We start from the raw sequence: 72,089 nt of genomic DNA, 5'->3' as shown, positions 1-72,089 counted from the left end.
AGGGTCATCAAGAGGATCATACACCCTGACCAAGTCAGATTTATGCCAGGAATGCAAGGATTGTTCAACATATGTAAATCAACAAAAGTAATGCACTGTGTTAACAGAACCAAGGACAAAAACCATATGATCATCTCAATAGATGCAGAAAAAGCATTGAACAAAATCCAACACCCATTCATGACAAAAACCCTACAGAAATTGGGATAGTCTTTATCTCAACCTGGTAAAGGCTATCTATGAAAAACCAACAGCTAACATCATAATGATGGTCAAAACCTGAAAACCTTCATGCTAAAATCAGGAACAAGACAAGGATGACCACTATCACCACTCCTGTTAAAAATAGTTCTGGAGACATTAGCCACAGCAATTAGATAAGAGAAAGAAATGAAAGGAATAAAGATAGGAAAGGAAGAAGTTAAACTGTCATTATTTGTTGATGACATGACACTCTACACAGAAGACCCAAAAAACTCCACCAAAAGACTTCTAGACTTAATTGACAGATTCAGTAGAGTAGCTGGATACAAGGTCAACACTCAAAAATCAATCGCCTTCTTGGACACAAATAATAGGCTCATTGAGAGAGAAATTAGGGAAACAATTCCTTTCACAATAGCACCCCCAAAAATGAAATATCTAGGAATCAATCTAATGAAGGAAGCAAAAGACCTCTACATTGAAAACTACAGCACTCTGAAAAAAGAGATAAAAGAGGATATAAGAAAATGGAAAGACATCCCTTGTAAGAAGAACCAATATAGTGAAAATAGCCATACTTCCAAAACTGCTATATAGATTCAATGCAATCTCAATTGAAATTCCAACAGTATATTTCACAGAACTAGAGAAAACAATCCAAAAATTCATTTGGAAGCAGAAGAAACTTAGAATAGCAAAAGAAAATCTAGGAAACAGAGACATGATGGAGAGTATAACAATCTCCAACTTGAAACTATACTGCAAAGCCACTGTGATAAAAACAACATGATACTGGCAAAGGAACAGACTTGAGGACCAGTGGAACAGATTAGAAGATGCAGAAACAACTCTAGACACACTCAGCCACCTCATCTTCAACAAAGGACCCAAACACCCTCACTGGAGGAAAGATAGCCTCTTTAATAAATGGTGCTGGAAAAATTGGGTTTCAGCTTGCCAAAGATTAAAACTAGACTGCTATCTTTCACCATGCACTAAACTAAAATTGAAGTGGATTAAAGAGAAACACTGAACTTCCTGGAAGATAAGTTAGAGTGAACTCTTGAAGACATTGGCAAAGGAAAAGACTTTATGAACAAAACCTCAGTAGCACAGGAACTAGCATAAAGAATCAACAACTGAGATCTCATCTTATTATAAAGCTTCTGCACTACAAGAGAAACCACCAACAGAGCTAAGAGACAACCTACAACGTGGGAAAAATTTTTTACCAGCTGCTCCTCAGGCAAATGACTACTATCGAGAATATACAAAGAACTTAAAAAAAGTCAGACCCCCAAATTTAAATACTCATTTTGAAAATGGGCATCTGAAATGAAAAGACATTTCTCAGGCAAAGAAGTAAAGGCAGCAAATAAACATATGGAAAAATGTTTAACATCACTGGTCATTCAAGAGATGCAGATGAAAACAATGCTGAGATTCCACCTCACTCCAGAAAGAATGGCTGCCTTCGAGAAATCAAACAACAACAAATGCTGGTGGGGTTGTGGGGAGAAAGGAACCCTTCTTCATTGTTGGTGCAAGTGTAGACTGGGGCAACCACTGTGGAAATCAGTATGGAGATACCTCAAAAAACTAGGATTAGAGGTCTCATTTGACCCAGCTTTTCCTCTACTGTGTATCTACCCAAAAGAATTAAAAGAATCATACCACAGTGATGTATGCACACCCATGTTTATAGCAGCACAGTACGTAATAGCTAAAGCTTGGAAACAGTGCAAGTGCCCATCAACTGGAGACTGGATAAAGAAGATGTGTGTGTGTGTGTGTGTGTGTGTGTGTGTGTGTTTAATAAAATGGAGTACTACTCAGCCATAGAGAATGATCAACTAGAGACATTTGTAGCTAAATGGACGCGCATTGACGGCATACTCTTAAGTGAAATAAATAGGACATACATGAGTAAATACTGAATAGTTTCTCTGGTGTGAGAAACTAAAAGTGTAAATAGGATCAAAATGTATAATTGATAATGTGAAATAGGAAGGAAAGGTCTAATGGTGTAGGAGAAGTGAGAGGGATAAGGGAAAGGAAAGAAGGGAAAGGAAAAAATATGAGAAAAAGAAAAAATGGAAACAAAGTCTTTGTAAATAGGGAGGGGTGGAGGGGGTGAAGGGAGGGCAGGGGAAGGGGGAAAAAATAAGAACCAAGATGCATCATGTAAAGGTATAAGATCCCAATGATGAATGTAACTGCATTGTATACCTAAAATGTACCAATAAACTTATTGGAAAAAGAAAGAAATCAAGGGTTTTGAGAAACCTAGAAGAAAAAAAATACATTTCATAACAAGAAATTGCCATATAAAAATAAGAGACAGAAATAGAAGGAAGGGGACTTTAAAAACAAAGTACACAAGTAAAAATCTTTCAAAAATTTTCTTTCTTTGGGAACTAGTCCTTATTTTTTTTCAAAACAGGAATACTCTGTGCTTCATTAAAATCACAGAAATTGAGTTAATATTTATTACTTGATCCCATACCTCACATGACCTTTAGCAAATATGGATTCCAACTGCAAAGCTAAATCCTGAGAGAATCAGCGTTCAGGATTGGCTTGGTATAACCATGACTATGATTTGTGTTTCTCATATTTTGAGGTTTTGTTTTCTGGCTGGTTAATCAGTGTGAAACACCTGTAAGTCAGTTGTGACTACTTGAAGCTCACCTCCCAGTACCTCTGTGAGGTTCCTCTCCCATTTTGTGACTTGATTTGCCTTTTTGGGAAAACAGGGAGCTTTGACATATAAAAGCCATATGCCAGTGAGGCGAGAACCTTAGAAACTCCACACTTCTCCATACACTGCTAACTCCATATACCACAGCACGGGCCACAGTGATTCCGAGCATGGATTTGAAATAATCGTAGAGTGTGGATGAACCTACTGACCTCTGCTGTCACATTTTTATTAAAGTTGTATTTCATAAAATGTGTGAACCTAGTAGGAATTACAGGGAAATAAACCAATCATCTCCCTGGTATTTCGCAGTACTTTGCGTAGTGCTGTGAGGAAATTAATTGGCCACCTCTCATACTGTGAGGTGTCCATAAGTGGATGCCAGCACTTGTAGTCTCTACCCTGGCCCCCGGCCTCAGGCTCCACATCTGGTTCATGTTAACATGGTCTGTGCATGTTAGTATGGGGTGAATGAGCAGGGACCATGCCTTACTGAAATGCTAGAGCACCAAGATGTCTCCATGGTGTGTAGTTATCAACAGGTCTTTAGTACAAGAGAGGCAACCAGGAAATTGAGCTAATATTTATTACTTGATCCCATAACTCACATGACCTTTAGCAAATATGGACTCTGACTACAAAGCTAAATCTTGAGAGAATCAGCATTCAGGATTGGCTTGGTATAACCATATCTATGATTTGTGTATTTATACACATAATATTATATATACGGCCTAATACATGTCAAAGCTAAAACTCAAGTGGCAATCGATAGACACAGTAGGAGAGAACAACTAGCAAATTCACACATGTGGTTTTGATTAAAACTTCTATTTTCAAAAATAATTATTTCCTTAAATGATAGTCATAGTGACAATGTGCTTAATAGTAGCTGAAACTTTTTTTGGTAAACATGGGTTGAAATTCTCTAAGTATATTTGAAAGTATGAAGTGTTGGATGTTAAATGGGGATATTTTTGGTGCTAATGCTAGTAATCAATGTGTGAGAACTTATTCATACATTTTAATAATAGAAATATAAATACCACCAAACATGAATGTTTTAAAATTTTCCCATTATTTTCTAATACTATTGTTACAAATTGCATGCCATAATTAATTTATTTAGACAGATTTCATATAACTTGGAAAAATAAATTTTAAGTACTCATAATGGCAAATATAAGAGAAACAGCATTTCATAAATTGGTACGACCTTTACTCAGGAAAATTTGACATTATGTTTTAAATACTGCAACTCCTTGAATACTATTGCAGTAAATCTATTTCTGAGAAATTTAGCTTTAAGTGATGAAGTGTAAGACCAAAGTTTCAAAAGCATGAGAATTAATACATTAATCTATTGCAGTAAAACTTTGAACACTATATAAATATACAATTATATGTTTGCTAAATACACATATAATCATCAATGATATACATATAAGTGAGTTTTTACAGTTGGTAGGTTTTAGTTTTATATAATTTTATATTCAATAATTTTAAAATACACATACATTCTGTTTTTGCATAGAAAAGTGAAGATTTTCTATTGTGAAAAAACAGTGTAATATGAAATTACTTTACATAACTGTTTTAGACTGTAGATAATTGTCGAGATTCCATTTAAGTAGTTCTTTTAGAATTACTTGAGTTTATAATTGTGATTTATCATAAGGAGATTTAGAGACAGAAACATTCATGAGGTAAATTAGTGTATGGCAGTCAGATTTCAGAGCAGCTGCCCCACCAAATAAATAATGTAAAAAGATATTAAAGGGGAACAAACAAAAGTGTTAAGGGTTGCAAATAATACTTCTCTGTTCAAGGCAAAAAAGGTTTTCTCACACAAATATTGTATTTACCAATGTGAAGACATCTATCTTTAAACACAGAGCAAGAATCAGAAAAAAAATGCTTTTATAAATAACTTCCGATTTATGGGAAACTGTGAAGCCTTCATTATTTGGGGTCCACGTCAAGTCAGGGTGACCTGCTATGCTTGGTTTATCTCAGGTAAATATAAAATATTTTTTAGTTTACCCATGGTTTATGAATTTAAATTGGAAGTGGTAAAAGTATTATGTTTTGCTTCTCCAGTGTCCTCATCATTTCCTGACATCAAGATGTGGACTTGACCACTTACATTGCTAGGAAATTTTCTGATTTTATGTTTTTAGTTTGATACTATGGCTATTAAAGTTGTTTGTATATATAGATGTAAGAAAAATGTTCTGTACTGTTTGAATACTGTCATTTTTGTATCACTAACAAAACTAGGAATGTATGATATTAAACTGAAAAGTTGATTTCTGTATAGAAGCTTTAAAAGATCCTAGATTTGTGACTTACTTGCATCAAAAGTATTTTACTGACCTTATCAGCTCTATTGAGATTAGGAACCAAGAACCATCTTATTGACCTCTGTAGACTGTATCTGCCATACTTGTAAGTTCACAGGTATCTCTTGCTGGTTAATTCTCTGGGCCTGCCAGTAAGATATTCTTTACCATCTGAAGAATATTCCATAAAGGTGAGGTCCATATCAGACAACTTTCACTAGGATGATTTTGTAGACAACATTTGTATATATGAAGCATATGCTCTATTCCCCAATAGCTACAGTACCTGACCTTAAATAAATGAGCTTTTAGGCTTGCTTACATTTACAAATCACATGTGCTCAATTATATTTCAACAGAAAAGAGGATAAATTATTATTAGTTGGACTCAAGTGGGCTGTTTCTTAGTGGAAACTCCAGGAAGACAGGAAAAAGAAAGATTCAGAGACGGAAACATAACAAAATCAGTGTTTACATGAAAATGAGACTTTGGAAAGAGCAAATTTCTCCATCAGCACCCTCCCCTCGGAAGCAAAAAGTTAAATTTCCAAGGTTATTAAATTTATATTAGTTCATTTATAGTGGAAAAAAGCAACTGTCATAGAAAATGATTGTTTGTTTTAATTGGAAATATTCAAGGATTTATTATTTGGAGGAACAAAATCAGTCAGGTTAACATTTTTATCTTGGGTTTATCTTAAGGTTTGCAGAGGGCAAATCTTTTTTCTCTTTTCCTGTGCCATGTGAAGTATTTGGTAATATTACACACAGGGAAAATTATCAGTTTTTTCTTCTGGGGTGAAAACTGATTGCCCTAGCATCCTTTAGGGCAAAAATATGATATGTACCCATGCTATGCCGTGTATACTTTAAGGACACACTCACATTATTTTTCCTCATTTGCACTGCTGGGGGCATTTTTCCTATCTCAGGACCAACTATATTCAGAAACACACTCTGCTGTGAGGCCGAGAGATGCTTTTCAAATCTCCCAGGAGTTATGCAGAGCTAAATTGTTGATCCAGGTCAGTATGAGAGTTTGAGGAAGAGTTTCTGCTCCTGCTCCTTTTTGAGAAAATCTGCCTGCAGAACAGACTTTGTTTTTTATATATGTCTCCTCAGGAGATGTGTTCCGGTGAGTGAGATCCTGAGGCTTCATGTGAAAGAACAACTGAGTTCTAGTATCAGGGGGACGTCCCTGGCATGGTTCAGCTGGTGGCCTCTCGACACCTGGGTTCGTGGTTGACCTTGGCCTTTGACACAGAAGTTGAGGAACTTTTTGATCATGTGATGAATCCCATAGCATACTATTTGTCAGCAAAATTTAGCCATTTAATGTGTTGAAGTACAGTATATCCTTTTAAATTTTGGAAAGATACATAAACTTATCACCTGAATATTGGCTTTGTATACATCACTTGTTTCCCCTTGATAAAATAAAATAAGATTCACATTTTGAATACAAATTTTGAAGTAGTTTATTGGTCTTTTAAATTTTCCTTCCAATGGTAAAAGGCTTCATATATATTTTGAAAACTGAGTAGTGCATTTAAGCTGAGACCTAGGGAGGAATCTTAAGGCTTTTCTGACATACTATTTTAATTTCCTACTTGAGTGAACATTAAAGATGATGTATACAGTCTTTGGATCAATCTCCTTTCTGACCACATGAAGCTCTGGAATGTAATACACCATTATGAGCACATCTAATTGTTGCTGGATGGTGCAGTGTGCAGTGACTCCAGGCTTTCTCTGTCTTGTCCAAAGAATTGACCAGGACAACTGATGAATAGGTAAATGTAACTTTTATTTAAAGTAAGAGAAGAAGAACATGAAGAAAAAGGAAGAGCAAGAAGAGATACAGCCCTGGATGGGCCACTGCAGAAACAGGAAGACAGTAGAACAGGAAGATCTCAGTGGACTCAAAATCAATGGCTGCCATATTTTATACTCTTTAGGAACCAACCTGTGGGAAGTTGCTCTGCCCATGCTTCCCCGCCATGATTGACAGGACACATCTCGTTGTCCGGGCTCTGTTCCGGATCTTTGTAATTAATGGACAGGTTACATTCTGTTTTCTAGCCAGCCTGCCATGCCCTAAACTTCTGCCTCATTATGATTAGGGGCCATTTATTTAAGGCCTACTAATGTGGACAATATGGCATTGGTGTCTTGAATCTTCAGTTCTGACCAGATGATTTATCCTTATAGCCCTCTTTGATTTTGTTAGTGCATCTACCTGGCATTTTAGGCTGTTTTTCAGATGTCAGCATATCAATGTCAAAGCTGATTAAAGACTTTCATTTCTGAGAAATCACTATTGACTGTTCTGCCCAAACCTGGCTTCCTCATTTAGAACTCATTTGAGTTTCTACTATGTGCTGAGAATTGTGTATTGTGCAAGGCACAGGGGATATTTATGGACAAGTAAAAGTCTCTGTCTTTATATAGTTTATGGTATAAGAAACATGATAATCTGAAATTCTTAATAAAGTATTACAGATGGGAAATTGAAATCTCAATTTACACACTGAAACTTGGATTTTTTTCTAAGTTCTTTAATATCTGTACCCATGCTCAGAAGATGATCTTGATTTTTTTTATGAGGTTTTCTTGGAGAAAAATAATACAGCATGACAAACACAAAATAACATAGAAGGCCAGAGGGTTAAACTTAATTAGCTCCCCAGTAAATTTTCAAGTGCATAAGCTCCACCTTCCCTCTAGCCCTCAACACACCTGTTCCTGAACAAGAGCAAGACAACTTGATCTGTTCTGTTCTGGTTTATTCTAACCTGTGAGTTGATTCTTTAGAATATTTAAGTGATTAATTCAGCCCCATTCCAGATCTATTTTTGGTCACATTTAAAAAATAGTCAGTCTACCAGGGTTTCTTAAGTTCTCATTCCCCCTCCCCCAGTGCTCAGAGTGATCCAAGTTTCTGGTCATCATTAAAGAGAGCTAGTGTTTCATACCCTCCTCATTTCTGGCCTCTACCTGTATCTTGCTTCTATCTGCTGATGTGTTGTTAGGCATCGAGCAGGCACCCTTGCCCATGTGTTTTAGTTACTTTTCTCTCACTGAGGAAACAAAATACCTGACATCCGGCTGGGGATTTAGCTCAGTGGTTCCGGTGCCTGCCTTGCAAGTGGAAGGTCCCGAGTTCGATCCCTGGTACAAAAAAAAAAAAAATACCTGACATCCAAAGTTAAAGGGGGAAAGGTTTATTTGGTTTATTTAGCTCACAGTTTGTAGAGGTTTCAGTCCATAATCAGCTGGCTCCAAGGCAGGGTGGCAGATGAGTAACAGTTCATGGCAGCAGAAGACAGCAAAAGCAACAAGGGAAGCTTAACCATGTCTTTCTGCCCCTTTTACTTTATCCAGACTACTTAGGGAGGGTAGCGCTCACAGCCTTAATCCTAGTGCCTTTGAGCCTAGCATTGCATCATGAATCAATTCCAGTAGCACACACTCTAGACCTAGCCACCTCCGAAAAAGCCCCACCTCATTCACATGATGCTTTGGGGGAACATCTAAACACAAGCCAGAACACAGTGGCAGCCATTTTGTTGCTGCCTCTGGTTATGGGTCCCCATGCTGTACCATCTTCCATGCCAGCCCCAGCTCCCTTCCAGTCCAGAGTCTACTTAAGCCCTTCTGTGTTTTGATCAAGGTCCCAGTAACATTGGGTGACTTTTTTTCTCTATTATAAGGAAACAACCTCTATGTCACTTCCTCAGGCCCATTGGCCCCAAAACTCCCTTAGGCACTGTTACGTTTCCATGCAGAACCTTTGGAGGTAGAACTGTGCCTTTTCTGAAAGTCTGTTTCTCTGTGTCCATTGGCAGCTAATGCGGGAAGAAATAAGACACTTCCTGCTGTTAAAGGGAAAGCCTAAATACTTAATTTAGAACCATTACCCTCCTCTCTGTTGCCTTGATTCCTGAGTCTTCCACTAAGTGCCAAGAGTGGTCTTTCCTCAATATAGAGAAACTTTTAAATACTGTTATTGCTCTGATCCAATCAGTCATTCACTGGAAATATCAAGTCTCTTTTCTCCAATTTGCTTGGCTCATGATTTAAGAGCCTTAGGTGTTTTAAGAAGACCCATTTCCTCTGTCCAATAAAGATAAGTATTTGCAAATGGCAGTGTCACTATCTGATTATCTTCTATCAATTTATTATCTTGATAACAAAGAGCTGAAAACGATTCCTGACTGTTAAATAGGAGAGGGGAGATGAGTACATTGGTGAACTAAAAGCAAAGTCCATTGGAAGAAGCTCGTTGAGGTCAATGTCAGGGTTTGTGGGTTTAAGAAGTGGCTGCAGGTGAAGATAAATAAAACTCCAGGGCTTCAGAAGGCCTGGTGAATGTCACTTTTGGAACCAAGAGAACAAATGGAGGACACTAAACTGAAGACAGCAGGTACCTAGATGGTGTTCCAAATATAGTACTTTTCAGAGCCTATGAAATAATAAAAGTGATGATAAAATCATGACATTTGTAGGAAAATGGATGTGACTTGAGATCATCATGCTAAGTGAAATAAGCCAGACTCAGGAAGCTAAATAACCCATTCTTTCTCTTATTTGAGAAATATAAAATATAAATAAATGGATAAAATAAAGAAATGATGATAGAAAACTAAATGATAGATTCTTGGTGATAGGGAAGGGGAACTAGGGAGAGAGGAGGAAGAAGAGGGGAGGAAGGTAAAAGGATTGAAAATGAAACAGATAAGCTATATACTGCACCAATTTGCCAAAACGAAGATCACTGTTCTGTAATATAAACGTTCACTAATGAAAAAGTATTTCATAAACATCCAACTGCAATGACCCTTAACCTTCATCTGCTAATTTTCTTCAAATTAAACTAAACCCAACTATATTCTAAGTGATCTTGAAACTGCTGAACTTTGGATTGTGCCTGTAATGTAGACTAGGATCCGGAAACTTTTGTACTTCATGAAAAAATACAACCAAGTGAGTTAGTAATCAGAAAAAATATTGTAAAATCAGATCAAGGAAGCTTCTGGGCTACTGCTATGATTGTATTATGTGGATTCATGGTGTTTTAACACTGCTTTACCCCCACCCCTTGCTGCCATTCACTGAGGAATTTTCAAGTAAGAAAACAATTAATTTAGACCCCCAAAGCTAATTGGAATCAATAGTTAATGTTGCTTCTCAACTCTCCAAATTAATTACAAAATGATGTATGCTCACATTGATGCCAGGCTATATAGATTTCTACCTAAAATTTCCCTCCAGGGGCACCTTTTCAACAAGAAGTCAGCTGTGGATAGTTTGTCATGTTATCCCTCCTCCCATCCACCTTCTTCACTCTCGTCCCTTGCAATCTGGTGTCAAGCACAATGTTAATATTGAAGTAACAAATTAGCTGTACTTGAGATAAAGAGAGAGAGAAGAGAAAAGGTGAAGAGAGAAGATAGAAAGAGAAACGTGAAGGTCATGAGAGCAGGGAGAAGTTACCTGTCTCCTCACAGTGCTGCAATTCTAAACTGCATCTGCTCCTGATATGTTGGCTAGTGGACCTTCCTCAAACCAGTACAAGATAAAGTCATGGTAAGCATGAGTGGAAGCCAATGGCTTTGGTTTTGACCCCTCAGGAAGGCAAAGAGGACAAAGGGGGCAGAACCTCTCACATCTGTCATGGATCCTTGGTGTGGGACACTCAGAAGCTTTCATGTGGACATTGTAAAACATCTTTCCATATTTACACTTTCAGTTTCTCACACCAGAGAAACTATTCAGTATTTACACATCTGTGTCCTATTTATTTCACTTAAGAGTATTGCCTCAATGCGCATCCACTTAGCTATAAATGTCTCTAATTTCTCATTTTTTATGGCTGAGTAGTACTCCATTTTATAAAAAAACCACATTTTCTTTATCCAGTCTCCAGATGATGGGCATTTGGGCTGTTTCCAAGTTTTAGCTATCACAAACTGTGCTGCTATGAACATGGGTGCACATATATCACTGTGGTATGATTCTTTCAATTCTTTGGGGAAGATCCCCAGCAGTGGAATAGCAGGGTCAAATGGGATTTCCAGTCCTAGTTCTTTGAGATATCTCCATACTGATTTCCACAATGCTTTCACCAGTCTACACTCCCACCAGCAGTGGAGCAGGGTTCCTCTTTCCCCACAGCCCTGCCAGCATTTGTTATTGGTTGATTTCATGATAGCAGCCATTCTTTCTGGAGTGAAGTGGAATCTCAGCATTGTTTTCATTTGCATCTCTCGAATGACCAGTGACGTTGAACATTTTTTCATATATTTATTTGCTATTTCTACTTCTTTGTCTGAGAAATAAGGACTAAATGTATAATAGGTCATGTGAAATAGGAAGAAAAGGGGCAAAGGGGAAGGAAGTGGGAGGGCTAAGGGAAAGGATAGAAGGGAATGGGATTAATATGAGAAAATGGAAAAATAGGAACAAAATTTTTGTAAATAGGGAGGGCTGGAGGGGTTGAAGGGAGGGCTGGGCAAGGGTGAAAAACAAGAACCAAGAGAGACTATGTAAAGGTGCAAATTTCCAATGATGAATGTCATTATATTGTATACCTAAAATGTACCAATTATTAGAATGAATAATCGATAATGTAAAATAGGAAGAAAAGGTCCAAAGGGGTAGGGGTAGTGGGAGGCACAGGGGAAAGGAAAGAAGGGAAAGGAAAAAATGATGAGAAATGGAAAAAATGGAAATAAAGTCTTTGTAAATAGGGAAGGGTGGAGGGCATGAAGGGAGGGCTAGGAATGGGGAAAAAATAAGAACCAAGATGCATTATATAAAGGTACAATTCCCAATGAGAAATGTAATTGTGTTGTATACCTACAATGTACCAATAAAAGAATTTAGTACAAAAAAAAATAAAAAACATCTTTCCAATAGGGTCACCAGCAAGGCTATGGGTGCATAACAAATGCTCAGGGGACATGCATTTTATATAACTTTGCCCTGGTTTTTCAAAACAGGAACATGTAATAAATTTAAATGTCTCTGAGCCTGCTCTTATTTTGCCATATTTGTTCCACATATAATAGTGCAGAGAAGAAATAAAGGAATGAAGAAGAATAAAGTTGTTAGAGTAGGCTTTCCTTGTGGGAGAATAGGAATTTGAAATGGAGCCAAAGGCTTGCCTTTTCTGATGCAGTTAGGAAGTTGGGAGGCAGTTATTGAAATGGGAGGCTGAGCAGTGGAGAATGGCAGAGTGCATGGGATCCACTACCTTCAGCAGACAGCCTCCTTAACAATTGTTCTCAGCGTTGAAGAGGCATGTTTTCCCTCCTCCAGCCCCACAGCCCATCATCTGTAAGGTATGTACTATTTCTTTCAACAAAAGATATTGCAAAAATACATATGCTGAGTCCCAGGGAAACCAAAATGAAGAAGAGATTTTCTTGTAACTAAGAAGCTCCTGCATTCTGATGGGCAGAATGAAAAGACACTCTCACATTCTCAGAAGAGAGATGAGCTCAGTTAGACTCAAGTGTCAGGACAGATTCATGGCAGTAAGAGAGACAGACCTCATTATTTTTCCATATTCTGTTTGTAACATCTTTCCCTGCACTGCATGTTAGAAAAATCAAAAGGTAAACTGGAAATAAATGGCATAGAATCAAAGGTCATTATGGACTAGGAGGAGGAAGGAAATTATAGATTAGAAATGATCATCCAGAGAGTAATTTCAAAATGATGCTTAGTAATGTCAGAGATGTTGAAGTGACCAATTACACCAGGCTAGTGTCCCTTTGAAATGACATCTGTGATATCTAGGTGGAATAAAGAACAAAGAGGCCAGGCAGTCTCATTTTACCGGGATGGATTTTGCTTTGGAAAGGCATGGGAAAGTTTATCCAAATCAAATATCATTTAAATTACAAAGACCCTAGACAAATAACTATCTATTCCAATGAAACAGATATTGCATTGCTGAAAGCTATGTTCTGAATATAACCTCTTGGAGTTGACGCTTCACTTTCCTACTTCGAAATTCAGGGTTCCAAGCTAATTTACTGGAAGAAAAGTCAGAGGGAAGAGCAGTGTGGATGACAGCATGGAGTCTGCAGTCTGAATTCAGACTCTGCTGTGAAGTTAGCTGAGTTGCTGGGCTCCAAGTGTGTGACATGGGTTGAGTCCAAGCCTCTGTGGTTTTATATCTAAAAATAAGGGTACAGATGGCAATTTCAGCACCAACTAAGTAGGATTACAAGGGAACAGAGCATTTACAAAACATTTGTGGTTGTCAGATAGTATATTAAGCATTTTATGCATATTCATTTAACTCTTATAACAACCCTTGCAACTCTGTTGCAGATGAAGGAAAGAAACATAGATGGGTAACTTGCTAAGGTCACATGGCTGGGGAACACTGGGGCAGCAATACAAGCCCACAGAGCCTGCAGCAAAGTCCCAAACAAGGTCCTTTTTGTAGCATCCCTCAGAACTAAATCTGATAGGCACTGAATAGGCGTTTGATGTTTGATTTCCTTTGAGGTTGCATGTAAATGGCATAAACACAGGACTTGGCCATGCCCTGCACATAGTAGGCATATATAGAAGACAAAGGAATGGAGAACCAGGTCTTTAGCTCTTTTCTCTCACATTAAAACAAATCATAATCTTAAGAAACCACAGATCCTTCTCTTGGAAAATGCCTTCCACAGGCAAACAAGAAACCATAAATCCTCCACATGGAAAAAGAAATATTCACTTTGTAAAGGTAAATTCAATTTCAACTTTAAAGTATGAGGAGTAAAGTATGAAAAGTCAGTGTAAGCCAAAGAGGAGGGGAGAGGGGTACTTGTGGGGAGCAGGGCCAGCGAGGTGAGAGAGGCAGCCAAAGCCTGGAGCTGGGAGGCAGGCTGGGATGCTGGGGGCAGATCCGGCTGCAGGCAACGCTGTATTTTGAAGAAACAGGGCCTGTAGACACAGGACCCCACTGGTGGCTGTACATCTGGAAAGCAGAGCCCAGGATGAATTATGCATGGATTACCTTGCACTTGCACAAGAATTTCTGTTTATGCACAGAAGAGGAGCATAGAGAAGAAAACTTGTTTCACACCTGGCATTTAATTTAGAAAGGATTGCGACTCTGCCTGAAGGGAAAACCATCTGACCTGCGCTGAGTCTCAGCTGTGCTTTAGGAATCCTACAGAAAGCAAAGTGCCTTAGAAAACCTGACATATTATTTTTCAGTGTGTTGTGTGTAAGCAACAAACTCATGTGCCCATTGCCACTCCTATGGGGTAGGGACCAAACACAGCTCCTGTGAGAAGAACCCAGAGTACACCTGGCCCAGTCTTTCTGCTTCTCCCCTTTCCTTGAATAGCTCCCTAACCACAGGTCCCAGGAGCAGGGTGCAGCTCTGAGCTGCATACCACAGGAACCCCACGACCATGCCTGGTTGCCATGTATTTGGTATTCATCTCACTTTTTAGGTTTGGAAAGTGTGACAAGTTATGGAGAAAGCAGTCCATTCTGTTAGCCCCACAGCAGAGGTTTACTGTGCCAGAAGCAAGGTCTCTGTGCTACAGAACATTCTTTCCCTCCAATCTCTACCGGATTTGCAAGCAAAATGGAAACATCCGTTGGCATTAGGAGCATTCTGAGTTGTTCAGTGGTCCTCGTCTCATCAAACCACATAGCTATGGGCAGCACTGGTGTGCAGTGGGAGGTACAGGACACTTTCATATCATATGAGAGGGGGTTTCCAGAGCAGGCAACCAGAGAAAGTACTGTATTGACTGGAGAACTGGTTGTGTGGCACAAAAGATCTGTTAAAATACTGGTTCCAAATCAATGCATACCTATGTCTTCCTTTCTTGTTGCCAGGGAAAAAATATCTAACACCAGCATCTTAAAGGAGGAGAGGTTTATTTTGACTCAAGGTTGTAGAAGCTTCAGTCTATGTTTGGCTGGCTCCAGCACAGAAAGCTCACGTGAAAGGATGAGGTGGGAGAAAGCTGCTCACATCATGGCGGCCAGGAAGCTAAGCGTGAAGGGAGCTGTAGGGGAAGGGGATGCTCTGTTCTAGGTCCTATTCCCAGTGACCACCTCGTGTGACCAGACCTCACCTCCTAACTGCACAGTCAGCACTGATCCCTTCGTTGGACTAATCCACTGATGAGGATAGCTTGCCCAGGGGCCATTTACCTTGCCCCACCTCTAACCAACATGAGGCTTTGGGGAGACATTCTAGATCTAAACCATAACAACCCACAAACCAAACTGAACCGCAAAACAAACAGAACCACTTTTGTTGTTGTTTATTAATGGGACAATTACTAACTATTGTCCTCCTTTGTATGACCCTCTCTAGAAATCCAACAGCAGGTAATAGATTTAGCAAGTACTAAAGTCTGTAGTCTTACACATCTGCTCTCTCTCGCATGTGGTACTCCTTACCTTTCATTTGCTTTGAACTTTTAAAGTGTATATACACGGAGACAATTATGTGCGAACACACACAAGTATATTACTTCCTATATTTATATGGAGTGCAGTGTGAAAGTTTGATGTATGCATACATTGTGGAATAATTAAAGCTAATTAACATATCCATTGCCTCACCTTGTCATTTTTTTGGCAAGAACATTTAAGATCCAATTTAAAGATATTTTGAAATATACAATATGTTATTCACTATAGTTACCATGCGGTGTGATAGAAACCAAAATAATCTTCTTGTCTAACTGATGTTTTCAACACGACCAAGCTAAGAATTTCTTTTGATAAATGAAGTAGACTATCATAGCTGGTAACTTCTAAGGGGATGGATATGTTATCATTTTTATCAGTGTAAAAGTTTTCTTTTAGAAAATATTCCTTTATATAAAGAGACTGCCAGAGGCAAAAGAAAGGGAAGACTGCAGTTTCAAAATCATTGCCTTTTCTGTACTGCTGGATGATGAGAACCAGAAGAAAAACCCTGTTTAGCAAAAGTCAGAGATGAGACTCTGAGTCTGCAAAGCAGGCCACGGGGTGCCCAGCAGGTGGGAGGTAACATGTTCTGTTCTATTGCCCAGAGTCCAGGAGATTGACTTTCCCAGGGAGGCTGCAAAAAGCAAACCAGCACAGCCCTGGGCTAAGAGACCTTAGCCAGACAGACAAGGGGGTGTGGCTGCAATGCTACAGGCCACATTTTCATCATGCACTGCGGCTGATGGATGGGTTGCAGAGAAAAAGGTGAAATGTCTCATCCTAGGTCAGTTGCTTTTCCTGTCATGTGGTCCCCAAGTCTTCAGTACAAATCTCTACAATTACAACTGCTGTGTGTGCTATTTGGAGGAAAATAAGAAGAGGACTGAGTTTCTTCTGCATTTTGTCATGAAACAAAGGTGTTGGCAAACACACAAGATCCTTAGTTGGGATCGAGCCAGGAATATTATTGGACTTCCCACAGAGTGGTGGATAGCAAATTTGGAACAAGGTTATTTTATTGTCACTGGGGAGGGTGACTCTTTAAATTGTGTGCAGAAGCCACTCTTGAGAGGCAGTTGTTAAGAACATTGGAGAATTTTTCAAGGCTTGTTCTTGGCCACAGTGGCAGACTTTGCATCTTGCATCATGGGAGCCTCATTCCCTGCTGTCTCTCGTCTTTGTATACAATGTCCCTTCCATCTGGAGCAGCATCTCTGATTCTGCTCCTAGAAATCATCTATGGCTGGTGCAAGAGTCAAGACTCCCTCGGTGAAATGTCAGAAGCCCTCCCTTTGCAGCCCCAGTTCTTTGGACAGATCTGGACTGCAACACTGAGTCTGTCACAGTGTGGTTATCTGTTTCTGTCCCTGAAATTGTCCCCAGCTGGAAGTCAGGGCCTGAGTCTCTTTCTAATCTGTGACTCTCCAGTATCTTGCATAGTGCCCGGTATAGAGCAGACTCAAAACCTGTGTGCTGAATAGACAAATGAAGGGGAGAAGAAGCAGCTGCTGCATCTGTGCTGCATGGGAGGGAGATGTGGCTGATACACACGCCTTGTTCAGAGTGAAGTTCAGTGTTTGCGGAGGAGGAACAACAGTAGCAAAATGAGCAAAATGAACAACCATGGAACCAATCATCTTGCAACAAACCTTCCCCTAGAGGGAATTCTTCCAGCTGTTAGTCTAATTTATTCTGTGCACAAAGAAGTGGAAGTAGGTCTTTGAGCATTGTCAGAAGCCCATGTCTGTGGCTTTACTCCAAAAGAAACCCTGCGCACCCTATCCCAAGATCCGTCACTGTTCACAGGTTTCTGACAACCTCTGATCTGCAGTTTAAGACACAGTAGTTTACAAGTAAGTTTGAAGACAGGAAACTGTTGGAGTAATACACTGATAGCAAAGAGAAATGATAGCTGTCATCTTTTTTGGAGGGAAGAGGCAGAAAAAATTTAGGAACAAACAAGAAAGTAGACTTGAGAACTCAATCGTCTCATGCAAAGCAAATTTTTAAAGCTAGGAAAGGTTCCTGAGCAGTGGCATTGGAAGGATAAGCTCCAGAAACACCTGGCAGAGGATAGAGGATCTTGGTCACAATCTCTGAATCCCTGCTTCTACTCTGTCGCTCATTTCCTGTGTGATCTGGGACAAGGTACTTCACCTCTCTGAGTCTCAATTTCTCTATCGCAAACAAGTGGAGATAGCAATCCTTCCTGAAAAAAAGTTTTAGAACATTAAGGAAGATAGAAAATATCAAGTTAAATTAAAATGTACTTTCAACAACAAAATCATTAAAAATACATATATATTGGCTGGGAATTTAACTCAGTGGTTTTGCCACCTGCTGCACAAGCGCAAGGACCCGAGTTCAATCCCTGGTACCAAAAGAACCCACAAAAACATATATATTGAGGGAGGAAAGGCATGAATGCAACTCTTGTTGCTCCAGGTACACATATCTTTTTTTTTTCCTTTGGAAATTTGCACCTTTAAATAATCTGTCTTGGTTCTTATTTTTCCCCATTCCCCTGCACTCCCTTCAACCCCTCCATCCCTCCCTATTTACAAAGACTTTGTTCCCGTTTTTCATTTTTTCATATTAATTCCATTCCCTTCTTTCTTTTCCCCTACCCCTCCCACTTCCCCTTCTCCTTTGCCCCTTTTCTTCCTATTTCACATTATCTGTTATACCTTTTAGTCCTTATTTACACTTTCAGTTTCTCACACTAGAGAAACTATTCGGTATTGACACATGTGTGTCCTATTTATTTCACTTAAGAGTATGATTGGCAAAGAGGATAGCTTCTCCAGCTTTTTTGGGGGTTCCCATTGCATGGAGTATTGTTTTCCACCCTTTAACTTTCAAGCTATGAGTTTCCTTTTGAATTTAGTGTGTTATCTGGTATGCATCATAGTATTGGATTTTGCTTCTTGACCCATTCTGCCAGTCTATTTCTTTCGATTGGTGTGTTGAGACCATTAACATTGATGGTTATAACTGATATGTAATTTATCATTGTCATGACTTTTTTTTGTTGGATTTTCCTCCTTTACATTTAATTGCTTGTCAATCCCAATGGATTCATTCTGCTGTGCTTCTTGGGATTGTGATCCTCATTGTCTGTTCCTAGGATATTATCTAAATTTTTTTGGAGTGCTGGTTTGGTATTCATAAAGTTCCTAATGTGCTCTTTGTCTTATTTCTGTATATTATTTCTGCTCTGTATCTTATTTCTCCATCAATTTTGAAAGTTTTGCAGGATACCTCAATCTGGTCAGAGGCTGTTTTCCTTTTGGCTTGGAATATGTTACTCCAAGCTCTTCTTGCCTTGAGGGTTTGCATTGAGAAGTCTGCTGTGATTCTGGTGGACTTTCCTTTGTATGTGACTTGTTTCTTTTCTCTAACTGCTTGTAGAACTTTGTTCTTCTGTTGGGTTTCTTGAATCTTAACAATTATATGCCTATGTGTAGATTTTTTTTGATCAAGGCTATTTGGAGCCCTATATGCCTCAGTTATCTGTATGTCAAGTTCTTTTCCCCTTCTTGGGATGTTTTCTGCCATTACTTCTGTGAACAGTTTTTTTATGTCATCTGCAGTCACTCCTGTTTCTTTGTTGACTCCAATCAGTCTTATATTATTCTTCTTTGCATTGTCTAGCAGCTGCTGGATTGATTTCTCATGGTCCCTTACAATTTTGAAACAATTTTTCTTTTCCTGCTCACTAATTGCAATCTTATCTTCTATATCTGAAATTCTGTCCTCACATTGTCTCATTCTGCTGTGTAGACTTTCAATGGAGTTTTTAATCTCCTGGAAATCTGTTTGTATCTGTTTTATGGGTTCCATTTGTTTCCCATTTTGGAATTCCATCATGCTCGTCAGCTCCTCTATTTTGTTATCTGTGTCCTGTCTGGATTTATTAATCCTGTCTTGCACTATGGGCACAATCTCTGCTGTTATCTGAGAAATTATTTCTGATTTCATTTTTTACAGATCCTCTTATGTTGCCAGTTCAGGGAGTCCAGGTGGTTGAGTATCAGAGTGTTACATCTCCTTTCCCTTTGGGGTTGCTGTAGGTGATCTGGAAGTCTCGTTTTGAGACTTATTTATGTGTCTTCTCATTTCAATTGGGGGGTGTGCTGTTGGCACTCACGCGGCTCACCTCCTTTGCACTGGGGGTGCTGTAAAGGTGGTTTGGAAGCCCCTTCCTCTGGGCTGGGAGTGGTGGAATGGCAGCTCAGAAGCCCCTTCCTCTGGGCTGGGAGTGGTGGCACAGGAGCCCAGAAGTTCCTACCTCTGAGCTGGGAGCTTGGAACGTGGGCCAGGAAGCCCTTCCTGTGGGCTGATAGTGGTGGAAATGCAGCTCGGAAGCCCCTATCTCTGGTCTGGGAGCAGTGGAAAGGCAGCCTGGAAGCCCCTACCTCTGTGCTGGGAGTTGTGGAATGGGGGCCGGGAAGCCTCTTCCTGTGGGCTGGGAGTGGTGGAAAGGCAGCCAGGAAGCCCAGGTACACATTATTTTGCCAAACATAGCTTAGAGAATTAGAGCCAGAAGGGTTTTGGGGCATGAACTTGCTTACATTCCTTTTTATTTTTGGTACCAGGGATCAAACTCGGGTCCTTGTGCTTGTGAGACAAGTGGCAGAACCACTGAGCTAAATCCCCAGCCCTACATTCTTAACCCTGCAGATGAAAAAATAGAAACCAAAGATACAAATCTCCCCCAAAGAATGAGAGAGTATTTGCATAAACTTTTTATAACCTAATTTCCTTTATCTCAACTAGTTCAGCAAGATGCTATCATGGCAGAACCGTCAAAGACCACCTGCAGTTTAGTGTAGTGGGTGAGGCAGGAGTTCAGTGCCCAGCATTGCTTGATGCAGAAGTCACGGGTTTTGGTGTATACAAGTCATCACATTTTATTATGTGCCACCATATGGCTGGAGATTGGGTCAGGTTCTTTTGTATACTCCAGCTAACAACTGAAATTTTATTCTTTCACATCCTTATGAAGAAGAGATTATAATCCTAGAGGGTTGTTTTGTTTTGCTTTTTTAATGAGGAAACTAAAGGTCATAATTTTTTTTTTTAACAAAGCTTACTCAAAGCACTGTCATTGAATAACAGGGACTGGCCAGGAGTGTGAGAGAAGTACTGAAATCAGTCTGTGTCAAAGAGAATAAATTACTAAACACTTCCTTTGTGCAGGGTCTTGCTCTGTGCTCATCCAATATTTGTTCTTTTCCATATTGTTTTGTCAAGATAACCCAACAGTGGCCAGCATTGTGAAAAATAACAGCCATAGGTTGAAATGATTATGCTGGAGTTTCTGATCCTAAGCTCATGGCAAAATGACTCAAAAAGCTGTCTTCAATTCTACATAATGGTTGTTCATTTTTGTAGGCAAATGGAACCCTCAAAATTCAAATATTCATGCTTAAAAAAGTAAAGACTTGAAGTAGTTCATGAATTTTAGAATATAAAAAAACTACTCATCCTGATCCATAGTTTGATTCAAGATATGTTTTCTTTACAAATGACCATCAACCTACCTCAGTCATTTCTCTGTGTATTTCTAAATGCATCTGGCCACACAATGTCTCTCACTCTTCTCTGCTTACTTTCATAATTATTTGAGTGTGGTTATTATTTTCTCAGCATAGAATCCCTTCACTGTCAAATCTCCCATTACTCAAGCTCTTGTTTCTTTGAAGTTCCCATTAAAATAGCTCTTCTTTCATGAGGTGCATTGAAATGAGGGAAGAAAAGGAGTAACTTTTTTGGATCCCCAAGTGCACTAGGAACATGGGATGTGTTAATTTATTTAATTTTCTTAAATATTAACTAGCTAATATTATAAAAGTAGAGAGAAGATGAAGAAATGTCTTAATTAATGTTCAGAACTAAAACATTCTAATAACAAGGGTTCTAACATGCTGACATTAGTATGTATTCTTCTTCTTATGTGTGATGGGACATCTGTATGTAATAGAGTTAACCATGTTGGTTAATTCTCTCTGTTCTGTTTTGCTGAGGGAATACTGTCACACATACCTGGATAACTACATAATCAGAAATAACAAGATTCAAGCACTGCTGTGCATATTTTAGGGATGACAATATTGTCAATTTTAGAATATAAAAATTTCCTAAGATTATGTTCGTATCTCTAGCTCAAAGGTGTTCATTCTTATAAAATCCAAAAAAGTAATACTGCTTTGGCAGGTAATATTCTAAAATAAAGAGTATGCTTGGGAAGCACTGGAGAGCTGTTCAAAAATTTGTAATGAGATTTGAGGATGGGTGAGAGCAGAAGAGACCATTCTGATTTTGCAAATAGAGTGGTTTTGAAAGGTGGAATAAGGCAGAAGAGGCTAGTTCACTAACTTGCTAACCTTGGAAACTTTGCCACACGATTCATTTGCCACACAATGCATTTGTTTCTTAATGGGGCTGAGAGAAAGTTATCTATGGGAGCTGAGTTCATGAAAACATTTTCATCCTCAGCACATGTCAGTTCTACCCCATGCTCATTGGTCTTTCTCCTGAGGCTTCATTCAGAGAAGTGCTCTCTTTACTCATGTCCAACAAGAGGAGTCCGCTATCTAGCCAGGTCCTGGGTCTGTGCTACAGTCCCACCCATCATGCAGTACCTTGAAACAACATCACATAAGGTAGTCACTCCTCAGCCAGAGCCAAAATGGAAAAACATGTCTTTTGCTCCAAAGAAGAGCATGGATTTTTTTTGGGGGGGGCAGTGTTAGTTATTTTTCTCTTTGCCAAGACAAAATACCCAACACCCAAAGTTAAATGGGAAAGATTTATTTAGCTCATGGTTCATAGAGGTTTCAGTCCATAATCAGTTGTCTCCAAGGCAGGGTGGCACAGGGGCAACAGTTCATGGCAACAGAACACAGCAAAAGCAAGCAAACAAGCAAGCAAGGGAACTTATCATCATCTTCTGCCCTCTTTATCTTATTCAGACTACTTAGGGCGGTTAGCACTTACACCCTTAATCCTAGTGCCCTTGAGCCTAGCACTGCATCATGAATCAACTCCAGTTTCACACACTAAAGATCCAGCTACCTCTGTAAAAGCCATGACCGTAGGAGGCTTTGGGGATTCAGCAAGACACAAACCATAGCAGGGAGGTCTGTAAGCATCCTCCAGAAAGCTTCCTCTTAAGGAAGATAATGCAAAAGCAAACATTTCTTATTTTAGGGGCCTCAGTTTGATTGCAGCTTTTGCTGAGTTCCATGAGACTTATATGGGTGCAATTCCTCCTTGTGCATAGGATTGTTGCTGAAGAGGTACTGAGGTGGTGAGCAGTCTGGCTTTACTTAGTCTAAACCAGCAGTTCTCCAGCTTTCATGTGCCCACACATCACTGGGGATCTTGTTAAAATACAGGCTCTCATTTAGAGCACAGGACCAACTACCAATGATTAAATTTTATTTTATTTTAAGGGAAAAGGACAGGATGCTCTGATGTTCATGCATGCATCCGTGCATGCATGTGTGTGTGTGTGTATAGTATCTTATAATAAACCAGCAGTTCTCAGTGGTCTTATAAAAAAGATTAGTTTTCAAGATGAACAAAATTGAACAACGTGAAGGACTAGAAGTCTCCAAGAGTTAGCATTCCTGGTCTGGAAATTCTATAAAACCAATTACTTTTTATTAAACATCCTCTGCTTAAGCTGTGGTCTAATCTGAGAAGGTTGGAAATCAACTGATTTTCACAGTATTCCTTAGTTGTGCTAAAATCTTTGCTGTAATTAATTTGGGGAAGATTTATTTAAAGTAAGTTCTTAAATTTTAAAATCATTCCTCAAGTGTCTGTCACCAGAATCTAATACTGACTGAAATTGAGATTTGCTTCCATTACTTAACCAAGAATTTTTCTTAATATAGATGCTGGGGACTAGAAGGGAATTTGCCATGGTATGAATACATCTCCCAAATTCATATGTTGTAACTTAATCTTCAGCATGATGTTTTGAAGAGATGGGGCTTTGGGGAGGTGATAAAGTCATGGAGACTGGGATTGGAGAGAGCTCTTTGTTCCTTCTTTCCTTTGCCCTTCCACCTACTGCCCAGCAAAGACAATGCATTTGTTCCTTCAGGAGGAAGCTGTAGTAGGCGCCATGTTGGAAGCAGGGCCGGGGCCTTCACCAGACCCACCTTGACCACACCTAGATCTTGGACTTCACACTCTGCACAAATAAAAATGAATTTCTATTCTGCATAAATTACCCAACCTAGGAAATTTTGTTAAAGGTTTGAAAACAAATGAAGATGGAAAGAAACTACAATAATCATAGCTTTTAAACATATTCCTTCATTATGAGCTAAATACACTCACTGGGCAGATTGCCTTCTGATTTCATTAATTTGAGGAATCTCAACCACTTTTCTCTTTTAGCAATGACTAAGGTGAACACAATGTGCAGTGGCTGAGATCACTTGCCTAAAATATTTTTAGAAATAGTTGTGTTTTTTTATACATTTGACAAATATTTCCTGGACCTGCTCCATGCCTAGTAGAGGCAGAATTGGGAGACATAAAAAAGAACACAAATTACTTTTTGGCCTACAAGATTCAATATCCTCTTGACAGAGATTTCAAAATTCTAGTTTTTGTTTCAATTGTTCCATCAGACACACAACTTTTTACTAAGGAGTCCTAGGCTGTGGCTTTGCCTGCAGTCGACGGCCTGTGTGTGAAAGTTAAGTGTATCCACCTGTTTTATTGAGTGGTCATGGGAAACATTTTGTACATATTTTTTTTTGCAGGGGGAGGAAAAAAGGAAAGACATTTATCTTAGCTTTCTACTTCCTATGATGACCTGAGGCTTTTGATTTAGTAAGGAATTCCTCTCTTGGCAGAGAAGGAAAACAGATGGTCTGTCTTTAAATACATAATGTATGTTTCCTCCACATTATTTTTAGAGAGCATAAAGTATGATTAAGGGAAGTGAACTCATGCTGTGAAAAAAAGGCAGTACAGTTAGGGTGCCTGGGATAGCTTCCATATGCAACAAGGTGATGGGTTTTCCTGATCCTTGCTGCCACCTTCATCCTTGCAGGATTTGTAAGAACAATTGTTACCCCAAGAGAGACCATATGACTCCAGCCAGTGAGTGGCCAGTTTGTATAACACACAAAATCTTTCCAAGAACTCTGTGATTAAAGATTTGATGTCACTGATAGAATGTTAGGTAATTTTGACAACCTCATTGCTAGTCTTATGCAATATAAGCTGCTTAGGAAGGAATTCGCACATTCCTTCTCATGCTTACTCTGAATACAAGGGTATTATTAAATATGTTGGCTTAAAAATACCTTTCCACAGAATATGCAGGACAGCATCAGTATAAATAGCCTGATGATTATGATCAATCTTACCCAAAAGGTAATTGTAAATTTTGAAGAGATGTCACACATAATTTCAACAAATATATATCTAGCACAGTATCAGGTGGGGTTCTTTGCCCCCCACCATAAGCTAAAATCCAATTAGAATGGTAGGAACAATAGAGTCTTTATTGGCTTCCATGATTAGAGATACTTAAGAAGAGAGGACATAATCTAATGGTTCTTGCCCTGATTCTCTGTACTTCTCTTTGTGGAGCCCTCCCCATGTATTGATGGGAGTCTCAACATTAATAGGAAGGTGGCAGAATTTCCAGCTCATATTTGGGCATTCACATATTCAGAGCCTGAGACAAAAAGTTCCTTCTGGAAAATCTCTCAGACAAGTGAGAAAAACCATTCTCGACAAATGTCTGCTCACCTCCTGCCTGACATGCTTTCCCCCTAGACCATGTGGAATTCCATGAACTTTTCTTTGTTTCAGAGTCTGAAAACCAAAGTTCATTTAAAAACCCTTGTCACTGGATTAAGAAGAAATTTATGACATTTTATGGGCTACTTTTCACAGAACAAGCAGTGTACCTGTCAACCACAGCAGGTCTAGCTGACTTTTCAGTTGGGCACACAATCCCCCAGAAGAATTTTTTCCCTGCTTCTTCTGCCTTGTATTCCTAGGTCAGTTCTGGAAATTTATAGCAATATTCAACCTTTGTGGCTGTACTAGTTTCATTGTGTGTGTGTGTGAGTGTGTGTGTGTGTGTGTGTGTGTGTGTGGGAGAGAGAGAGAGAGAGAGAGAGAAACAGAGAGAGAGAGAAGAGAGAGAGAGAGAAACAGAGAGAGAGAGAAGAGAGAGAGAGAGAGAGGTTTGGAGTTTTTATATATTAAGGGAGTTCCTCAGCCATTGGTTCCTTTAAGTTTGTGCTGATTTTTTCTCTCCAATTCAAAGCTGAGGTGCAGGAATTTAACTCTTAGCTGAAATTTCAGAGTGGTGAAAGTCTTTTACTCTTTACACGCTGGTTGCCATCATGAACAGACAGGGTCACCTAGAGAAGTGCCTACAGACATTAAGTGACAAGAAGTATTCATCTCATAGCAGCCCTTTCCTCTCTGTGGCTCATGAACCAGCACTATTAACTTCATCATACAGGTCCACTGATTATGGGCACAGGGTCTGAGATGATCCATGAGGCACAGAGCAAAAAGCAGTAGAATTCACGTGTGTGTTCACCTGCACATGACAGATGCTCATCCTATGCCTCTCACAACTCCACACAAGTTGTCATGAAGAATACATTCCTTTAATTAACTTACAGGATGTTACAAACTTCAGGAAGAGTTGAATTTTTAAAAACATATTTGAAATTGAGTTATAAGTTACAATGACATGCAAAAATATGAAGCATGGGGTATGATATATTTCTGTGGGCTTGTTTCAATTGAATTAGAATTAATGTTCAGTGACATACACAGATCCCAAGTACAATTTAATACATTTTGAGAAGTGCTTCCAGGTGTGCATCAGGGGCAACTCAAACAAAATGTAAAACAATTCCCATCAACCCAAAAAGTTCCTTCAGGCTTCCTTCCAGCCCCTCCCCATGTTACAAAGTGCTGTGGCTTGGATCTGGAGTGTGACTTAAAGGTCTATGTGCTAAGCACTTGGTCCTTGTCTTGGCCCTATTAGGAGGTGCTCAGAGGAGGTGGTGGGACCTGGTTTATCCTCATGTCTCTCTGTCTCTGCCTCTCTCTCTATCTGGATGCTGTGAGAGAAAACTCATGATGTTCACTTTTGCCATGTGTTCCCATCATAACCTTTTGCCTCAGGACAGACCCCAGTGTGATGGTCCAACTATGGACTGAAAACTCCAAATCTGTGAGCCAAAATAAACCTTTCCTTCTGAGTATTTGATTATCTCAGACATTTTGTTATCTTGAAAGAAAACTAACACACATGACAAACTACTCTTCTCATTTCTACCCTCAAAAAGGAGATGTCTCTTTGTAAATTTCAGAGGAATGGATTCATATGTTATATATTCTTTTATCCTTGGCTTCTTTTAAGTAGTGTAATGGTTTTGGGATTCATCTGTATGAGCACATGCATCAGTATCCGGATTTTCATTACTGAACGATATTTCATGCTATGATTTCACCATGATGTGTTTATATATGATCTTCCTAATGAACCCTTGGGTTAGCTTTAGTTTTAGGGTATATCACAACTGCTTCCAGTTGCTGAAATTATCCCATGTCTCTTCTTCCTTAAAAGGGCTCATTCTCTGATACTCATTAAGACTTCCTTCAATCCCAACTCTTCAATAGTACTACAGAAAACTGTAATTTTTTCTTATCCTATTGTTTCTTTTTGCTATCATGGAAGTAAAAGTCCTTTGCATCCTATATATCCTAATTGTAAATTGAATTCCCCTCTCTAACATTGTGCATCCATTAGTGTGTGTCAGTATATATGGTTTCCAGAATTATCAAGAGGAATCTATTCATGTGTGTCATAACTGGTTATGTAGATGTGTACACTTCACAGAAATTAAAGAAAAGAAACAGAAAGTGCTTCTTCTGAAGAAAGAATGGAAGGAGTATATATCCACTTTAAAGTAGTGGAGCAAACAACCACAGAGTGTGAAACTTTTCCTGGAAGGTGTTGCTGGACATGGTATATAAATGTGTGTTCATGACCAAATATTTGTAGATTTTACTAAGATATGCTAAATCACTCACAAATTGGGAAATGTATGTAAGGGGATTTCAATGCCCGAAATTCCCTCACTAGGAGAGTACAATGGATCCTGGGAAAAATAATCTGTCTGGGCCTTATCTAAAGAGGATAAAAAATCTGAATATCACAGAATTTGAACACCATGGTTCTCTCTTATAGGAAGATTAAGGTGTATTACAAGACAAAAACATTGCTCTTATAGGAAAAGGTGGACATAAACAGGTAAAATGCATAAATGTCTTCCCTCCTCTGCCTTTCTAATTATTTTGGTTTTACAGTAAATTTTATAAATCAACTGCATGAGTTTTGGATTAGTGGAAGTTGGGAGAAATAATCCAGGGAACAAGATCCAAGTGCTAACCAAGGAAAATGAGTAATGGCTCATAAGCAAGGTGAAAGAGTAGAAGTAGAGAAGCCCAAGATAAAAGATAAAAGCAGGCAAGCAGAGCAATGAGATGACTACTGCCCCCAGAGGGTTTAAAGAAAAGCACTCCTTGGAAAACAGAAAAGCTGACATTTGGTTACATATGTTTGGGAAATTTATTTTCAAAATAAATATCTTAATGCTTTTATTTCCCCTTGGAGTAAAAGGTGAACTCACTCAAACAAGTTATAGTCTTATTATATTTAATTTATATCCTTTTATTCATTTAATCCTCAACAACAATTAAGGAAGTTTTACACTATGTCTTCTATAGTTAAAATAATTCTCAACTGGTTTTTTTTGAGGTAGAGAAGGGTGAGAAAATAAAATTTATTCATTAAGGATATATGAAAGAGAAAATGGGAGTTGAGGAAAGTGGGGACAGCAGATGTGCTATTTGAAGATGGTCTCTGTCATTTGTCCTCGAATTACTCATACCCATTATGGTCTCTGGTATAGGATATTTGTGAATAAACATATGAATGATTTGCTCTGTCATCAAAGATGAGTATTCAGAGATGGAGAGTTTATCTTCTGGGGATTGTGCTAAAGTTGCAATGGTTTCCTATAAATTCAGCCATTCTCACACCCCTCTAAGTCCTGAATGGGGTAGGCTTGGGGCAGGAGTAGTGGTGTGAGATGCACAAACTTGGTCATGAATGTATCTCAACCTTTCCTGGTTAAAGTGTTGTCTAGGTAATCTGGTCTCCCTTCATGTAACCACTAAGCCTTCAGAGTTTCCTCTTTCCATTGTTCTAGCAAAGATGACTTTCTAGCAAGGTGCATGGAGGGGCACACTTGACCTTTGGGAGCTATAGGAGGAATGGCCCTGGCTGAGTGTGTGAACTCCACTGCTGGCTCTGGGACTGTCTGGTCCATCATGTGCCACCCATATCTGTTGCCTTTCTTGGTCATTTGCTAGGGCACACATCCCATGTGGAACATGGGCCAAGACTGTATTGCATTATATTACATTAAATTTTCCTTGCCCTCCTACCATCCCTGAAGTCTAGACTTAATACATCTTTTTTTTTCTACTAAATTCTTTTATTGGTACATTGTAGGTATACAACACAATTACATTTCTCACTGGGAATTGGACCTTTACATAATGCAGCTTGGTTCTTATTTTTTCCCCATTCCTAGCCCTCCCTTCACCCCATCCACCCTTTCTGATTTACAAAGACTTTATTTCCATTTTTTCCATTTCTCAGCATTTTTCCTTTCCCTTCTTTCCTTTCCCCTGCCCCTAGCACTACCTCTACCCCTTTGGACCTTTTCTTCCTATTTTACATTATTGATTATTCATTCTAATCATTGGTACATTTTAGGTATACAATATAATGGCATTCATCATTGGACATTTGCACCTTTACATAATCTCTATTGGTTCTTATTTTTCACCCTTGCCCAGCCCTCCCTTCCACCCCTCCATTCCTCCCTATTTACAAAGATTGTGTTCGTATTTTTCCATTTTCTCATATTAATCCCATTCCCTTCTATCCTTTCCCCTAGCCCTCCCACTTCCTTCCCCTTTGCCCCTTTTCTTCCTATTTCACATTACCTATTATACATTTTAGCCCTTAATTACACTTTCAGTTTCTCACACCAGAGAAACTATTCAGTATTTATACATGTGTGTCCTATTTATTTCACTTAAGAGTATTGCCTCAATGTGCATCCACTTAGCTATAAATGTCTCTAATTTCTCATTTTTTTTGGCTAAGTAATACTCCATTTTATTAAAAAAAACCACATTTTCTTTATCCAGTCTCCAGTTGATGGGCATTTGGGCTGTTTCTAAGTTTTAGCTATCACAAACTGTGCTGGTATGAACATAGGCACACATACATCACTGTGGTATGATTCTTTTTTTAATTCTTTGGGGAAGATCCCCAGCAGTGGATTAGCTGAGTCAAATGGGACTTCCAGTCCTAGTTCTTTGAGGTATCTCCATACTGATTTCCACAGTGGTTGCACCAGTCTACACTCCCACCAGCAGTGGAGCAGGGTTCCTCTTTCCCCACAGCCCTGCCAGCATTTGTTATTGGTTGATTACATGATAGCAGCCATTCTTTCCGGAGTGAGGTGGAATCTCAGCGTTGTTTTCATTTGCATCTCTCGAATGATCAGTGATGTTGAACATTTTTTCATAGGTTTATTTGCTATTTCTACTTCTTTGTGTGAGAAATGTCTGTTCATTTCAGATGCCCATTTTCAGATTGGGTCTTTAAATTTGGGAAGTCTGATCTTTTTAAGTTTTTTATAGATTCTAGATAGTAGGCCTTTGTCTGAGGAAGAGAAGGTGAAGATTTTTTCCCACATTGTGGGTTGTCTCTTCACACTGCTGGTGGTTTCTCTTGCTGTGCAGAAGTCTTTTAATAAGAAGAGATCCCACTTGTTGATTGTTTGAGTTAGTTCACGGGCAACTGAGGTTTTGCTCATAAAATCTTTTCCTACACCAATGTCTTCAAGAGTTCTACCTAGCCTCTGTTCCAACTGGTTCAGAGTTTCTATTTTAATATTTAGATCTTTAATCCATTTTGATTTTAGTTTAGTGCATGGTGAGAGATATAGGTCTGGTTTTAATCTTTGGCAAATAGAAGCTCAATTTTTCCAGCACCATTTATTAAAGAGGCTATCTTTCCTCCAGTGAGGGTGTTTGGGTCCTTTATCAAAGATGAGATGGCTGAGTGTGTCTGATATTGTTTCTGCATCATCTAATCTGTTCCACTGGTCCTCAGGTCGGTTTCTTTGCCAGTACCATGCTGTTTTTATCACAGTAGCTTTGTAGTAGAGTTGCAGGTTGGGGACTGGGATACCCCCTGCCATGTCTCTGTAACCTAGAGTTACTTTTGCTATTCTAGGTCTCTTCTTGCTCAAAATGAATTTTTGGATTGTTTTCTCAAGGTCCATGAAATATGCTGCTGGGATCTCAACTGGAATTGCATTAACTCTATATAGCAGTTTTGGAACTATGGTCATTTTCACTATATTAATCCTTCCTACCCAGGAGCAGGGGATGTCTGTCCATTTTCTGATATCATCTTTAATCTCTCTTTTCAGAGTGCCATAGTTTTCAGAGAAGAGGTCTTTGATTTCTTTCATTAGGGTGATTCCTAGGTATTTCAGTTTTTTGGATACTATTGTGAAAGGAATTATTTGCCCTATTTCTCTCTCAATGAGTCTGTCATTGGTGTAGAGGAAAGCTATTGATTTTTGTATGTTGACCTTGTAACCCACTACTTGACTGAATTTGGTTATTAAGTCTAGAAGACTTTTGGTGGAGTTCTTGGGGTCTTCTATATAGAGTATCATGTCATCTGCAAATAAGGACAAGTTGACTTCTTCATTTCCAATCTTTATTCCTTTTATTTCTTTCTCTTCTCTAATTGTCATGTCTAATGTTTCCAGAACTATATTGAACAAGAGTGGTGATAGTGGACATCCTTGTCTTGTTCCTGATTTTAGTGTGAAGGATTTCAGTTTTTGACCATTTAGTATGATATTGGCTGTTGGTTTTTCATAGATGGCTTCTATCAGTTTGAGGTAGAGACCATCTATTCCAATTTTTTGTAAGGTTTTTATCATAAATGCATGTTGGATTTTGTCAAATGCTTTTTCTGTGTCTATGGAGGTAATCATATAGTTTTTGTCCTTGGCTCTATTGATATAGTGTATTACATTGATTGATTTTCGTATATTGAACCATCCCTGCATCCCTGGGATGAATCCTACTTGGTCAGGGTGCATGATCTTGATGATCTTCTGCATTCTGTTTGCCTGTATCTTATTAAGGATTTTTGCATCTATGTTCATTAGTGAGATTGGCCTATAGATCTCCTTTTCGGTTGGGTCTTTCACTGCTTTGTGGATCAAGGTGATGCTTGCTTCCAGGAATGAATTTGGGAGTATTGCTTCCTTTCAATTTCATTGAAGAGTTTAAACAGTAGTGGTAGCAGTTCCTCTCTAAATGACTTGTAGAATTCAGCAGTGAAGCCATCAGGGCCCGGGCTTTTCTTAGTTGATAAGTTTTTAATTACATTTTCAATTTCATTGGTTGATATTGGGTTGTTCAGAATTTTTAGGTCTTCTTCATTCAACTTTGGTAATTCATATGTATCTAGGAATGTGTCCATTTCTTCTGTGTTGTCCATCTTATTGGCATATAGGTTCTGGAAGTAGGTATTGATGATCCTCTGGATTTCTGCAGGTCTGTTGTAATTTCACCCTTTTCATTCCTAATGGCATGGATTTGGGCCTTTTCTTTCCTTTTTCTGATGAGGTTGGCTGAGGTTTTGTCATTTTTGTTGATTCTTTCAAAGAGCCAACTCTTGGCTTCATTATTTTTTTGTATCATTCTCTTAGTCTCCATTGCATTGATTTCTCCTCTAATCTTTATAATTTCCTCCCTTGTATGAGCTCTGGGGTTGTCCTGTTCTTCTTTTTCTAGAAGCTTGAGGTTCAGCCTCAGGTTGTTTAATTGGGCTTGCTCCGTTTTCCTAATATGCATATTCACTGCTATGAATGTCTCTCGTAAGACTGCTTTCATTGTGTCGCATAGATTCCGATATGTTGTACCGTCATTGTCATTTAATTGAAGGAACTGTCTGATTTCTTCTTTAATTTCCTCTGTGACTTATTGGTTATTCAGAAGTGTGTTGTTCAATTTCCATGTGTTTATGAAATTTTTTGAGTTTCTTTTGCTATGGATCTCCAATTTCATCGCACTATGGTCTGATAATACACAGGGGATAACTTCAATTCCTTTGCACTTACTTAAACATGTTCTATGTGTGAGTATGTGGTCTATTTTTGAGAATGACCCATGTGCACCTGAGAAGAATGTGTATTCTGATTTTGTGGGGTGGGAGACTCTGTAAACATCTGTTAAGTTCATTTGTTCAAGAGTTCAATTGAGTTCTAGTATTTCATTACTTATTTTTTGTCTAGTTGATCTATTTGTGACAGTGGGGTGTTGAGGTCCCCCACTACAATTGTCTTAGTGCATATATGACTTTTCATGTCCGTTAGTATTTGTTTTATATAGTTGGGTGCACTAGTGTTTGGTGCATAGATATTTATGATTGTCATCTCTTCCTCTTGGATTGTTCCCTTCACAAGAATGTAGTGTCCTTCTTCATCTCTCTTACTCAATGTTGGTTTGAAATCTACTTGATCTGTAAAGAGGATAGCTACTCTTGCTTTTTTTCGGGTTCCTGTCACATGGAGTATTGTTTTCTATGCTTTAACTTTCAGTCTATGAGTTTCCTTTTGAATTAAGTGTGTTTCTTGTATGCAGCATATTGTTAGATTTTGCTTCTTGACCCATTCTGCCAGTCTATTTCTTTTGATTGGTGAATTGAGACCATTAATATTGATGGTTATAACTGAAACATATTGACTTGTCCTTGCCATAACTTTGTCTTTTTGTTGGGTTCTCCCCCTTTACATTTATTTTCTTGTTCTGCCACATGGGTTCATTCTGCTTTGCTTCCTGGGGTTGTGATCCGTAATGTCTGTTCCTAGGATATTGTGTAAAATTCTTTGGAGTGCTGGTGTGGTATTCACGAAGTTCCTAAGGTGCTCTTTGTCATGAAAGTATCTTATTTCTCCATCCATTTTGAAAGATAGTTTTGCAGGGTACATCAATCTGGGTTGGAGGCTGTTTTCTTTTAGGGCTTGGAATATGTCACTCCAAGCTCTTCTTGCCTTGATGGTTTGTGTTGAGAAGTCTGCTGTGATTCTGATGGGCTTTCCTTTGTATGTGATTTGTTTTTTTTTCTGTAATTGCTTGTAGAACTTTGTTCTTTTGTTGAGTTTTTGGAATCTTAGCAATTATATGCCTATGGTAGATTTTTTTTGATCAAGGCTATTTGGAGTCCTATATGCCTCACTTATCTGTAGGTCAAGCTCTTTTCCCCTGCTTGGGAAGTTTTCTGCCATTATTTCTGTGAAGAGATTTTTCATGTCATCTCCACTCTCTCCTGTTTCTTCATTGAGCCCAATCAGTCCTATGTTATTCTTCTTTGCATCATCTAGCACCTGCTGGATTGATTTCTCATGTTCCCTTATAATTTTGAAGCAATTTTTCTTTTCCTGGTCACTAATTGCAATCTTATCTTCTATATCTGAAATTCTGTCCTCACATTGGCTCATTCTGTTGTTTAGACTTTCAATGGAGTTTTTCATGTCCTGGAAATCTATTTGCATCTGTTTTATGGATTCCATTTGTTTCTTATATTGGGATTCCATCATGTTCCTGAGCTCCTCTCTAGATTTATTAATCATGTCTTGCACTAGGAGCAAAATTTCTCCTGTTATCTGAGAAATTATTTCTGATTTCATTTTTTCCAGATCCCCTTTTGTTGTCAGTTCAGTGGGTCCAGGTGGTTGAGTATCAGAGTGTTCCATCTCATTTTCCTTTGGGGTTGCTGTAGGTGATCTGAAAGTCTGGTTTTGAGACTTATTTATGTGTTTTCTCATTTCAACTGGTGGGGTGGGGGGCTGTTGGTGCCTGCATGGATTACCTCCTCTGAGCTGGGAGAGGTGGGACAGGGGCTGGAAGCAGTGGTAGGGATGGTGGCCGGGAAGCCCCTTCCTTTGGTCCAGGACCAGTGGGATGTTGGCTCAGAAGCCCCTACCTCTTGGCTGGGAGCAGTGGGAGGGATGGTGGCCCAGAAGCCCCTTCCTCTGGGCCAGGAATGGTGGGACAGAAGGTGGCCCAAAAGCCCTTTCCTCTGGGCTGGGAGCAGCAGGAGGGATGGTGGCTGTTAAGCCCCTTTCTCTGGACCAGGAGCAGTGGGATGGTGGCTCAGAAGCCCCTACCTCTGGGCCGGGAGCAGCAGGACTCAGTACTGTGGTCTGGTGGTCCGGTGTCCTCTGCATCCCTGCAGTGTGGAACCAGGTGGCTGCACAGAGGAGTGTGTGTGTGTGGGGGGTCCAGTGGACTGCTGCCGGGCCACGGGCTGATTCAGCGTGTTCCGTGGGACTCAGAACCTCGGTAGGGAATGCGCAGACCTGCCTGTCTGCAGCGGGCTGGCTCGGTGTGTTTTGCGTGACCCAGACTTAATACATCTTAATGGCCATGGAGACTCATGCAGGATACAGCTCTGATGAACCAATATAATCAGCAATGTGGCTTCTATTACAAGAATTAATCATGCATCTGAGCCAAAAAGTACATAGGCCAAGACTTTTAATAGTCACTTGGTGATATCTCACTCTCTATCATCCATGACTCACAGGGCTAATTGGGCTCTGGATTGGGTAGTGACCGTGGGATTTTGAAGGAACCATCACAACCATACCCAGATACTAACTAGTCCCTACTTCCTCCAGGATTTTGGCCCACAGGTGGGAAAGACAACCCAGTGCACTTTTGTTTGCCTCACCTCTATCTTTTTCTTAGAGTATCAGCAGGGTTTTTTAAACCCTTTTTCCTGGGCGAACTGGGACTGGTGGCTACCATTAATATATTCACTATATTTAGAAATGCTCTCCATCCTTGTTCCTTAGAGCAAGAAGTCTCACATCCTCTTCTTTATATATAGGTGCATGATTTCAATCCTCCAGACTAGTTCATATAAAACCAAGATGCAGCCCAGGCCTAGGGATATTCCAGGATTAAATGCAATGCTGCAATGATTTCAAAGTATTATCACCATTAAAAGATGGTATTAATTTTCCTTTTCACAGAGGTACACAAGGGCAACTATTTTCTCTTTCCACTCCTGGCCCACTAGTGAAAGAATATTTTTAATAAAACCATTTTTGAATACCCCGTGTACTAGATACAAACTCAACTCATGTATATTTGTAGTTATAAAGAAACAAAACTGTTTCACTTTTATTTGCTTTAGTCCTATGTCACACATGCCACAGTGGGCTGTTAGTGGGCTCTACAATGTTCACCATCACTGCTTTAGCCTATCATAGATAATAAAAGTGAAAATGCTAACAAGGTTGACTTTTTGATAGATCCCAGGAATATTCACTGGGCTTAAGTGCAACATCAGTGTAATACCTTGATAGGTGCTCTGGAAGCTGACATTTTTCTGTGTATCTGGACTTTGGCTGAAAATTACTTCCTTTTTAAAATTCCTTTCATATGTTGGCAAAGATCTCTATGTGTGTGAACCACACAGATGGGTGGGTAATCCTTTCAAATGGTGACAGCATCCCCAAGGACAACTTGATATACTCTACAGGGAAAAATATCGATGAGAGCGATCACAGATTACTCACACCAGCTCCAGAGAGGTCTACCAGCAGCAACAGCAATGAGCTGTTAGTGTTAAGTGTTGCCACTTGATTTTAGTGTGAGATGCTCTTCATGCCATACAGACTCCTGCAACCTGAGAGTGCTCTGCTCTCTTGGTTCTCAGCTGCCAAAAGGAATAGATGCAAAAAGACAAACCTCAGAGGCATACGGATGCTAGAAAGAAGTGTTTTTACATCTAGTTTCCATTTAATTTTAACTCTTCACTTCATAGCTCTAATTTCTAAAATATTGACAGAGGGAGATATACATGCCCCTACTACTGAAGCACATGGGCTGAACTATCAAGGGTAATGTGTTCAAACTTAAAGTTTATAAAACAGCAATCCCTCCAAATGAGAGTCAACTCAAGGGAATGGTTACCTTACACTAATATTTAACCACTGCTGCTGATGTAATTCAGTGGTTGTTTGTCACCTTGGCTATATATGGTAATCATCTGGCAAGCCTTAGAAATTATCAGCACCTGGTTCTATTCTAAGAGATTTGGATTTATTGTCCTGGGATGTGGCCTAAGTGGCAGTAGATGTGACAGTTCTTCAGGTGATTATTATATGCAGTCAAGGCTGGGAATCACTGCTTCAAGCAGCAATGAGACAGGGGGTTAAGTAGTTCATTGTAAGACATGAGGAGAAAGATACCCAGCTGCCAGTTTGTTGTACCTGTTGAAGATCTACAGGCCATAAACTTGCTCCTCAGTGGGATGATCAACTGTCCTGGATTGCTCATGTGATTCTGATTTTAGGACTGAAAGTCCCATGTCCTGGGTAAACTTGGACAGTTGGCTACTCTATTGTAAAGCCTGCAAAAGAAAGAGGAAGATGGTAGGTTGGTCTAGAAACATAGGAGAGTATGAACTAGTGGAAACAAAAATGACAGCCTTTTCCAGGAGGCTCTCATAGTTCACCGAATTTGGACCAGCCAATATCAATGTCAAAGTGGTCAAAGCCAAGTGAAGATTGATAGCAAGATTTGTTGACAATGTCAACATGTGGCTTGGCTTAGGATCCAACATAACAGTCCCAGCTATTCTGAGGGATGCCACTGGAAAACCTGTCCCACCTGCCTCACAAGTTTACCACTTGCTATAGTCTCCTGAAACTTGGTTTTCTAGTCCAAAAACCTGCGAGGGGAACCCCCATTCCCTCCAAGCCCCAATGATGCAAGAATGTCCTTCTACCTCCCTCCTGAAGACTTGTAGTATTCTGTGTTGTTCCTCTTCCTTTTCCTCCCTCTGTCTGAAAGCAGAATATTCCTTAAAGATTTCCTAATCATTTCATTCATTATTGAATGCCATCTAAGGAGACTTTTAAGACATTTTTCCTTAACTGCCACCTAATGAAATTTTAATAGGACAGATGTGCTTTATATCTGTTTATGTAATTCAGCCCTTCAGAGAGTCACAAGTCATTGTAAATCTAGTTTTTTAAAGCTATCCTCAAGAACTATTTTTGGCCCCTTAGAAGGGCTATGACCTCCATGAAGAATTCATGAATTAGTGTCATTCTCTCATTGAACTGTCCCTGTCCCTTTTTCTTGCTCCCACTTATAAAGACTTCTACTGTAACATGCGTCAATCAAAGTTCCAACAGGATGATTGGAGAGAGTCCAATGGGTAGATTTCACAGGGAGGAAATCAGGTATAAGATGCCAGCAAAGGTGTTGAATGTAGACTGACAATAAATAAACCACAATTTTGGATGTCCCACTTTCTCTGGTTTGAGGGTCAAAACAAAGATTGGTAGGGATAGTACAAGCTGAATCAATGAGGCCTAATTTGAGATGGCTGTGTAGCCCAGCTATCAGAGTAATCAATAAGGGATGTTAGCAAACTTGGGCTGAAGGTTCAAGGAGAAGGTGCCACCAGCCCTGAGTAAAAAGATCAGTGAGCTTAATGAGAGGATCGAGAGAAGAGTGGGCCAAAGAGTGGGCCAAGAATGGCCTAAAGGATTAAACTTTTGCTTCTGTTTCCTCCTATCCTCCATTAAACTATAAGCTTCCCCTACTGGCTGCCATTAGCTGGAAGCCCTAGGGTAGGGAGGCAAAGGACAGACTGAAGGGCACAAGGAAAATGACAGACCCAGAGGGCAAGATCTGATGCCAGGAAATTGTTCAAGTGAATGGCTAAGGATTGACTGGTTTTGAATACTAAAGGTTACATGACATACTTGCAATCACAGTTGGTGAGAACTTGGGACTGAAGTTTTATTTGTTTGATGTTTTCCCAGCCAGAAGATAGAATCCAGGAAGACAGGATTCACACCTGCATTGCTCACTGCTACATCCCATTCCTGGGCATGGTTCCAGAACACAATAGTCAGGGAGCACAACACTAATTGAATGAGCCAAGCTCAATCTGTGTGTTTGTACTCTGAAAAAACATAAGGCTCTTTGTGCCTGGTTCCTTTTTTCATTCAGAAGAGTTTGCTCATCCTTTTATATAAATTTACCCTAGACCCTCCTAGTCTTCAGGCTATCTGATGTATGAAGATAAATCCTCACCTAGAAGCAGTGTTAGCCTAGGCTCAAGCTAAGATACCCAGGAACAATGACTTATTTTATGAACTATATGTCCCAGAAAGAATCCAAGGTTAGTCAGCTCCATTAGCTGACTGCAAGATTAACACACGCAGCGATCCCCGAGGTCAATCTCATAGACCAGTTTCAAGTTTTTCAAGAATGCAGCGATGGGGCCGGGGATTTAGCTCAGTGGTTTCGCCCCCTGCTGCGCAAGCGCAAGGACCCGAGTTCCATCCCCAGAACAAAAAAAAAAAAAGAAAAAGAAAAAGAATGCAGGGATGGAGAAGCCAGCTGGGTAGAGAAAGTCGTGGTGGTGAAGGATAGAATACTGTATTCAGGAAATGATACGTCTTCGTTTGTACTGCTCTAGTAGAATACAATAGAACTCATGATTAAACAACAAAGATTTATTTTTCCCAGTTCTGAATGGTGGAAGTACAAGACTAGGGTGCCAGCACGGTGAGGTTCTTGTGAGAATCTTCTTCCTGCATTACAGATGGGCATCATTTTTGTGTGTTCTCGTGGCAAAGAGAGATTGTCTTCTCCCATAAGGGCATTAATTCCATCCACGAGGGGCCCACTCTAATGAGTTAGTCACTTCTCAAAGGCTCCATCTCCAAATGTTATTGCAATTTGTATTAGAGTTTCAACATATAAAATTGAAAAAAAAGTTGAATACTTTGAATAATCAAGTGTGTATATACAAATATAAATTTAAAATATAGCATTTATGCATGTGTAATACATTATATATGAGGATAGAATAGAAAATGCATATATAGTACACTATACATATTATTTAAATATACATAATTATACCTGAATATTATAGACACACAACTTATATACATAAATATATATTCTAACCAACTAATGGAACAGATGATCCATTAAAGTGGATTTGTAGTGCTCGTTTGGCCAGCACATATACTAAAGTGGATTTGTAACATTTAAAATAAGTATTGACATCATATTAGATCATAAAGGAGTTTTGATAAATGGAAAGTATTAATATCATACACATTATATGCACTGATAACAATTATATAATATTAGAAATAAATAATTAAATCATAGTTAAAGGTTCTCTAAAACATTTGGAATAAACATACATCTATATACTAACAAATCTCAAAGATTTAAAAATTGGTAGAAAATATGAAAGAACACTACATGATTATGAGATAAAATAATTTCTGTGACAGGACAAAAAGAAATAAAGGCATAAATTAAGAGATGAATAAGTTAAACAAATTATATTAAAATTAACTGTAACATTCAAGGAAAAAAGAAAGATCAAACTTAAAAAAAATAGCTGCTACAAGATGGAAGTATATATTTGTGACACATATGGCAGACTAAAGCTTATTATAACACTGTATAACAAAATTTTTCATTAATGAAAGAGAAATAAAGTGATATAAATTGTTCATGGAGTCATATAGATATATCAGAATATTTTTTAAATTCTTCAGGACAGTTACTTTGGGGAAGGAGAATAAGACATGGGAGCGATAGACTTCAACTTTATACCTAAATCTTTATTTCTTTAATGGAAAACAATTTAAAATTGACAAAACATTAATATTTGTTAGTTTTGGTACACAAGCATATTTTACATTTTAGTACTTTTCTGCATTTTATTAAAAAGTTCAAAATTTAAGTATTTTAAAACAGTGAAAGTATACTAGCTGAGTCCTGTTATTAGTGGGTGCGTGTGTATATGTCTTTATTGCTAGATTGCATGACAATATTTCTTCTACAGTAAGATTGACATACCATCCTTCAAATAAATAAAAATTCCCATTTCAATTGATTCAGTTTGTCAAAATAAGTTAATATGCTAATGTGCAATTTATGTACATAATAACTTGGCTAGAAGAAATATATCACTTTGCTATTTTTTTACAATGTGGAATGCATAGCCATAGGAAAATTAGGAAATGGAATTTTATAATGAATACGTTCAGTATTGAAAAAGAATAACAAATAAAAAATTGATGGACGTATCATCAAGATCTAGTAACTTATAATCTACTTTTTACGTAAGAGAAAAAGTGTTAGTGTGATAGGATTAGAAAGACAGTTCCTAGTTTAGTTAAATTTGCAATGAGGGCAAGGTCTGCTTTGAGGAGCATGGAGATAAGGACCTTTGAGCAGCTCACCTAAAACTGGGTCACTCCGTGATGACTATTATTTCACTACTAGCAAGGCAGACAGCGTGGTGGCTGATCCCAGTTTGCCTGACACCATGAAGCTCTTTAAGTGACTCTGCTCTGCCAGGCTAGGAGTTATCCTTACTCTTGGGCTGTAGACTACATTGTAGGTCAGAGTTAGATGGAAGACCCATTCCTGAGCCAGTCCCAGGGAAGGGGGCAGGAGTGCCATGATAAATGTAGATGTACAGATCATAATGGGCTCTGGTGAATTAAATTCTATTTCCTTCATGGTCTCTCTGTGATTGTGTCTTCCACTCTTTCTCGGTATTTATGCTTTTCCATTTGCTGAAGGTCTTATTTTGCTTCTTGCTAATGAAATTGGGGCTTGAATTCCCACTATATTGTATGTTCACACTGTAATTTGGGATTTATCAACCTAAAGATCTTTGGAAAATGTACTAATGCATATTTAATTTTAGCGATTAATATAGATTTGTGGGCTACCAGTTAGTGAGATTTGAAATTATTTCTGCTCCCATTCCTTCTTCACTGTCACTTGTAAAAATATTAGAAAATACATTTGAAAGCAAAAGTAGAATTGCCTATAATCTTATCACCCAGAGAAAAACATTTTATATTTCTTTATGTATTCTTACAATGGAGTCACATTTTTAAAGAAATCCCTTATAATACTCACTTGGAGAATCATATTTAACTTCTATTGTTTTCCTACTCGTTTTTGCAGAAATAGGGAAGGACTCCAGAGCTTTGTATAAATGTTGCATTTGATTTTTTCTTCCTCTTCTTCCTGCCTCTGGGGAAAACGTTGGTACTTATCTGTTGAGTCAGTACTAAATTCAGCATGAATAATCATCTGAACTCTAAGAGATTAAGGTTTGCTCCATAATGTCTGGCTTGATTTCAACTCCGAAGTCTTAAATTGGGAGAACAACCAGAGCTCACAGGTACTAACTGGCCCTGGTGACTAATGCAGAACTTTTTTTCCTAAAACCCAGAGACAGGGAAGGGTGGGAATGGAAAAGAGCACTTCCCCTGATGATCATAATCCTGGAAACTCTGCCAGTGAGCTTCATTCTTTGGGCTAACAGCACTGTGTCTGACAAAGTCTGACCTTTCTTCAAGGCAAAAGATCCGGGATCTGTGAGTTATAAAAGGGACATCCTGCATTTCTAGGCTTTAAACCTGCCAAGCATGAGTTGCACATTTGGCTAGGCACGTAGGTGCCCTGCCTATCAAATGCCATGATGCTTGGCCTTGCACACACCCTTCTCCACAACTGCTGCTCTGAGTGTCTGGAATGAGAGCATCAGAGCAGTCAGTCCCTGCTGCTGCTGACTCCCCAAAGAACTCACCTTCAGCTCTCATCCAGAATATGATCAGTACTGCCTTTCTCGCCCTTTTCACTGAGACTATCTTCCCAGAAAACTACTGTAGTTTTGGACACTGAATGATCTTTAAATGACCTTTAGTGAGTGGAACAAAAGAAATGTATTTCTTCATGGCCAGAAATAGCAATGCTTCAGCAGATACAACCCCACTTTCCTGCTTTGCATACATTAGATGCCTTGGCACTTTTGTTACCAACAGGTTCCTAGAAGGTGAAAACTATATTATGAGGTCATGTCCTGGTTTTGATTTCTGTTCATTGCCTCAATAGATGTTGAATACCTTTCTTAGTCTCTTTTAGCCTTTATTTTCTTATCCCTAAAATAATGCCCAGGATTCTTAGCACACAGATTTGTGTGACGTTTAAGTAAAATAATGACTTAAAGTACCCATAATTTCTAGAACCTGGTACATGCTCAGTATATGCTCATTTTGCCTGCTGTCATATCTCTTTGTGACTCAGAGACCATAGCTCTTTTACATATCCACAAAGAGAAGATGCAATTTTACAATAATAACAGAACTCATAAACTAATGGGTTAGAAAGCCAAAGAGAAGCTAAATCTCAAGTTTCCCTTCTCCAAGTCCTAAAAATTAATTCATTAGACACATTTTTTAATATACAGGAAAAGTACACTGGTAGTACTCAAGTGCACAGTGAGTGAATGCTGGCTCTGTGACCACTAAAAGAGAAGCCAGGGTTCCCAGGGCCACGAGGGCCACATCACATAGCTCCCAGCTTCCTAATCCATGAAAACACAGAAAGTCAACAGAAGCATCCACTGAAAATGAAACTCCACCACTGCTCTGGGATGGCAATGTGTAGATGATGGTACCCAAAACATTCAAGAGAGGAAAAGCCTCCTTACTTCCAACAGCCACTGGTTTTGTTCATAGTAAAAAGAAAAGTGTGGTAGAAAAATCATGACACCTAATAATATCTAAGAGCAAAGAAGGCCTAGAATACAAAAGATATGGGTGAGTAGTACTTCATTTTATAAAACCCCCCCACATTTTCTTTATCCTACTCAGCCACTAAAAAATGAAAAATTAGAGATATTTATAGCTAAATGGATGCACATTGAGGAGATACTCTTAAGTGAAATAAATAGGACACACATGTATAAGTACCAAATGATTTCTCTAGTATGAGAAACTGAAAGTGTAAATGAGGACTAAAAGGTATAATAGATAAATTAAAATAGGAAGAAAAGAGGCAAAGGGGAAGAGGAAATGGGAGGGGTAGGGAAAAGGAAAGAAGGGAATGGAATTAATATGAGAAAATGAAAAAATGGAAACAGTCTTTGTAAATAGGGAGGGATGGAGGGGTTGAAGGGAGGGCAGGGCAAGGGTGAAAAATAAGAACCAAGAGAGACTATGTAAAGGTGCAAATTTCCAATGATGAATGTCATTATATTGTATACCTAAAATGTATCAATAAAATAAAATTTTAACAAAACAGATTAACAGCAGACAGGCCAAAAAACATGTAAAATATATAAAACAATTATACTAATTGAAGGTACACTTTTAGATATATTGTTCATGCTGGATTACAGCAACGTTTTTCTTTTTTTTCCTATTGCCTGTCTTTTATTTTACACTGTGTATATTGGGTTTCTCATATAACAGAAATCATGCAATATTTAAGTTTGTGTATAAAAAGACATCTTAATACCAGTGCAAGGTCTGTGAACAGTAGTTTTTAAGGTCACAAATACACTTAGTACACAGGGTTGGGGATTTAGCTCAGTGGTGCTGTGCCTGCCTGGCAAGCACAAGGTCGTGAGTTTGATTCCTAGTACTGGAGGCAAAAACAAAAAGAAAAAACAAAGAAACAAGTAGTACGTAGTCCTTATCCCATGTCCTGCTTCATCCAGTCCCACCCCAGAGGCAACTACTTTTTAAAATTCCATTTGTTTTGGTTTTTTTTGAGACAAGACCTTGCTTTGTAGTTTAAACTGGCCTTGAACTCACTATGCAGCCTAGGCTGGCCTCGAGCTCATGCAGTCAATCCTTCTCAGCCTCTCAAGTGCTGGGATTATAGGCACGCACCACCACAACTGGCAAAAATTCCAACTCTTTTAATGGTTGCCATCATGTAGCCAACAGACTCTTCTGTTTGTTTGTTTGTTTATTAAAGTCTTTGGAGATTAAATCTCTGGAACAGAAAGTCAACCAAGAGTGAACTTTAACATTTCTACATTCTGCTTTCCACTTCAACCTCCCCCTGACTCATTTCAGTATATTTTTATAAGTTTATCCATTGACTAGCTCTACAGTTTTGAATGGGGTCACAAAAATCTAGTTGTTTGTATAGTGGGGTTGTGTTATGAAGTTAGTGAATAACCAGTCTGTAGCTAGCCAGCAAGTTCTAGAGGACTACTAATGTATTTTGGGGGGGGGCATGTTATTGCAGTTCTATTACATGTAAACCTCTTAGTTCAGTTATCATTTGCATATTTTTAAAAAAAATAACAAGTGTTTCAAGTAGGAAATTAGTTTTATATCAGAAGTCTGGAGTTAGACTGATTAATCTGTTCAGTGACATAATCAAGGAACCAGATTCTTCGTTTTTCCTTCTACTTTATTAACTAAGAATGCTGGCCTTTTTTTCAGATATGCTCTCCTTAGAGTGATCAGATGGTTTCTTGGGGCTGGGTTTCATGTGCAAACATAAGAGAACATCCCTGTTTGTATACGTAATTATCTCTGTGAATCTTCCTAGAAGCTTCCAGCAAACTTTTCTTAGTCATTTCATTGACCACAATTACTTCAGAGATACATTTCAAAACCAGATTCTGGTGAGAATGGGATTGTCATGATTATCTGAAGCCAAACTGTCAGTTGTTGACAGGAGATGGGGTATTTGAGGTTTGTTAGGAGTGTGGAAGAATAATTGGTGGGTAGTTAGGATAGTCAGCCAACAGGGTAAAAAAAAAAAAAGAATATAAAAGATAATAAAGTTAAGATCTGACCTGGGGAGGCAGCCGGATGCAGGGGAAAAACCTGTAGAAAGCCACCTCAGGTAAAAGTCTTCTGTATGCTGTGCAAACGCATATCAGCAAGCCAAAAGCTACTTCTTGAGAAAGTTGGTTTTGGGGGACCTTAGTCCCTTCTTGCTGCTTTAGCAATATACCTTAGGCTTATAAACAAAAGAACATTATTTCTCTAAGGTCTGGATGTTGACAAGTCCAAGATAAGCAGACCTGACCCTGGTGAGGGCTCACTGTCTATACCATGGATGGTGGTTTGTTGTCATGTCCTCACATGGACAAAGGAACAGAAAGGTGGAGAAGGGAAAAAGCTCTTCATCAAGCCCTTGTATAATGGCACTGTGTCACTTATAATGATGTAGCCTTCTGGATTAGTCACTTCCTCAAGTCTCTCTTCCTAATAGCATCACCTTAGGGGTTAAATTTGGACATGAAGTTTGGAGGGATACATATGTTCAAACCAAGGCTTCAAGTAAAAAATAGCCTATGATAATTGTTTATGAAAGAAATTGGTGGAAATATCTGAAGCTTCCAGGGAATCATACTGGGTAAATGCTAAGTATGAGTGAGTAAACACTGGTACAAGACTGTGAATAAAAACTCAGAAAAGGGTAAAAATCCCTGTAACAGGTCTCTTCCTCCTTTTCCTTCAGATTGTTACTAAAGAAGATAGGAAAGATTTAAAGAAAATATTAGAAGGTTTGTGAAAAACCTCTCAATGTTAAGTTAAGAAATGTTGATCTTTTGAAGAATTAAGTTTGATTTGATTGCTTTTATTCATTATATTTTCATTTGTAACCTCATTGATTTCTACTTTAAATCTTAGCACTTTTCTTCTGCTTGTTTTAGTTTTAAATTGATCTGATTCTTCCAGTTTTATTAGGTGAAAATTTATGTTGTTGAGTTAAGATCATTTTTCTTTCCTAATGCATGAATTTACTGCTATAAATTTTCCTCTTAGCACTGCTTTTATTGCATCTCACAAATACTGATAAATCATATTTCCATTTTCATTACGTCAAAATATTTTAAAATTTGTCCTGAGCCTTTTTTGCTAGTATATTATTTAGGTATGTGTTGTTTAATCTTCAAATATTTGAATATTTTCATGTATTTTTTATTACTTATTTCTAGTTTAATTACATACACTGAAACCATGAGCCAAATTAAACCTCACCTCCTTTAACTGGCAGGTTTTGGGTATTTGTCCCAGGATGGGAAAGCTATCAAAGGCTGGTGGTGCTTAGGGTTAACTTGAATGATGTGCCACTGCTTGGGCGTGCTACGGACTTACTGACATTCTGCCTTTTTGCCCTATCAGTTTCTGGAAAAGGGGTATGGAAATCTCAAGTTATAATAGCAGATTTTTCTGTTTCTTCTTGCAGTTCTATCAGTTTTGCCTCACATATTTTGATGTTCTGTGGCTAGAACCACTCATATTTAGGGCTGTTTTCTGGGAGAATTAACCTATCATTGATGGAGATCATTATTTAATTTTCCTCTTTATCCCTCATAACTTTCTTTGTTCTATGTATATATATATATTTGAAATTAATATAGCTACCCTAGCTTTGTCTCTATTGTTGTTAGCATGGCATATGTTTTTTTCCTTAGATTCTTTTATTGGTACATTTTAGGTATGCAATAGGTTCACATTTATCTTTGGGTGCTTGTACCTGTACATGATATATCTTGGTTCTTATTTTTTCTCCATTTCCTGTCCGCCCTTCACCCCCTCCACCCTTCCTTATTTACAAAGACTTTGCTTCCATTTTTTCATTTTCTCATAATTTTTCCTTTCCCTTCCTTCCTTTCCCCTACCCCTCCCACTTCTCCTGCCCCTTTGCACATTTTCTTCCTATTTCCCATTATCAGTTATTCATTTTAATCATTATTTACACTTTCAGTTTCTCACACTAGAGAAACTATTCGGTATTTACATATGTATGTCCTATTTATTTTACTTAAGAGTATGTCCTCAATATCCATCCATTTAGCTAAAAATGTCTCTAGTTTCTCATTCTTTATGGCTGAGTAGTACTCCACTTTATAAAAAAACCCACATCTTCTTTATCTAGTTTCCAGTTGATGGGCACTTGGGCTGTTTCAAGCTTTTGTTATTAAAACTGTGCTGCTATAAACATGGGTGCACATATGTCACTGTGGTATGATGCTTTCAATTCTTTTGGGAAGATTCCCAGCAGGGGAATGGCTGGGTCAAATGGGACCTCTAGTCCTAGTTCTTTGAGGTATCTCCATACTGATTTCCACAGTGGTTGGACCAGTCTGCACTCCCACCAACAATGGAGAAGTATTCTTTTCTCCCCGAAACCTCGTCAACATTTGTTGTTGGTTGATTTCTTTATAACAGCCATTCTTTCTGGGATGAGGTGGAATCTCAGTGTTGTTTTCATCTGCAAGTCTCAAATGACCAGAGACGTTCAGCATTTTTTCATATGTTTATTTCCTGCTTTTACTTCTTTGTCTGAGAAATGTCTGTCCATTTCAGATGCCCATTTTTGAATTGAGTCTTTAAATTTGGGGGGGGTCTGATTTTTTTTAAAGTTCTTTGTATATTCTAGATAGTAGCTCTTTGTCTGAGGTACTGCTGCTAAAATATTTTTCCCACATTGTAGGTTGTCTCTTAGCTCTGTTGGTGGTTTCTCTTGCAGTGCAGAAGCTTTTTAATAAGATGAGATCCCAGTTGTTGATTCTTTGTGCTAGTTCCTGTGCTACTGAGGTTTTGTTTATAAAGTCTTCTCCTATCCCAATGTCTTCAAGAGTTCTAGCTGATTTATCTTCCAGCAAGTTTATTGTTTCTGTTTTAATATTTTTATCTTTAATCCACTTTGATTTAGGTTTAGTGCATGGGGATAGATATGGGTCTAGTTTTAATCTTTGACAGGTTGAAATCCAGTTTTTCCAACATCATTTATCAAAGAGGCTATTTTTCCTCCAGTGTGGGTGGTTGGCTCCTTTGTCAAAGATGAGATGGCTGGGTATGTCTGGAGTTGTTTCTGCATCTTCTAATCTATTCCACTGATCCTCAGGTCTGTTTCTTTGCCAGTGCCATGCTGTTTTTATCACACTACCCTTGTAGTATAATTTCAAGTTGGGATTGTGATACCCCCTGAGTATGGCATATGTTTTAAAAATTTCTTTTAACCTGTGTCTTTATATTCAAAGTAAGTTTCTTATGGGCAACGTATAGTTGAGTCTTGAAATTTTATACTATGATTAATATCTACACTGTTGATAAGTATTTTCTATTCATTACATTTGTTCTTTGGGTTTCTTACCCTCTCTTCTGTCTTTTCTCCTTTTAATTGAGCAATTGATGATTCTATTTTATCTCAATATAAACTTTTAATTTTTAGCATAGTTTGTAACACATTTTAAACCAATTTAAATCCATTTTTAAACACTAAACTGCTTCATGTGAAGTATAGGTACTTAATAAGACAAGATTCTCAATTGCATCCTTGATAACATTTCTATCATTCATTTTACTTTTACTGTAATCAGTTGATAAATTGTTACTATTATTATTTTAAGAAGAATTATATTTTAAATCTATAAAGAATTAGAAAAATAAGGTATTTGGTTTTGCCAACAGAACTCAGGTGTAATTCTTACCTTTGTTTTTCTATTGGGGTGTCAGGGTGAATTTCCTCAAAAGGAATGTTGTGTGTGTATAACACTCACATTTAATTATTAGGACTATTTCTGTTGATGAATTATTTATTTTATTTTTATGAGTTGTATATTATACAATGTGTATTTACCAGGAAAATAAAATATCAATAAAATATTAAATTTTTAATATGTAATGAGTGTTTAAACATCAACATTTTCAACATCAACTATTTATTTGCTCATACAGTGTAAAAAATAACAACAGAAATAAATTCTTATGTGAACTACAATGAAAATACAAATAGTTTACCATAAAAAAAATCTTTACTTCCGTTATCATACCTAAGGCAGTCTTCATACATGAAAACAGCGTGATACATACAAAAGTATAGCTTACGCAAACAGAACATGTGTTTTTTTTCCTGTCTTCTTTTGGTAGTCATCTTTTTTGTCTTCCTGTTTTGTCAGGAGGTTTCTATTATTTATACAATGTGCACTTAGCAGAAAAATAAAATATCGATAAAATAAAATATCAAATATGTAGTGAATATTTAGAATAAACATCAACATTTTCTACATCAACTGTTTGTTTGCTTAGTAAGTCTAAAAAATAACAGCAGAAATAAATTCCTATGTAAATTACAATGAAAATACAAACAAAACTCTACCACAAAAATAATCTTTACTTCAATTATCACACCTAAGCCTGTCTTCATACATGAAAACAGCATGCTCCATACACAAGTATTGCTTATACTCATAGCATGTGTGTTTTGTTTTCTTGTCTTTTTGGTAGGACATACTTGCCATTTTGTTGGTTTTCCTGTTGTCTTAGGATGTCCTTGTGATGAATCACCTGTCTGTTCACTGATGCACTCCAGAATTCTTTTGCATAGTTCCTTGGGTAGATACATATTATTCTTCCTCTGTTGTAATTGAACTTTTATCAATTCCAGTCCCAATCTTCTATGAAAATTTCTCCATGATATTTTCACTTGTTGTTTTCTTTGTAAACTATAAAACTATTTATGCCTGACACGTTTAAAATACAACCATTGGCCAACGCATTGTGTTTCTAGTGGAATCATAGTTGCTGCATAACTCATCCACAACATCTACTCTGCCTTTGGTTTAAAATGTAACCATTTCTGGCTTAGTTGTGTTGAGGTTTCACTATAAATCTTAACATCATGGTGCAATGTTGTCCTTACCAATGCTATTTTGTTTTTCTTCACCATATCTGCGGCCAATGTTATGTCTTTCTGAAATCCAAGGATTGTACTATATAATTCTCTATTTTGAAGTCGCAATATTTCACTGAGAGTTTCTGCTTTGTTCTTGAGGATAGCTCCTATGCTGATCAACTGATGCTCTTTTAGCAAATGTAACATCAGTGGGTAACTGGTGAACCAATAGTCGAATGTCACATTTTGATGAGTCTTTGAACTAGGAGCAACAAATCTGTTCACAATATCATTAGGTTTATTACTAAACAAATAAACACCTAGTGGCTGAGTTCCAGGATAAATTCTTAAATTAAAGGTGTAAAATATCTTTGCATCTAGCAGTGCATATATTTTTATACCATATTTGGAAGGTTTATTCAGCTAAAACTGAAAGCTACAATGACAAGGAAATGCTGCAAGTTGTTCATCAATTGTCATGTATTCAGATGGTGTGTAAATTGCTTGACAGTTTGAAACAAACCTTTCCAACAATGAGCAAATAGCTGTCAGGTTATCCATTCTTTTTCTTCCTTGGTGGGTGCTTTTGTCATCAAACTGCAGGCAATTTTGAAGGAAACAAAATCTCTTCAGTGTCCTTATTCTGTAAACCTCAAGGCCACACCCATCACTTTCCCATAAATCCTTTACATTCTGACAGCTAGAATTTGAAAGACCTTCTATGTACAGTAGAAGGCCTTCTATGAAGGCCTTCAGTTCAGATAGTGAGGTGTCAAAATAAATAAACATATTTTCAAGTATTACTATTGGTACATATAGAATGTTTTACTTGTACTCCATTATTAGTGTATTTCACAATATCTTGTAGCATATCATTTGTTGCAAACAATTTCCGATGTTGAATCACAGTGCTGGCATGCCATCCAATAGGTTTCACCCCTGCCAAAAACCTAATAACATTTGCCCACCTAACTCTAATGTTGGGATCATTCAGGCACACGTGACCATTTTGTAGCATTTTAACTAGTCAAATTTGTACTCCCATTGCTGTTTTCTTCTCATCTGAATCAAAGCCTTCATTTCCTGTATCTCTGTCACTTCTTTCTTCATCTCACTATTGCATGTTCTTTGGCTCACATCTTCAACATCATCATCTGCGCACGAGTCACCTGATGACTCACTTTCTACCTGCCCCCAAATTTGCAAATCCAGTTTTTCATGCACCATTGCACTGAACTGGGCTAATTCTTCAAGAAAAATAAAAATAAAACATTTAAAACAAATCCTAAGTGCTCAGAAATGTAACATGGAGTGTTAAGTGGGTAAAAACTCACCTGTTACTACTTTGGCACATGCTCACACACCTTGCTGCTTGTCTACCAAGTAGGCAAACGCAGAGATTGCTTCCTGTTTTCCCCAGGCACAATTACTGTGAGGCACATCCAGGTTCCATTAAGGCAAAGTACATATTTACATTAAAAATGTATGGTATAGGTGTCTATAGCCCAACAAGGGGATCCCTACAGGGAAGATATATTTTTCTGGTTTCTTTCAAGATATTCTCTTTGTCTTTGGTTTTCTGAAGTTTGAAAATTATGCAGGTACCTACATGCTTGTACTATTTTGTTTCCTTTTCTCTTATAACATTACTCCATTTTTTGCTTGAACTGTCTGCAACTATGGTTGGTACTTGTTATTAATTTTGGAAAGTTCTTAGCCATTATTTCCAACACTGTTTCTACTTCATTCTTTCTTCTCCTCTAGTAAGCCACACATATACTACACCCATAGTTCCTGGTAGTTTTGTTTTATTTATTTTTATACTCATTTTCTCCTTTTCGGGGAGCTTCTATTGACTATGTTAAAGTGCATTGATTCTTACCTCAATAGTGCTCAGTCTATGGATAAGTCCATCTTAGACTTTGCTCAGTTTTATTATACTTCTTTTTAAGTACCTCTTTTTGATTCTCTCTTAAATTATTATATTTCTAATTACATTACTTGCACAATTTTTAGGTTGGATACTTTTTCTATTAGAATATTTGTCAGATGAATCATAGTTTGTAAAATAAAATGACTTTTGGATAATTACAGCATTTCTGTCATAGTGAGTGTGGCTGTGGGAATGCCCCTCACATTCTGCTTTCCCTTGCCTGTTAATAGACCTTAAATATTTTTGTTAAAAGATGAATGCCATATATAGGGTAATGGTGAGTGAGATAAATAGGCTTTTAGTGTATGGTTTTGTGCAAGTTTGTCTAGGAATTTGACTGTGTTTAATTTTATAGCTCTAGGTGCCAGGGCCGACAGATTTCTTTGGTGCCCTTGATTTTTTTGGGGGGGGGTGTGTGTGTGTTTGTTATTGCTGTTGATCAGATTTCCTTATTCTCTTTGAAAACAGTCGTTCTGAGTCTTGTGGCTGTTCTTGTACAGGAACCCTGTTGATATGGTAGTATGGAAATATTTTATAAGTTGTTATTACATCGATTTTAGTGGAAAGAGCTCTGTATGCTAATAGGGAGTAAAATGAAATGAAATCAACTATGATGTAAAGGAAAATAAAAGCAAGGTGCAGAAGAGTATTTATGGTAGGCAAACAGTTACTTATACTTTCAGAAAAAGCTAACAAAAAGATAAAACTAAGCCTAAATAATATGGTCTCTTCCTTGGGTAGGCAGAGGACTAGGTGGAAGGGGCAATGTGAAAGTAAGCATCTATGAATATTTTTCATTATATAATTGATGTTTTTTAAAAGTTAATTTTTTAATTATATATTTTTTAAAAGTTAAGCTAACAAAAAGGAGAAAAATCTCTAAATTAGAAAAAAGCTTAAATGAGTGAAAAACTATCAGAAGATGGCCTGACTACACGGTAAAATAATTAAAGTGACTTTAAACATGATATTTTAACTCTACATACCTAGAAGGATGGAATTGAAAGAAAAAAGAGTGAAAGTAATTCTGAAGCTTTTCTGGTATTATTTTGGGAATATTTGCATTCTTATTTTGAAAAATTATACTTACATTTCAAGTTAAATATATTTATTAATTATATGAAAAACCAATGATTTTATGTCAGAAAAATAAAAGTTTAACATTGAATAGTTAAGTAGTCTTAATTTAAAAATAGAATTATCAATACAAATTTATGATTTGTTCTCTTAAAAGACATAATTTACCTCTGATCACTGAAGAGAACTAAAGACAAGTGCAGCCAGATTATGGTCCTAAATGATTCATCTTATAAGAAAGAAATTAAACTCCCTGGAGAAATATGCAATTTCACTTCTGGGACAGGAAATATAAAAGAATGGCCTGCAGTATTCTGTAGGTCAGGAAGTATGAGAGCTGTAAACATCTAGTCGTGCAGTGATATCAGAAGCACACAGGAGAATTCAGTTGAGACAAGATGGTAGAGACCCACTTTTTTCTGTTCCTCTGCACAGTATAATATAAAATGTGGAAATAATGTAAAAGACAATCAAATGAACTCCAAACAGTGGTTTGAGACCCCAACACAGAAAGAGCAAAATAGTGGTCTATGCTTCTAATCAAAGACACTAGCCACCCTGACCCAGTACTTTCCTATTTTTGACAAAATGACAGGTAGCATCCCAGGCTGGTTCTTACCAAGGATCCAGTAGCAGCCTGTGTGACATAAGATGAGGCCAACTTTATGGGCCCAGGCAACGGATTTGGAGAATTCATTCACGAGAAGGACCCTCTTTCCACACTACACCTGAAATTCTTCCTTGCCAAAAGATAGTGAGGTAGGCACATGAAATTGATAAGAGGTTCTCATCTACAGGAAGAAGCCTTTCCTGGAAGCCTCTGTATTCACATCTGCCATGACTTCTCCCATCCAGGAACAAGAAGTCAAGGGATAGAGTGAGAAGGACCCAGTCATAATGATGGTCCAGGCTGAAGAAATCTCTTTTTGTCTTTCAAATAGCACCAACACAGACAAATGAGCATCCTAGAAACATGAGGCAAACCAAGTAGATCAAAATAATATCATGGAGTCTCAGAAAACTAAACTGCCAACTGCAATCACCACTCACACAAGTTGGCTAAGACATATCTGCTATCCCTAAACAGGGCAACTGCCAGCTAAAATAGAAGCTTTAAGGAGGCCTTCAGAGTCTCTTGATGTAAAAGACAAAGTGTTCGTAATACAAAGAAATTATCCATCAAGAAAGAACCAAAAGTCACAACTTGAATGAAAAAAAGACTATCAACTGCATTAGTCACCTTCCCATCACTAGGACAAAATATCTGATACCCAGAACTTAAAGAAGGAGAGGATTAATTCAGTCCATGGTTTTGGAAGATTCAGAGTATGTTTTGCTAAATCCAAGGTAGAAATGACATGGTGGAAAGTATGGTAGGGGAAAAGTGCTCAACCCTTGGTGGCCAGGTAGGAGAAAGAGAAAGGAAGGGCCAGAGAGGGAGCGATACTCCCCAAAGCCCACCCCAGTGACATATGTCTTCCAGCCACGCACCGCTTCTTAAGAGCACATTTAGCTATGGACTCATCAATCGATCAATCCATGAATGAATATAGTAACCCCATGAGTCAATCAACTTTCAAAATTTTCCACTTGTGAGAACACGTGTGACTTTTGAGGGAAATTGTAGATCTAAACCATGGTATCAACTGACCATACTGAGAAAAATCAGATGTCAGAATTTTCCAATAAGAATTTCAAAGAAACCATCATAAAAATTCTTCAATAATCAATTATAAATTATCTTTAAAAAATGAAAAAATAGAAAATCTCATCAGAGAAATAAAAGGTATAAAAATAAAATAATATAATCTTATAAACAAAAACTTGCAGGATAGCTCAAGAGTTGAGTCAAGATAATAGATGATTGAATCAGTAAACTTAAAAATTCCACTATATTCAGCAACTTTAAACAACAGAAATAGTGGATTAAAAAAAAAACATGAACAGGGTCTCATGGCTGTAACACCAACGAAATATCTAATATTTATGCCACTGGAGATTCAGAAGGAGAGGATAAAGAAGGTGAGTCTGAAAAGGACTTCAAATAAATAAAGGCTGGAAAGACTCCAAATTTGGAAAAAAGACATGAACCTACAGATTCAAGATTCTTAAAACAACTCAAAAAAGAAAAAGAAAAGGAAATTCAGAGTACAACATATAGAAGTGAAACTTCTGAAAACTAGGATGAAAAAAGTCTTAAAGGCAGTGAAGGAGAAATGGCGCTTTACTAGCAGAGGAAATAACACTTTAAACAACATTGCATTTCTTCACTGAACCAAGAAAGTCAGAAAGAAGTGGTATAATGCATTTAAAGCGCTAAAACAACTGTGAGTTGTAAATTTTATATCCAATGCAACTATTCTTTAGAGGTACAGGGATAATAAAGACACTTTCAGACAAGGAATATTTCTGCCAAATACTAGCTAACAGAAAGTCTCAAGCACAAAAATATGATAAAAATATGGAATTTCTTTAAAAATGAAAGGAAGGACAATGGAAAAACAGAAATGTAAGTATATACCAAGCATGATTATTTTCCTCTTGAATCTTATGTCATATTTAATGATTGAAATAAAAATTATAATACCACCTAATTCTCAATATTTTAAAAGGGGGGAAAGTAAAGAGACCTTGCCAAAGGAAAGCTACCATGCTATACTTGAAATGGTAAACTTCTGTCACTAGTAGGCAGAGCTATCAATATCCATATCATCTATATCTATACCTACCCATACATGCATAGTTGTATATGCTATGTATGGGTATTGCCCAGAGCAACCATTACAGAAACTATACAAACAGACACATCCAGGACACTATAAATAAAGAAACCCTTCTTCTTTGTTGGTGGGAGTGCAGACTGGTGCAACCACCTGTGAAAATCCATATGCAGATACCTCAAACAACTAGGATTAGAAGTTCTATTTGAGCCAGCTTTTCCCCTGCTGGGGATCTTCCCCAAAGAACTAAAAGAATCATACCACAGTGATATGTGCTCACCCATGTTTATAGCAGCAAAGTTTGTAATAGACAAAACTTGGAAACAGCCCAAGTGCCCATCAAATGGAGACTGGATAAAGAAAATGTGCTTTTTTAAAATATAAAATGGAGTACTACTCAGCCATAAAGAGTGAAAACTAGAGACATTTAGAGCTAAATGGATGCACATTGACGCCATACTCTTAAGTGAAATAAATAGGACACACGTGTAAATACTTAATAGTTTCTCTGGTGTGAAAACTAGAAGTGTAAATTAGAATCAAAATGTATAATTGACATTGTGAAATAGGAAGAAAAGGGCTAAAGGAGTAGGAGAAGTGGGAGGGGTAGGGGAAAGGAAAGAAGGGAAAGAAAAAATATGAGAAAAGAAAAAAATGGAAACAAAGTCTTTGTAAACAGGCAAGGGTGGAGGGGGTGAAGGGAGGGCAGGGGAATGGGGAAAAAAATAAGAACCAAGATACATCATGTACAGGTACCAGATCTCAGTGATGAATGTGACTGTATTGTATACCTAAATTGTACCAATAAACTTAATGGTAAAAAATAAAAAAAATTTTTTTCAAGCAACCAACAGAAAGGCAACAAAAAGAAATGAGGAAACGAACAGAATACAAGCTATAAACGGCAAACCTGTATGGTAACGTAGTTACCTTAAAAATGGACGGTTTAACTATATCAATCAAGTGTTTAGCAAAATAGATTTTTGAAAAGAAGACCATGACTTAATTATATAAAGAAAGTATAACAATCAAAGAAGTTTGTAGACTTTAATTCTGATCTACGTAAACCACTTGCGAGCAGGTATCTTTGATGCTAATTATGAGAATTTAAAGATGAATAGTGAATTAGCTATCAAGAAATCATTTCTGTTTTGATGTCTTGCTGATAGCACGTAATATTTTTAAAATGTCCTTATCTGGTTAGTGAATTGTGGAAAGGTTAAAATAATGAAACATCTGGAATTTAAAGAAATGCTCTACAGTGTAGATGAACAATTTTCACAATACTCATAATTATGGAAGGTCTGTCACATTTAGTGGTGCTCTATTCCCTCCACTTCTGTGCCAGATTAAAAGCTCCTGCAATAAAACACTTCATATAAAGTTGGTTCTAGATCTTATATAAGCAAGGAGATAGACAAAAGAAAAATTGTTTATAAACAGATGGATAGAGAGCTTATATATGAATGCTCTGTTTTTAATTAAAATAAATATGAGGAATTCATAACAGATTGCTCTTGAATTTCAAAAGCATGTACATTTTTACATTGTTTTTCTAAATGACAACAGGTACTACTTGGGTTCTTAAATTATGGAGTTTTTGTTTTCATATTTCTTAAATGATTTTAAAAACATAAAATAATTTAAATATCTATATTTTCAAGTTTGCTCTTTTAGTCACAAAATTTCATCTACTTTTTTGTGATTTGAATGAATGACAAATGAGCACAAAGAGCAGGGAACTGCTCGATCTCCTTATGCTTTCTTGCTAATTAAATGTGCATTTGCTGCAGAAATGGGAGATGTCAAATTTTACAATTCCAATTAATTGCAGATGCAGAATCATACTGGCTGAAAGCTGGGATGCCACCACATAATTGGTTGGCTAGACAGCTGTAGCTAATGGAATGGGTGGAGTAGAAGCCCCTTTCCCCCGGGGCTGGTGTCTTTGTCCTTGCTGTAAGCAGTCATCTATGAAAACCTTCTACCTTTTTCCCTGTTATCTTCATTTTTCCCAGCCTCTATGTATGCCTTCGTATTGGTCACTTTCCCATTCATGAGACAAATTCCCAGTAACCACAACTTAAAGGAAGAGAGGTCTTTTTGGTTTGCAGATTTCAGAGGAGTCAGTCCACGACTGGTTGGCTCCAAGACAGAAAAGGTGTGACAGAAGGGCTCCATGAAGGAAAGCTGCCTGTCCCACCAGTCAGGAAGCAGAGAGAAATGAATAGGGGAGGTTTTAGGGACAAGATTATACCCTTCCAGGTCACATCCCATGACCCACCCCTCCAACCAGAACTCACATCTTAACAGCAACTACTGAATTCACCAATGGATGGATCTGATGAGTATAGTGTACCCATGATCCAATCACCATCCAAACATGAAATTTGTGGGTGGGGGAATATTTTAGATCTAAACCATTACATCCACCAATATCACACTTCTTACAGTCCTCATGTTCTTTAGCCAGCTCAAGATTCAATAACTTTGTTGTAGATATCAGTCTAGAGACAGACTGATAACCAAGGAAACATCAGTTTTATTGTTGCTATTAAAATACAATTATTTTCCCTAAATAATCATCAGAACCTCTGAAAAGCAGAATCACCTGGTGGCTCCCAGTGTTAGCATTCTGAGGGTGCAGAGTGTCCATTCCCAAGGCACCAGGTCCATCCAAGATTTATTATTCTTTCCTTGTTTTGGGAATGTGTGTATGTATGCACTGGAGTGTGAGTAATGAAATTCTCTGTGGGATCGTGAAACACACTCATGGCCTTGGATTCAAACATTCATGTATTGGGCTGGGGATTTAGCTCAGTGGTTTTGCTGCCTGCTGCACAAGTGCAAGGACCCAAGTTCGATCCCTGGTACCAAAACAACAACAACAAAAAAACATTCATGTATTTCTGCTCTATGGCCTGCCAGTAAGCGAACAGTCTTTTGGAATAAGTTTCTATTCCTGGGATTCCTCCATGAAGAGGAATTTTTCAGCTTGTGAACTCTGCTTATTCTGAATGCACATGCATATAAACACACACACACACACACACACACACACACACACACACACACTCCTAGGAACAATCCAATCAGCCAGGTTTTCATCGTTCTCAGCATCACCTAAATCTGAAGACCTATAAAGAAAGGATGGTGCAGAGGCCAGAGTCATGGAGCTCGCCCGTTGAGGCTACTGAGTGCCTTTGTGGACTGACAGTGCCTGTTCAAAGCTCTGCCAAGTGTACTGCATGGAGAGGGAGAGAAGGAAGCCAGGCCATCAGCAGCTGACTGACATTAAATGGTGCTTATAACATGCTATTACATGTATTTTCTTGCTTTATCTTTGCACTCATTCTGTATATAGATGAATAAGCAACAAGGTGTTAGGCAGTTTTTCAAGGCTGGATAATTGTTTCATTGGTCCACTCATTTACTAACACATTCATCTTTTACTAAGATCTCATTTTGAGCTAGTCACTGTATCATATGCCTGAGATATATTTGTTAGAAAAACAAGCATGGCTTTCCTTCTCAGAATTCATTAACTAATAGAGCCCAGTGGTATAAATTGACTATGTAAATAATCACACCCATATTTTCATAAGAATGGAATCAGGTAAGTGTTGTGAAGGAAAGAAATACTGACTGACCTTGCAGAACACATTACATAGGAACATGACTCAGACGTATTGGGTCTTTGAGAAAATACTAATGAACATGAGTGTGAAAGGTGGTGAGAGTCAGTCAGACAGGGAGGGTCATGCTCAGGAAGAGCATTTTAGACTGAAATCCCACCTGCAGAAAAGTCCTGTGACTCGACATTTTATGGCATCTTTAGGAAACTTAATCAAGGCCAGTCTGACTGAGATCAGAGACCAGCGTGAAGAGTGAATCCAGAGCAGAACAGAATAGGGCAATGGAGAGGTTGACATTTAATTTGTCATGATTCTTAGAATAATGGGAAACTGCTATAAAAATCTCTTAGAAACAAGATGGACAAATGGCTTAAAGACAACATCAGTTATTATCAGTAGTTCAACCAAGCTTTACCTTGGTTATTGGCAGTACAGATGGGGATATCTGGACAGATTTCAAGTTTATTTAGGAGACAATGTCAACAGCACTTGGTTGAAAATAACAAAAGGTTAAGAAAATAACAAGGGTGATTCCTGGGTTTATGGTGTGTGTAGTTGAACTAGTGTCACTCACAGAAATAAGAAAATCCAGGGGCTGGAAATGTAGCTCGGTGACATCACACCTGCCTGGCAAGCATAAGGTCCTGAGTTCGATCCCTATTGGGGGTGAACAAAAGAGGGCTGCTTTGGGAGGTGGAGAGATTCAAAGTTTGACCAAGGCGTGGGCTGTGATAAGATCAGTGGCCATGCAGGCCTCTGAATGGAGATTCTGAATGAATGTTTGAGCCCGTGGGACTGCAGTTCAGAAAAAAGGCTCTGGATGAAAGCTGGGCATTGGGGTGGCACCTGATAATATGGATGAAGATGATACTCCTGAGATGAGTCATAGTGAGGACAAATAGGGTTTTAGACACAGCTTTGAGGAACGCAGTCAAGTGGGTAGGACGAGAGGAATGATCCTGCCAGTATTTCTAAGAAAGAGAAGCCAGGAAGCCAGATGGTTGAAAGATGTAAAGAGCCCCCTGCATGGCAAGAAAGATATTTTTATGAGGACAGCGGGCCATTTCAAAGGCCTGTGGTAAGATGAGCACCAAAGAATTCTCCTCAGATCTTTGAGAGTACCGAGCCTCTCGATTGGAGCTTCTCAATGGCCTTGAATGCTCTTCTTTGAGAAGAAAACTTTTACTATTCACACTCCCTTACAAGACCACTGGGTTTCCCTCCATTTCCCTCTGTCCTCTCATTCAGCCATGGACCCTGTCATTCATTCCTGTACCACTTCTAGTTACGTCCTTTGCATGTTACACTCCGGTGGTTTTGTACTGGAGGACTTTAATTTACATACTGAAATTCATAGCTATGTTTTAGTTTTACTGATATATTGCATGTCCTACATAGACAAAACTTTTGTACCCCAAATTAATAAAAATTCACTAATATTTTAATTTTAATGTTTTTCTAAAATTTATAATTTTAATCATTATATTTTATAGTAACCTTTATATTTTATAGTAACCTTTATATTTTGTTTTATATATTTTATATTACAGCCTTTATATTTGATATTAACCTTTATCAATAATTAATTTTGATGTAAATACGAGGTAAAGTTGTAACTTTGTCTCTACATTGCTAAGTCACTGTTTTGAAAACACACAGCAAATGTCTTCCTCACCAATTTAAAATAAGGCCTCTACTGCTCTTCCTCCATGAGTACTCTTGAGAGGAACTGTTCAGAGCTCTGCATTGCACAAGCTGGCAAACCAATGAGAACTGAAAAGGTAAAACTGGAGAATATTGAAAAATGGTAATATCAAACACAATATTCATGATACACAAAGTATTAATGTTTGCTATGTCATTGACTTAAAAAATTATAACAAGAGAAATGACATAAAAATGAACAGTATTCTCTAGAAATGATGAGAGCGTGCATACACACACACAAGCACACCCCCCCAGTGCACTCATATTATGTTTTTCCTTTTCTCATTTATTCCTTTCCCTTCTTTCCTTTCCCCTACCCCTTCCACTTCCCCTTCCCCTTTAGACCTTTTCTTCCTATTTCACATTATCTGTTACACATTTTGATCCTTACTGACACTTGCAGTTTCTCACAAATGGAGCACTATTCAGCCATAAAGAATGAGAAACTAGAGATATTTATAGCTAAATGGATGCACATCAAGGCCATACTCTTAAGTAATATAAATAGGACACACGTGTAAATGCACTCATATTATTATTAGTCCTTAGAGGCAACAATATTTTTGGAGTAGCTTATCATTTTTCGTTTCTTGATTTGTTCACAGTCTGATTATATCACATGGGAGATTCAATATACCAAAGAGTTTATTAAACTCTTACTTTCAGCTCTCCTGAAATAATTTTCCATCCCTGGCTTTAGTGTTTGTAGAACAAAAGTTCTGGCCTCTTCTTCATTAGATTGGAGAGTGTCTGAAGGTGGGGGTCAGCTCCCATCTCCTTGTGGGTCACCTCTGGAGCAGAGCTCAGCCCTAGGGAATAATACATTGCAGTGGTTCTTTCCCTTTTATTAGGTGTGAGGTAATGGAACACATGCCATACCAGGAGGGGAGATAATATATATTTTGTGCCATGAAGGTAAGTAGAGATTACAGTGGAAAAAAAGGAGAAAAAATGTATAATTAAGATAAAGTAAGAGTATGTCTGTCTAAGTTTAGAAATTACTGCATCTGTGTACTATTCAGTGAATACAAAGAGAATTCCTTACTATTTCTGGATTGTGAGAGTGAGAACTGACATCCTTTGAGCTGGGACTAGCAGGGAAGCAGAAGTGATCTAGGAGGGGAGGGAGACATTTGCCATGGTGTGGAAAGGACAGCAAGGACATGAGTGTCCCATGAGGCACTGACGCTTTGAGGAGTGAGCTGTGGTTTGTTGAAGCTGGAAGCTTCTGAGAGCTTGAAGAGCCTGCAGCAGAGCAGTGCAGCTGGCTGCATGGTGCTGGGCAGAAGAGCTGCATCTGGAGTTTAGAGACAACAGGAGGGGAAGCTGGACTGTGGAGGGTTTTGTTTATCCTGTTTTCATTTGTTAGGACACATTTGTAGTTCATAATGTTTACATTCCTTGTGGGGAGTTGACTTGTGTATGTAACACATCTTAATTCTTTTTTCATCCTCTTCCCTTCTTTTTCTCCCTCCTCCATTGACCTCTTGATCTCCTTCCTTTTATTTTGTACATATTTGCAGTACGTAATGTTTATATTCCTTGTGTGGAGTTGGTACATGTACATAACACATTTTAACTCCTTTTTAATTCCTTTCCCCTCCACTCCCTCTCCCCTTTGAGAAAGATCTATCTCCCTACATCCTATTATCTTTTATGTTACTTTTTATTTAAACTTTGGGTTTCTCATATAAGAGAAACCATGTGATAGTTAAGCTTGTGAGTCTAATTTATTTCACTTAGCTTAATTTCTGTAAATGACTCATATATCAGTCTACATGGCAGAGTAATACTTGATTGTGTATAGACAGTACATTATCTTTATTCATTCATCTCTTGATGGAAATATAGGCTGATTTGAAGATTTAACCATTATGAACTATGGTGCTATAAATATAGGTATGCACTTGTCACTGTAATACGATGTCTTTACTTCTTTTGGGAAGAACTGTGGTTTTGTAGATCACCCAAACAGCATCAAAAAGGCCGTGTGAGAGGAGATTGGAGAGAGGAATTGTTTGGGGGACATTTCACAATACTATAAGGCTGGAGACTGAAATTTAACTAGGATCAAATACATTTTACCAATCCCCTGTTTTGACTCTTGCCTGCCTCGGTGCAGCAGCCTCCTAATTAGTGTTCCTGGTCCCATCTTCGGGTCTCTCAGGCTTTTCCTAGGGCAGAGACCTCAGTGACCCTCTTGAAATCTAAACCAGAATCTGATTATGTTTTTGCTCTTTTCAGAGCCTTCCAGTGGCCCCATTTTTTCATAATAAAAGGCATGATCCATACGATGGCCCATAAGTGCTGATCTGTATTGCTCAGCTCCATGCATGGTGCACCCTTGTTATTCCTCCAACATGAAAGGATGGTCTTGCCTTAACCCTATTAACTAGGTGCTGCTTTGGTCTGGAATATTCTTTTCCCCATAGAATTACATAGCAAAAAACTGTTACTTTCCTTGAGTCTTGATACAAATATCATGCTGGCTATCATATTTAAATTGCAACCTACCCTGCACTCTCATCTCCGCACACTCAGCTCTAACCCTCACCAGCAGCGCTGGACACCTTCAACCACAGTAAAATCATCAACTAAATTATTAGTTGGCGCATCTTATTCTTTCCCCTAAGGTGTAGACGCCATCTGTATTTGATTCACGATACATTTCAATTACCTTAGAGATTGAGTCATGGTATGTTTCAATTATCTTAGAGAGCAGGTGAACACAGTATACATCAAGACATTTTACTAATGAAAAATAAAGGGCTAAATTGATGATGAAGGAAGGATAAATTCTGTAAATGATTTGAAGATGTAAGGGGCTGTAGAAGGCAACTGATGAGATATAGAAGGTATAGGACAGACAGAGAGAAGAGTACAGCACAGCTATTATTTTGTGGCTGAAGGTACCATTATTCCAATCAGGTAAGACAAGGAATACTGTACTTCATAAACTAGAGGAAAAAAGACCACTATTTCCCTTGATGGTATGTTCACTTTGAGAGGAATACAGGATGTTCAATGATAGGTTTTGAGAATAATCAAATTATCAGTATTGATAAGGTTATTAATCAGAAGTGGATCTCTTAAATATCTTCCACCTTCTGCATTTAATATTAATAAAAATGTTATTATCATGAATTGATTCATTATACAAAGACTTCAATAATTATCTATATTTACATATAGATTTACATGTCAAAAGTGTGGTCTGCAGAAGAACAGCATCCACATACACTGAGCAATTGTTAGAAAAGCAGAATCTTGGGCTCCATTCAGACATACTGTGTTACAGTTTTCATTTTAATAACATCCCCATGATGTGAATTCCATTTAGAATTTAAACTGTGATGATCCAGAACAGGGAGACCAGGCAACTTTCAGCTTCAGCACTTCTCTGCTTCCTATTGCCTGGCTGAGGCAGAAGCTCAAGGTCCATGCAGAAAACTGTAGCAAGAAAAGGCATACACCATAAAATCTTAGTTGTTTATTTTATTAAATAAATGAATCAGAATCAGTGTAAGTCTTTGAACTTTGGTAACAGTCTTGAGTGAGCACAGAGGCAAAGGTAATATGGCACTTTTATTATCAAACATACACATACATAGATTTATGTATGTGTGCATTTATAGAGCCTTGCTGCTTGATAACAGGGATGAGTTTTGAGAAATACATTGCTATGTAACTTCATCCTTGCTCAATCAAAACTTCATAGAATGTATGTAGGCAGGCTGATATGGCTACAATGTAACTAGGTGATGTAATCTTCTGGGATCACCATCATGTATGGTATTGGTTGTTGACCAACACAATGTTCTTATATGACTACGTATGTGTGTGTACATGTGCACACACACAAATTATTTATTGTGGCTGTCTCAAACTCTCTCATTGCTATTGACTATCCTCATTCCACATTAGCTAAATCATACTCTGAACCTGTGGCCTCCCCCCACCCATCTTGTACTCTAGTGCTCTTTTCTTTTTAAGAACTCAATCTGTTTTCCTTGATGTTCTCTTTGCTGCCACTCTTTTACTCCTGTTGTTGGTAGAGTTGGGAAGGTTATGTGTACCTTATCTTGGCTTCCAGTTCAATGCTACTAAGAGGAAAAGAAGTTATAAACTCTAAGGCTTCTGCTCATATGCAAAGGTACTTATGGAAATCAGCTATGGCTTCCATAGACAAAAGAACAGAGGATATACTTAATTCACAAAACTGGTCTTTTTAAAAATGCAGTGCTGAGGATTGGACCCAGGGCCTTCTTAAATAAAAAAGTGATCCCTCAAAGTTCTCATGTGTTCACCAGCAGGGCTTTGGGAAGGTGATTGGATTGTGAGTGTGTTGTAGCTGAATGTGCTGAGATCTGGTCAGAAGAGGCAAGTCACTTGAGTAGTAACCTAGAAGGGTATATTTCCTCCTTGGCTCCTTCTTTTTTTTTTTTACAGATGCAGATTTAGTAATAAACAATGGTGTGCCTGTTAACTTTTTAAATTCAAAGGTAACCAACTACTGCAAGTGTTTTACAGTGCAGCATAAATTAAAGATCAAATACATCCAGAGACTCAGCTTGAAAACCCCCAATCCCTCCAAGTGCATCAGCGGAGATGAGCAACACCTGACCATGGTTCTAGGAGCAGAAAAAGAGGAAAGAACAAAGATTTCCAAGACAGTCTTCAAAGACACGTCCAGGGACATCACTGAAACTGCTTGCTGGAGTCTCATGTAAGAATGGCCTCAAAATAATTTAAGTTGTACTTGCTTGGGAGCCAGCGGACTCCTCGGCCAGAGAAGGCAGCGGGGCAGGAGGTTCGGTGGAGTGGGTCTTGTTGGGAGAAGGCTCTGTCTCCGTGTCTGAATGGAAGACCATCATCTTAGCGTCATCATTTTTCTCAGTAATCACCTCTTCTCTGGTGGCCATGGCGACCCTGCACCTGATCACCTCCGAAGCCAGGTCTTGGTAGGGCAAGTTGATGCTCTTGTGCGCAGCGCTCTTCTGTGCCATGCCCGGCACCCAGAGGCTAAAGGAATCTCGATGCAGTGCACCTGGGAAGCTTTCAGTCCTGCTCAGCTTAGTGTTTAACCGCTTTCATACCTCAGCTTATGGCTTGGCTAAGAACTGGACTCTGATCCCACACCTGAGCTACTGCCCCTCCCCAGAGGAGGAAATAGGCACCAAAATGACCACTCTTTTTTTTTTTTTTTTTTTTAAGGAGCCCAGGTGCTTCCTGGGCATTACGACTCGAGCAGCTTTCTTAGGCCAAGACTTTTCTACCACGTTGCTTCTGCCTTGAAGTCAGCTGACCAGGTATGGTAACCATGAGCCAAAATAAACCTCTTCTCCTTTAAGCTGTGGGTATAAGGTATTGTGTCTCAGGGATGAGTAAGTGACTAAGACAGATTTTGGTACCGAGAATTGAGCTGTTGCTGTGACTGTACTTTGACCATGTGGTTTAGAAGCCTTTGAAAGTGATTCATGGAAAGAGTTTGGAAAGGCTTGGAGATGCCATCTAGAGAATCCTTAGAATTCTTCAAGCTGAACTGAATAGGAGAGTCTGGTTAGATCTCAGAAGAGCAGAATATTCATTGAAATACAGACAGTACCAGGTTTAGGAGGTTTCAGTTGAGGAACAAGGACTCCATTTTCAGTTGGACAGGAGGTCATGTGTGTTATGTTCTAGCAGAAAATTTGTTTTCATTTTTCTCATGTCCTGAGACTTTATAGGAGGCTGAAATTAAGGATGGCAAACTAATTAATTTGGGGGAGGACAAACCAAGGTAGCACATGGATATTTCTGGTAGCTTTGAAGCAGATTTACACTGCAAAACAGAAGCAAAAGCTCATTTAAAAAGTTTTCAATTTTGCTAGAAAAAACATACATGCAAAGTTGGAGTTAAGAACACAGTTGCTGAAAGATTGACATTAAAAATAGCCAATTATTTTGCATGAGGACAATAGAAAAATATGGTTTGAGGCCATCTCAGGAATTAGTAAAACCCCATCCTTCACTGGTGCAAGGGTGTAAAAGGGTAAATGTAAATTCTTCTGAAAGACTTTTCTTTGAGAGCCCCAGGATGCACTGATCCAGAGGGTCTGCCTAAGGAATTGGTTCCCTGGGATTTGTTTCACATAGTTCAACTCTCCATGCACTTAAGGGCCTCTGCAGCCATGATGCAATGGGACCCAGCTATTGCTCTAGTTGGCAGAAGACCTTGGAGTCATCCACAGGAAGTCAGTTGTGGAGTCAGGAGGTGTCCACCCAAAGTTCTGAAGAAAGTCTGCAAGTAGGCAGTGCACTCCTGAGAAGACAGTGCATAAAGTTGTAAGAGTGAAGCCAAAAGTGCAGTTGAGATTCCAAGAAACTGGAGAAGCCAGGAACATGAAATGTCTGTTGAGGAAAGGTGCAAAGAGTGAGCAAGATGCTGTATTAGTTACTTTTCTCTTGTTGCTGAGACAAAATACCCAATACCCAAAGTTAGAGTGGAAGATTTACTTGGCTTACAGTGCATTGAGGTTTCAGTCCATAATTGGCCTGCTCCAAGGGAGGGTGGCACATGGCAGAGAGGCATTGCAGAGGAGAAACAACATGGTGTGTACAAAGTAGCAAAAACAACAAGGGGTCTTAACAGAATCTTTCTGCCCCTTTTATCCCATCCAGATGACTGGTATTAGGGCAGAGCCAAACCAATCACTCAAGTGTAGTGGTTTAGTAATCACACACCCTTGATCCCAGCACCACACATTCTGAATTCAGCCACCTCTGACAAAAGATTGCTTGAGGCTTGGGTAGAGGCATCTAGACACAAGACACAACAGTTGCCCTAGGAGAAAGTCCATAAAGCCTGCAAAAAGTAATGCTCTAGAAGCAGGGCAGCCCAAATTCTATAGTTCACATCTTTCCAAAACTTTACCTGAGTACTTAACACAGAGACAAAGGAGTACTTAACACAGAGACAAAGGTTTTAATCCTTGGACTGCTAGGTTTTGGTCTTGCCTTGGTTCCATTGTGTTCTACCTCCCTATTTCTCTCTTTTGCAAAAGGAATGTTTTCCCTGTATCACTGTATTTTGTCAGTACTTAACTTTCTTTTTAAAATTTTACAGTAGGTCACCAGTAAGAATCTGCCTTGAGTCTTACTGGAGACTTTGTACTTAAGTCTTAGAGGAGACTTTTCAGCAATGCTGGAACTATTAGAACTTTGGAGGCTCTTAAGAAATTGGAGTAGGGGAGAGAGGGGAAAAGAGAATGAATAAAGAATTGAGATGTGTTATGTATGTGTGCCAACTCCCCACAAGGAATGTAATCATTATGTATTCCAAACATGTACCAACAAAAATATAAATTAAAAAGAGAAATGGATTTAATGTATTTTGCATAAAGAAATGCACATGATATTTTTTGAGCACCAGGGGTGGAATAATATGATTTAGATCAAGAATGACTTTCTTGGGCACATAGGCAGGGATTTTGGAAGGTGATTGGTTCATGGAGACATTATAGCTGAATGTGTTATTAGGAGAGAGGACCTGGTTTGAAGAGGCAGGTCACTGGGGACATGATCTGACAGGGTTTTATCTCCTTCCCTAGCTCCTAGCTTTTCTCTGCTTCTTGCCCACCATGAATTGAGCAGCTTTCTTCCATCCAGGCCCTTCCACTAGGCTATTTCTGCCTTGGAACCAGCCAACCAGGGACTGTATTCATGAGCCAAAACAAAATCTCTCCTCCTTTAAATTGTGGATGTCAAGTATTGTGTCTCAGCAATGAGAAAGTGAGTTAAAAACCCTGGGTGGCCTTGAACATGACTCTCCTGCCCCAGTTTCCCAAACTGCTAGGATTATAGGCATGTACCATCCATCACTAAGGGACTTTTTAATTGAAACTATGTCTTTTCATGAACATTGTATGAGACTTCTACCTATTATATGCCAGTACCCTCCTCCTCTTTGAGTCAACAAAAAATATTATTATTAAATGTTCCCTTTCAAGAGAAAAGGCAGGGAAAATCACAGTAGTTTGAGAAACTCATCTTAAAATTTATTTGTTATGTACCAGGTGGTTATTGTACGCAGTCTTAATCTTGGAAACAGATAAAACAATCTCAATATTCCACCTGGCGGTTCACAGAGAAAAAGGGCTTCCAGGCCCTATTGTATTCCTACTAGGGATTCATGTGTGTACAGCAAAAGTAAAAGTCATCAGTTTTATTTTACTGTTGCACTGTAAGGGAAAAGAGAAGTGGTCTGGGTGTGCATGAGTGAGATAGAAAGAGATATTTTCATAACACAATTAGAACAAGGAGAAGTGGCATGCAATTAGGTTGAAGAATGTCTTGTTTAACATGCACTTGGCATAATGTAGCCAGGGGTTCCAAATTATGGGATACAGATTTTCATTGTCAAGTCTGAATAATGTGTTTCTTGTATTTAAAGACCCAGATTTGAGGGTTGATAAGAAGTATATAAATTGTATGGTGCTGTAACTAAGGCTTAAAATTTTCTACTTTGAGTTTTTATTGCTGGTTCCTTAATTTAAGCATATCTTTTGAGGTTTTTGCATTTGTTTTTCAATTGTTCTTTTTGCCAGTATGTCTTTTTCTTGGTTGCTGCCATGAGCTGTCAGTGCAGCATAGAAAATAATTTCAGAATCCTCTCCAGACTGGAGATAGCATAGATGTGAAGCTTGACCATCTTCAGTCCAGAATCATTCACTGCCATGACTGAGAAGATGAGTTGGTTTCCTCAATGGTCAGAATGGGAGGGCTCAAAATGAGTTCACTGCTCATTTTCCAGTTCTGGTTGGATTCTCTGAGACTTTTAAACTTTTATATAATTCATTAAAATGATCATTTAAAAGATATTTTTAAAAAATTCAGCTCAGCATTTCTGTCACTTTGTATAATGCATTACCTTTGGCCTTTATTTTTGTCAGTACAGTTTCCCTTGGTAACCTCAGGTAGTTGGTTTCAGGACTGCCAGCCTTAACACACCAGGTGCCAAAATCTGTGCATAGTCAATTTCCTTATAAAAACTGGCATTGTAATTTTATATAACCCATCACCATTCTTCTATATACTTCATTTCATCTTTACTTATAAAACCCAATACAATAGAAATGCTATCTAAGTAGTTCTTATACAACTGTTTAGAGAATAATAAGAACAAATATACTTACATGTTCAGTATAGACATAATCTTTTTCAAATATTTACCAAGCTCAGTTAGTTGAATCCATGGTTCCAAGAGGCCAACTGCAATTCCTAGCTCAGCACTTACCTGGAAAATGTACTTAATTTCTTGTTAGGAGTTACACTCAAAATGTATAAAATTGGTGAGGTGCCCAGATCTCACAGATGGCAGCATAAACACAGGAATGAATCATGGAGGCCCTGCTATACTAGGCACTGATTCTAGAGCCACGAGGTCATGGGACACTAGGGAGAAGACCTGTCCTGATGGCTGCCATTGACAGGAGCTGAGAGGTTCTATACATGGTTCCAAAGTAATGTCCAGGGAGACTTAATTGACCTTGATAGATAGCACAAGGATAATTCTAATTAATGTAGGTCACACTTTAACTTGGTTTTGAACACCCACTAGAAAAGTATAACCCAAAAACATACAAAGTCAAGATGATAGTAATAAAGCTGGATATAAAAAACCTCCAGTTGCTGACCCCAACTGCAGTTGGCATTTTCCAACTATACTATGTTTTACCACTGTTACGAGTCATTAGAAAAAACTATGGTAAAATTTATAAGAGCTCAACAAGAGTTTTAAAATTTTTAAGCTAAACTTGTTTTTCAAAATTATTAAATTTTAATCTTTTTACAGTTAACATTGAAAGAAAAATTATGACAAAATATCAGACTTAGAGATAACCTCCATTAGTAAAAGGGTCTAAGAGCTAGCAGGTTATAATCACCATTTTTGTCCCTTAAAAACAGTTTCTAAACAGGGCTCTTTCCCTAATCTGCTTTTTTATTTTAGTTCTTATACTTTGACTATACATGCTCTAATTTCTTAAAAAATATGTTTATTTCTGCTATAGGCTGCCAAACTCCAAGTGATCATATAGATAAAATCAAAAACAAATGTGCTAGATATTTTTACCAAAATCCATCAGATTGGCTTTATAGAAATAGTTTATAATTGGTAAATTACAGCATGATTTTTATTGAAGCCTATTAAATGAGCTCCCTGAAGCAAGCCCCCAACTACAGTCTTCCCTACATTGACCCTTCTCAGCTTGAAGGAGTTAGAGAGAAACTACACCCATTCTCCCCTAACCACTGTCAGGAATAGCTCTTTAGAGGGAAAAATATTATACACAGCTAAGTCAGTTAGACACATTATAGGTCCTTATAACATATGCCTATTGGATAACCCACAGGGATAAGCCATTTTTTTGCATCCTCACCTTTCCCTAAAGGCACAATTGCATTAACAAAAAAGGGAGAGTACAGCTTCCTCCACAAGCTCAATTACATCTTGTTGCTTTCTCTTGTTATTTTCATTTTAAATCCACTTATGGGAGTAAACATACTCCATCAAAACTCCATTAATACAAAGATAAATCTATAAACATGTCCTAGACACAATTGTTGTCA

At 38.2% G+C, this 72,089-nt stretch overlaps 1 long non-coding RNA gene and 1 pseudogene across 2 annotated transcripts; one reads left to right on the top strand and one right to left on the bottom strand.

The window, feature by feature from the left end:
* Positions 1-12,459: 12,459 nt before the first annotated feature.
* Positions 12,460-66,792, top strand: LOC147824865 (uncharacterized). Of its 2 annotated transcripts, none has more exons than XR_015441621.1 (3): positions 12,460-12,593; positions 65,984-66,207; positions 66,696-66,792. It is a non-coding gene; the product is annotated as an uncharacterized LOC147824865 (long non-coding RNA). The 2 variants fall into 2 exon arrangements; XR_015441622.1 differs by having other exon boundaries at positions 12,466-12,593; positions 66,012-66,207.
* LOC147824866 (myocilin opposite strand protein pseudogene) lies at positions 66,230-66,565 on the bottom strand (annotated as a pseudogene).
* Positions 66,793-72,089: the final 5,297 nt, after the last annotated feature.

Source organism: Heterocephalus glaber, unplaced genomic scaffold, assembly GCF_053883595.1.
Source record: "Heterocephalus glaber isolate CG9 unplaced genomic scaffold, H.glaber_assembly_v1.0 deba00001531, whole genome shotgun sequence".
NCBI lineage: Eukaryota > Metazoa > Chordata > Mammalia > Rodentia > Bathyergidae > Heterocephalus > Heterocephalus glaber.
This window is presented reverse-complemented; position numbering and strand designations above follow the sequence as displayed.